The sequence below is a fragment of the Xiphophorus couchianus genome, chromosome 4 (assembly GCF_001444195.1).
Source record: "Xiphophorus couchianus chromosome 4, X_couchianus-1.0, whole genome shotgun sequence".
Lineage (NCBI taxonomy): Eukaryota > Metazoa > Chordata > Actinopteri > Cyprinodontiformes > Poeciliidae > Xiphophorus > Xiphophorus couchianus.
Genome location: NC_040231.1, coordinates 10,840,322 through 10,901,269, shown reverse-complemented (window position 1 = coordinate 10,901,269; position 60,948 = coordinate 10,840,322). Strand labels below are relative to the sequence as shown.

The window sequence follows — 60,948 nt, the reverse complement described above, 5'->3', positions numbered from 1 at the left end:
TTCTCCACCACCACAGCTCGAATAGCCACTTTTCTGCAATGAATTGGGTTCAAATGCAATCTTGGCTATTGTCACATGTGGTTTAGAGGCCATTTCTTAATGGTGCACCAACCTCCCTATCCTTTGCTCCCTGCTCAAGGCACTGCATTCCCTGTTAAATAGGCCTATGTCTTTTTTTTTAAGAGAAGAGAAATGCTTTTTGTTGAGGAGTGTATTGTGGGCAGGTACAAGGTTATTGGGTCCTGTAAAAACAAGTTTTAGTGCAAAATAGCGTGATGAAAACAAAGGAAAGCAGAAATTTACAGTTTAAAACCTTAATAGCTAAATCTATCACTTCTCTTTGTCTTTTGTACTGTTCAAAGTAAATAGTTAATATTGACATTTATAAATGCATTTCTGAAGTACATGTTTTTAGCATGGTTAATTGCCTAAAAAAAAATCACCTGTAGTGTAAAGTAATGCAGATTTCATGGCTATCCTCACTGTCATTCATTCACACCTGTAGAGTCTGAACAGCTCCCTCCACTGCAGGGATCTAATTTGTTTCCACTATCCGCCTTGGATAACGAGCATCCAGCTGTCAAGAGGCCCTGCTGGCAGTGACCTCTCTGCATGAACCCTTGAGGGTGACTGTGTTTTTGACCTGCTCTTTAAACAGACTGGCAGCTACATAAAAAATTGACCAAGAGCAATTGTATAAGAAAAGAGAAAAAGGAAATAAATATTGTGACAGGATATAGGGGACGTTGACTGTGTCACTAAAGAATAATGAAAATATCTTTGATGAGTGACGGGAAAGTAGCAGCAAGGAAAGAGTTAAGAATACTGAGAGACTGAGAGCTACCTTATTGATTCAGAAAGATGACAGCTATTCAATATTATATAACAACAGTTGTGAGAGCAAAACCTCACCACTGGCAAAATATAAAATAATTCCACCAACGTGGGCGGAGCTAAGAGACAGGGACAAGTGTGGGGATGGGCAGGTAAACGGGGCAGTGGTCAGATAAAAGAAGCACTTTTCAGACCCCAAAACGTCTGAAAAGTTGCTGTTGTTTTCAAAACAACAACTAAACTATGGTAACTTTTTTTTCCTGTGTTGTTGCAGACTTTTATGGTAACAACGATCTGCAGCTCAGCTGCCTTAGGGGAGCAGCGAGGGAGGGAGGCAGTGAGTCCAGCAGCGGCTGGTCCATAGGTGGCGCTGGGACGCCGCCCTATCTAATGTGGAGGGGGGGTGAAAAATCTAAATACGATCTATAACATGATCAAAAATTTGAATTGAGCAGTTTTCCTTAATAGTGTGTGCCTAAATGTAATCTGAATTATTTACACATCCCTCTGATTTTCGGTCCTGCATGGAAGATGCGGGTAAACCAGTAGGTGGCGATAATGTTTACCAAACGATTCTTTCCAACCGCTAATAAAAATCAAGTAGAAGACGAAAAAGAAGTGGCGGGGAAGTTTTGTGTCGCTAAGGTCGAAGCTGAAGTTGGTGATAAATTTGATGATGGCGACAATGGCAGTCGAGGAAAAGCTTACTCCACCTTGAATGAGGATGCAGAGGACTTTCCAGAAAGCCGGTAAACTATGGCTGTTCCTCTGCGTGGTTTCTGAGTTTTAGCTGCCATATTGTTTGCTCTTTTTTTTGTTGTTTACTGTTTGTGTTCATCAGCTGCTGGTAATCAAAATGCTGCTGCGGTTTATGCGATTCTCTGGTTAGCATAACTCTAAATTGCTGCTCTGGAGACATGTTGCTGAGATTTCTTTTTGGCTGTTAATAATTATGCTCTTGTTGCTTTTTAAAAAGTTTCTGCTGTTATTATAATGCTAATGTTTGGTTGATATCATAATATTTGCTCGGTCAGATGGCCATTCAGATGTGGTATTGTACTAGAAGGAGCCAAAGTCCTGTTTTCTGACTCAGATCTATGAATATTCATGTCTGTTAGATTTTGCTGAACTCCTGATTGTCAGATACATTCTGGGGATTTGCTTGGTGTTGTGGCTCCAGTAGTTAAGTGCTTCTGATTTTTTGGTTAATTTTATGTTTGTAGCTGTGGTTATTTAATAATATGCCAATATCTTTTAGTTCTTTTAGATAGGAAGGGCTCTTATGCCATTAGTTTATTCTCTTCAGTTTTAATAGAATTTAGCCAGTTATTTGTTCAAAGTTAAACTTCTAGACAGTCATTCAGTAGTTTGGTGTTCATCACAGTTTTGAGTCGTATTCAGTGTTAGTTGTTGACACTGATTTAATGATACAATTCTGAATATTTTGCAAGTTATTGAACTGACCTTTGACTTTTCGCTAATTTAACCCTTCATGCTATTTTGGTTAGCTATTTTGCTTTTGTATGAAGAATTTTCCTACTGTTAATTTCCATTTTTATACTGGACTAGGAAGGTAAATATATCACATCAGCCCCACCAAGAATTTCTTTCACCAGCTGTCACTCTATGAGCCGGTTCCTAAGCACTGCAGTGGGACTATGTCATCTAAATTTCTTTTCTGTATGTTTGTTAACATGAAAAAAAAAAAAATGTTGCCAAACACATCTGCAAAAAACTCAAAATGCCCCCAGGGAGACTTGTTTCTGATTTTGTTGTGGCCAGTCAAATATTTACTTTCTTGAATAGAAAATTTATATAGGCTATGAGACCAGTGTGAATGCTAAAGAACCATAAGGTTTGGGACTTGACTCAAACTGGAATAAAAGCAATGAAAACAAGAATTTTAGCTGTTTTGTTGTCTTACCATAGCATGGTAGTGTTACATGAACATAATATGTTCCTTATGATGTTGACCTAAACATTTTCACTGACTATAGGATTAACAGTTTGATGATGTTAACCAACTATAAAATACAGTTACCTCTGATGTCAAACCAGAAACAAAGACATACACATAACAGTTTTTTATTGATTAGTTACAGTATATCCTCATTGGCATGAAATAAATGCCAAGTTTACTGTTTGGGTTTCAAAAAGAGTAAGTCAGATAGAAAGACTAAAAGTATATTCCACAATAAAAATATATTATAAGAGCTCAAAACAGATCAATTTTCAATCCTATAGGAACTTAATAGCTGTTTGGCCAGTATCTTCCCTTTGGGTACTAATTTCTTGTTGGGGGTGGTAATATTTTCTAAACTATTTGGAATCTTGACCTATACATTTATTGCTGTATTTAAATCACTAAATGCAGCTAAAGCAGCCTGACATCCTTAAAGCAAGAGTCAACATGACCAACAAAAACAAAGCAATAAACACATAGTTTTTATCAATGATGTAGTATGTAGCTTGTGTTTTTGGAAATATTAATTATAGTAGTAAACATGCAAACAGCATTCTAAAATATGCACAAATGGCTCCTTGTTTGTTTTATTATCATTAACAACTCCAAAACTGATGTGTCTGTGGACTTATAAATGAAACGGGAGAACATTTTTATCAATATTACAATGTGTTCTGAATTGCTCCTTTAACCCTAGACATTGACTGTAGTTTGTACGATAGTCCTCACTTGTGTAGGATGATTCAGTAAACTAATCGATTCTGATCTATCAAAAATGAAGGTATTCAATAAACATGTTTATTGGGATTTATTTTGATTCAGCAAAGCTGCCCTCCAAGTCATTCAAAGACTGTTAGTATTGATTAATTTAGAGCTTGTGTATTCTGATGCATATAGCAGGGTTCTGTGTGACTTTAACAGTGTCTCACTTTGTTGGGGAAATTTTTTGCAAAGAAGGCAAAGCACATTATTTACAGTCCTGGATGCTGGCCCTCACCTGATTTTTAATCTTATAACATGTCCTGGATCAGGAGATAAAGTTGTTGAGAAATACATAATCAAAATGTGATAAAATAAGATGTATAGTAGCACAGTTATTTACCACAACACAGATACTCATTCTCACTGAGTGGCTCCCAGAATTGCTTTACATCAGATCCAAACATCACTAACTCATGTCATCACAACAGCTGAATTCACATGGACGGCCATATGTTCTGACATAATTTAAATGAAGGTTAGATTTATTATCAAGCTAAGCCAAATTATTTGAATTTTTTTTTTTCCACTTCCTCTCTCTTGTCGTCAGTTCCATCTCTGGTATCTTGTAGGAAATCTCTGTCCAATTTCTTTGTCTCTGCTGATTAATAATCTTGTCAGCAATGACTGATAATGAGAAAATAAAATCTCTGATGTAAAACTGTGAACATAATTTTGTTAATGCTTGTTTAGTCTCCCAGACGTGACTTGAGTTTTCTTGCACCCCAACAGTGGAGTATTTTGTGATCTTTGTTTACCATCTGGCCTATATGGCTGGGCAGCACTTTTTTTTTTTTTAAGATCAGAGGGAGATGTAATCTCACCATCTGACAAAGGCTTGCATGTGTGTTATCCTAGAACTCCATATGCTCGTGAGCCCTGATAACATCACAGTTTTTCACCACCACTGGTCAACATGCAAGATGTCACCAAAACTTGCATCCTATCTGGCACCGGAGCAGATACATCCCCTACTGCTGCTCTTTTGTCACACTTCTTAGAAAAAGCAGCTTTGAAGACTGTCAGTTACCCTCTGTTAACAATCCCTATCAGTGTCTTTAAAATCCTTGGATTGGTGTCTCCTTTGGAGTTGGTCTCCCTGTTGCGCAGGCATCAAACATATTATGTTGTTCCACATTTGATAAGACATTAACACTTGTGCCAGATGCATTTGCCAGATATGTTGTGGCAAAACATGAAGCGGCAAACAGTGTGGGAGCGGAAAGACAACAAAAACGATGGACAAAGATGATAAGAGAAAACAGAAAGCAGCAGGACTTGGTCAGATTCAAGCATGATATGGTAATTCTGTTAATAGTTAGATTAGAGAACGGGAATACAGAGAAACACTTTTGAAAGATAATAATCAAATCATAATTGGGATTTAGTCTTATTATATTTAAAGTAATGATGTGCTTCTATAGAAGGGACCTGCTTATGTATTTATCTACTTTTGTAGTTTTTCTTTTACAAATTTTATTAAATTTGCTAAACAAATAAGCTTGCTTTGCTTACCAAAAAAGTATAATAGAGGTGTAACAGTACACGCATTCATCCGGAGCCATCATGACACACACACTTTACCCTACTTTAATCAATTAAAAGACAATTATAATGTCTGAAAGTTTTATGTATCCATCTCTATGTTCAGATTTAAAATGTTCTACAATAGAAAAAATGAAGTATTATTCTGAGTCATGAAAGTACTGTTTATCAAAGTGATAAATGACAGATCAGAACAAATAATCTTGTAACTTATCAAAAAATTGTGTAACTGTAAATGTGGCTGGTTTGAAATCTAACAAGTTATTGCCTTCATGCTGTAGATTGGCTACCTCTAAATATGCCATAAAACATTTATCTTTGGATCAGATAGGGGCATTTTTTATGCACTTGTGTCGAATGCTTTATTGTTGAATTTAACGTTTTATGCTTTGACTTTTTAAAATATCCCTGCAAGTGTTCAGAAATATTTTGCCAAAAATAATCTTTTAGACATTTGATAGCAAAAATGTTGCCTCACTTATGCTTTTTTCCCCCTGCTGTCCTATTGTAGCTACCATAAGCAGGTATAATTTTCTGCAGTTTAAAATGCTTCTATATCCTGAATTTTAACCCAATAGATGGGGTCAAGTCAAGGCTAGAGGACAAAGTAATAGGTCACATGAATAATTTAAATTTTGGTTTAGGATGCTCTCTAATTTGTAAAGCAATTTTGTAGTGAAAGAGACAAGCACAGAAAGGTGTGCCACTTAAAGGAGCCTCACCCCCTGCGCACACACAAATACTGAAAACACACAGCAACTTCCACACTGGACGACAAGATGCATTCACACACAAGAAATGCGAAATTGGTTATGATTGACTTTGCCCCTAGTAAATCCAAGGGACACTGGCCTGCCTCCCTTTCTGAGCTTTTCTAATAATGTTGGTCTTACCTGAACCTTATTGAGAGCATTCGGGTCTTTGCAGCAAATAATGGACAACCTTCATCACATTCATGCCGCTGTTTTCTGTGCCCTCTGCTATAGCCTTGATTATTATTGCTCAATACTATAGACAGTCACTTGAGGGTCACCACAAAATGAGCCACACAGATGATTAACTGGAAATGGAGGGAGCCTGACAGGCCATTTTGAAACTACGGTTGGGGTTTCAATTTGAAGGCAGTATAAATGTTTTGAAGATAATAGTAGTATTTTCTGAATGCCTTCTGAAGCTTCACACAAATCGCATGAGACTTTGTTACAGTGGGAAACTTCAGCACCGAAAAGTTTAGGATTAGCATCCCTAAAAGCTAAAAGTGCGCTTGGTGCATTAATTAAGTTATCAACTCACTATTCCTTAACTGTTTTCTATAGCAGTACTTACACTCATGGATTACACACAGATATTTCTAGGTTACAGCTAATTTGATACTCATTTACACTCATTTAAGATTTTTCATCTTGTTTTTTAGTTCTATTAATTACTCCAAGATTATTGGATGCAAAATAGCAGTATGTTGACAAATGTTGACAGCATTAAAACAATGCTTGAGGTTCACCAGTGAGATATGAAAAGACCCCAGTTCAATATGTCAATAAACATAATATATAAACAAACCAATTTTTTATCACGGTGACCTGGCATTTTCAAGATGTTTATGAAAATGTAAGTCACCGGTCCTCCAGTCTTTCCTTTATTATTTTTTTCCTCTTTTCTTTACCTTAAAAGTCCCCAAGAATTATGCTAGTGATACTGCTTGAAAATCTAAAAGGCACTTTAGCTATAGAAATGATGAAAATGTTGACTTATATTAAAACATTTTAATTTGCACACACTTTTTAGAAACAAAAAATATGGATGGTAAATTTTACCAATAGGCTTAACTGTTATTTAATTTCCTTAGCCATGACATACTGTTGCAGTATTCATAATATCTTATTGGCTGCTTATAAAACTGCATAAATCAATATTTGATTTTAATTGAATTTACACTGGATGAACTGAGCATATCCAAAAGTGTAGAGCTTCTTGATTCCCTTGTGTTTTTGAATGAATGAACAGATTGTGGAGTATGTTTAGAATGGCTGGTTGGGGGACACCATTAAATATGCAATTACTCTGAAATTAGACGACGCTGGTCAGTTGTTAGAGCAACAGAAGATACAATAACTCAAATAATCGCTATAGCTCAAGTGATCAAAAAGCAGAACTCTTTATTTTTGTCCTTTTTAAAAAATTGACAAGAGGCTATAAAAAACTAATCCACGGGAAAAACATTAAAATCTCAATTTATCCTGTGACTGCAGTTTTAATGGCTCGACACATGAAAGGTGATGTCGCTCTCTCTCCATTTTTTTACTATGGAACTTGTGTAATAAGGTGATGGTAGCCTCCTCTCCTCCAAGCAAACATTGCAGATGTGCCAATCAAATTTGTGCATGTGACATTTTGAGATCATGCATGTAGATCATCATGCCACTTTCATTTTTCAACATGAAAGTTGAAAATGTTCTGCTTTTGTCGCCGTTGCTGCCGCGTTCTGTATGATGAGTTTCAACCCGGACCGGCAATGATGTTCACCTGTCATTTGTCACTCCCCATTTGTCAAACCCATTAGAACTTTGTCTATATTAATTATGAACTTTGTCCATGTTAATTATGATGGAAATGTAGTGATTAAAACAGTATGTCGACACATTTGGTGCACACATCACGGACTGTTTTCTTCACACACACATACAACCTGTAAATTTTATCTGCCATTATTTATCTATAATCCATTCCCTAACATTCTTGTATATTCTGTATAATCTGTATAATCTGTGCATATAGCTCCCATATTTATATTTATACACAATATCTATATCTCTTGCTATAACCCCTTATAGTCCATAGATACATAGTCTTGTACATCTGTAAATAAATATTTATATCTCGTAGAGCACTTCTGGATAGATGCAAACTACATCTCGTTGCTTGTACTTGTGACAGTGCAATGACAATAAAGTTGAATTCTATTCTATTATATAATCCTTAAAACTCGGAAATTTGAAAGCAGAGAGACTCTATTCTGCATAATGCATCTCCTGAAAAGTGACAAAAAACTGTTAATTCAACATTAAGCAGGCATATCATACAAAAATAATATCAGCTAAGCTGCACTGACTGAGATCTCGAATGCAACCCCCCCCCCCCCCCAAAAAACAGAAGAAATACATGAACAGATCCTGCATATCATTCCAAAATAAAATGTTGAAGGAAATCTACTGGAGGAAAAGAGGATACAACTAAATGAATCTGCACAAAAGCAGTAATATGTGAGTCACAATGATCATCAGCATGTAAAACACTCAAACAACATAGCTGAATGCAGAAAGGATGAAAGGTGAGATTTTGGAGCATTTTATTTGATTGGGAGCAAATAACTCAATCACTGTGATGAATGTGACTAAAACTTTAATTGTAACTTGATTTGAGTTTTTGTACAGTTCAAATGAGAATAATGACTGTAGGTGGGAATAACTATACAGTCTGAATAGTGCCATACTGATTGTGATGCTCTAAAGACATATATAAGATAATATATGGGTCATTTCAAATAGCTGACCAAAGGCAATAACCCTTTCAGCTTTTAATAGAAGTGGCAGATGGAATAATAGTACTGTAGATTGACAAACGGGCTGTAATTAACTAAAAGTAGTAAAATGTAAAATTATACTGGTCTTGGGACATTTAAATATATTTCGTAATTTTTTTTCAATAACTTCAGAATTTTTTTTAGAAATTTCAAAATAGTAGACTCTCGTGTTAAACATAACCTTTTCATTTTAACTTAATAAATTATAAAGTTCAAAATTAATTTTTAAAAGTCATGAAACTGTACATCATACCATAGAATAGCTGTACAGCTTTGTGGATTCGTGGGTATTACAGCATGTGTGCGTGTTTGCGTGCGGCGCGCCCGTGTGTAACTAACCAATTTTGTGTGTTCATTGTCCTCTAAATGGTAGCACAGCCGAGTCTATCTACACTGAGTAAACGCACAGGGAGTTTCTCTACACAAGCCTGCCAACTCTTCTCAGCCAGCCCCAATGGGTTATCAAAGCAGACACTTGGCAACCTACTTTCCGAAGCAAAGCATCTGCCCATTCAGAGGCAATGGGGCTAATGTCAGACTCTATCATTCTTACGTTCAAAATGACCTTGGCATCAGCATGCACCACAGAAACTGATGCATAGGTTTTAAGAACAAGAGGGAGACAATATAACTGCAGATCAATTCAAGTTGCAACATAGGTCTTTGTGACAGCCATTACTAAAAGAGAGTCACCTTCAGTGCAGAGTGTGCAGAGGTGGCCATTACCTCTTTAAGAGGTTGGTTATTGATATTCTGTTCGGTTTGGATATGCTTGCTTACATTGCAAGTTTTGGTATGGTGCATCCAATTGAAAAATGTGCAAGTCAAGAGAGTTATGTAGACAAGACGTAACTTTGGACATATGGCATCTCATACGTCAGTCTAGCACCTGAAGAGCACAGAAGTCATGACAACAGACAGGCATATCCTTATGATATATTTCCAATCTATGCAGAAAATAGCTATAATAAATATATAAAAGGTGTATTTACGTAGATTGTGACTGGTAATGGCTCGTCTTTGTTTTCAAGTAACCAATCCATCTTCCAGAAAACTACATTTACATTCACAACTTCAGTAAACTGTTGTCATAAGAGAAGCACTGCTATGAATCTTGTCAAAGCAAGATTTTCATATCGTCATATCTATATTGAATATGTAGCAAAATGACAGAATTAAAAGATGACCCATCACAGCTGTATTTGTCTGTGAGTTTTTCCTTAGGGTGAGAAAATTTACAGTGGTGTTCTTCAGTCTGAAAAAGACTTAGCAAAGAATATTTTGATTTGTTTGTGCCCCTTTATATGACTCTTTCACTGCTGTCTGGTATTTAGAGTACCGGACAGCCAAGAGTACAAAAAATGTATCCGCTCCCTTTTGTGTCATATTTTAGCAGAATAATTCTGACGTCTTTTCTTTTGCCAGCTCACCTAAATGTTTCAGAGAAGTAAAGGTCAGGCAAAGGTAAATAGTTTACTGCTTGGTTTTTTGATGACAAAGCAGTTGCTGTGAGATGCAAATGATGAGACAAGATTGGATTAAATTGTAGTTTTTTGAAACCTATTGCTGATTTGAAAGCTGCTCCTCATGAGAACGTCCTTTTGGATCTTCTGCATTTCCCTCAAAGGCCCTCTTTCTAATTCTGAGGGCCATGCTCGCTATTCCAACTCCTAATTTGCCAAATTTGATTATTGTAAAAATAAACACATTTATGCAAACATGTCTCAATTTGAACAGAAACTGAAATAGAAGGCTAAGTAACTTATTTACACAGTTTGTCAGCAAAAAAGTTTATTTAGGGGTCAGTTACACTTTGAGTTGACTCACTGACACCAATATGGTTCTCCATACTGCAGGCACATTTCTATCAATATCTACATGTTGATTAGGGATCAAAAAATTATGATGACCAGGTGATGGTCATCATAATTTTTTTTAATTTTTTTAAATTTTTTTAGATTTTTTAAATTCTTAGTAAGAATTTACTTACTAAGTAAGTAAATTCTTACTTGTATCAAATGGAAAGCCTATCATAAAAAATATTTTGAAAGAATTTTAGAACAAAATTTTGATTTTTCTTTTTCTGACTTTTTAAATTTTCTCCAATGCAGTTACAAAGCCATAATGCTTTTCAATGGCTATACCTTTTAGATCTGTGTGTTTCTTCATGCAACTTCAAATCTGACTATATAAAAAATGAGGTAATATCAAATGGTGAACACATGATGGGCGGTGTGTTGTTGCGTGCTGAGTAGGCGAACTTGAACTCAAACTTGCTTGCAATCCTTTCATAGCTGCAAGCAGATCTTGTTTATATTTTACTTATCTTGTGTCGATTAAGTCCTTTTTGGTGATGGAAGCAGTAAGTTGGGAAGTTTTTTGTGGACGGTTGCATCTAAGGAGGAGAAAAAGTGTAAGATTTTATTACTTTCTGTGGTCTCTATTTTATGAAATAACCTTGCTGAAAACACTCACAAAACACCAAAAGCACTCCAGGTTTCCTAATTGAGTTATGCCCCTGAAGAAAACACAAAAAGCCATGCAGCTCTCAAATTAGTTGTCACTTTTTCAAATCTAGCCAGTAGAGCATGTGGTTCCTTCTCATGTCATGCAGCTTGTTTACATATTTCTTTCATAATTTACTTATATCTTGATCACAGTAAATAAACCAGGCTTATAGGTTAAATGACTCGCATATACAGAAGGTTAAGCTTGGAGTTAAAACAAGTCAAAAATTTCCTTTTTCAACTTTTTCAGTTTTGAATCACAGCACCCAATGATTTTTTCAAAAGCTTGTGGTTCTGCAGTTTTTCCAGCAACAGTTCAAATGCTATCTTGTTCTTAGTGTAGACTTTCATAAAAATTTTAACATAAACATCTTTTTAGTTTTTGAGTGTACAGTTTTTAAAATTGTCTTTTTTAACAAGCAAAATGCTTTGGTCATCATTTTGTTTAAAGATACTGAGTTAAGCAATCATTATTAATTGTGCAAATAGAGCCAAAGTGAGTAGTTGATGTAAAGTAATCAACTGCTCAGGAACTTATTTGCATATATCACCTGGATTAGCCAGGAAATCTGAGAAGTGAGCCACACTAAATGTTTTGTATTTCTCCTCCGTGCTAACATCCAGTGGCTCCTTTGCAACAGCTCCCCAGTGTCTCGGGCCCCGTCCCATGCTACACCAGCAATCTGTTTTAAATGAACTGTTTATGTTCCTCTGACACCTTTGGTGTTATTTTAATGGCCCTGAAACCACAGAGCAATATCGTCAAGGATTATTATACCTTTAAATCACCTTTGAGAACCTATCTGAGTGCATAGGAAGTCCATTAATCATCTGTGCCAGCGTGCGGCTCAAATTAAAGACCGAGCATTGCACTTACAGACGTAGAAAAGAAAAACACTGCATTTTTAACACAGGTTCCTTTTCTTTTATTCTGAAACACATATTCTGCTATTCTTTGCAACTTTTTAAGTCACAAATTGGCATGGCAACTTACATAGATTATAGGATGATTCTACATCAGAAATAAAAGAATAAAAAAACACGATAAAGTCAGATCTGGCAACCTTTTGTGAGCTGAAAACTTAAAGTTAACATTAGAGGATGTTGCCAATACTTCAATATTTTCAAGTCTTCAACATAATCAAGATGATATTCCATCATCTATGTAAATGCTGGCACTATGGTAGCTTTGTAATGAAATGAAAACAGTTAGAAAGGAGAAGTCTCACTTAAGCGGCCCTTTAGAGAAACGAGCAGCAGCCTAGAAGCTTACACAGACAGAGTACATGTATGCAACTCATACGGCAGTTGCTGTAGGACAAAATAATAATTTCTCAAATGATCTACAATCTATGTTTTTTTGTAATAATTTATTTTCTAGAAACATGTTAAATTCATTATTTCCTTACCTGGTAAATGAATAAACAAAAGTCTAAAATGCAGCCGTCGATACCTCTCAACAGCACGAGCTTACTGGATTTTAATTTGCCTCAAAAAATGGGACTTTGGAGAGACATCATGAGCAAAGAGCCTTGATGGAAGACAGAGCCAACCGCAGTTAGCCAATCAATAAATCAGCCAAAAGGAACAGCATGCCAACATCCCTTTAATTGCCTGATCTTCTCTGAATGAATCAGGTTTTGCCTAAAGCTTTAACGAGGTGCTGAATTTCACTGCAGGGATTGTAACACAGGCAATTAAAACGCAGACATAGCCAGGCCCAGGTGGACTGAAAAAGTGAAAAATAAAAGATGGAGGGAGCAAGAGTACAACACAGTATAAGTGATAGACATAACTAGGGTCCTTAACACATTGGTGTAGAATTCTGAGAAACATAGAAGCCCAAAAGTGAAGAAAAAACAAAAAACGCTGCACCCTACCATCTTTACATGGATTTCTTCTTTTAAACAAAGCAGGGTTGTTGCTTTGTTTAAATGTTGTCCATTTAATACTGTTTTGTTTTGCAGAATCTTCTAGTTCCCAATTACCAGTCCCATAAGAACTGTATCATATCTCATTTGTCTCAGTGTTTGGTCTTCCAGGAATGCTGTTTTGACTTGTCTTACAAGGGTAGATACGATAAAAAGGGAGTCAAAATAAATTAGGCTACTGTAAGCTTTTGTCAGGATTTCCCTGGAGACAAGACTGAGACTTTAAGATTCCATGGCCAATGAACATCAGTGGGGCGAACTGGAATGAAAGAGAAATTTAATATAATATATATATTTTTTTTAATAGAAATTTGAGGTCTTTAATAAAAAATAAAAAATATATATATTCATTGCTAAAATGCAATGAATGAGATTAAAGTACCCAAAGATTATGATAGAAGATGAATGAATGAATCATAAGGTGCTTTCACAGACAAAATCACAAGGTGATGTACATATTAAAATTTGTACATCATAAAAACCTCATGACATAATAATCATAAAAAGATTATCTTGATGGACTGAAAACGTGAAAAGGAAAAAAAACAACACGACATAAAAATATACTAATGCCAGTATAAAACCCTACACAAATGCATGACTAAATAGATGTGCTCTTATTTGTTATTATTTTAAAGAATCTAGTCAATCAACCAAGCAAAAAAGTGTGAGAAGGCCATTCGTCAACTTGAGCTTGGGTCTCCTTGAGTTATCAGTCTTCAGTGTGGAATAAATATTTTTTTTATTTTGTGCACAGAGAGAACAAGAAATCAATGTTTCATTGAAAGGAAGTAAGCAAAACTTTGTTTCATTAGCACCTCTCCACTTTTCAAAATGTTCCCCACAAAAAAGAACCATCCAAAAATCTTGCAAAAAAGCTATTTAACTGCTTTCAAAAAGTATTCAGAGTCCAAACCTTAAGGAAATAAGAGCAGACTTTACAGGGGTTTATAGCTTGGAGAGATCGGTCTCCTCAAGTCCAAAAGGTTGGTGTGGCAAATCAATAGTGGCCTCTACTTCAATGTTTGCAAAAAACATACTACAGCCTGTCCATGTAGAGCTCTATAGGTTAAGTTAAAAAAAAAAAAACATACTGGTAAAGCTGCAGGACAAGTTTTTGTTGGAAAAATATTTGTTCATTACTATTATTTTATGTTCATTTGCATTTATTTATTACATTTATCTGATTTATTATTTACTAATTTATTCAGTTTTAGGTTCTTATATTTACAGAACATACTATGGCGTTTAGATAACGTGACGTATATAGTGAAATTTGCATATGACTCTTCATGGCATGTGGGAACGCTAAGTTCACAAGTTCATTTCCTGTTATAGACAAGGACTGTCTGAAGTAAAGGAGTCATTGTCTAGGGGTTTTGCGGAGCTCAAAATTCACCCACCTGCCACCCTACTTTTCTTTTACATGCATATAAGCTACAGTAGATCAGTTCCTGTATGAGTTAGAGAATGGTTGTGACCTACCAATTCTGTGTAACTTATTGCATTTTCTCTGTGCCGGCGAACAAAATCTAAAGAGATTAATTCTTGGTTGTTCTTTTTGGCAATAAATTATCCAACACTTGTATAAAAGTATGTTATTTTTTTTTGTTGTTGTTTTTTTACATATGTCTTAGAACTTTCACTGTTCTATGACAGTATAATTTGAGACAGATACAGTGTGAAGAAATCTAGCTCTTCAGCCTCTACCCTGTGGTCCTTCTGCTATCTGCAGAAATGCACCGCTTGCTCAGAATCACTCAATAAGAGCCAGGAGGAAGATCTTGGCACTGTCAATCACCATCGTCTATGCCAGGGGTGGGCAACTCCAGGCCTCGAGGGCCAGTCTCCTGCAACTTTTAGATGTATCTCTACTTCAACACACCTGAGTCAAATAATGAGGTCATTAGCAGGACTCTGGAGAACTTGAATGCACTTAGGAGGTGATTCAGCTATTTGATTCAAGTGTGTTGGACCAGGGAGACATCTAAGGGTTGCAGGACACCGGCTCTCAAGGACCAGAATTGCCCATCACTGGTCTATGCAGTGCTCACACCTTTTTCCTTGTGTTCTGCCTGGAACACGCAGGGTAGCTAGCATGGCTACTGGTGGCAGCGGGCAGCATTGCATACGCAAGCAGGGTTGACAGTTCTTCTAAGGCCCTCATCCTGGCTTGAATGTCTTGTCTGTGAAGTAAAGGAAACCAAACTGAAACAAGACAAAGCATTAAAGCAAACCAAATTAGACCAAACCAAATTTGTGGATTATCTTCCATGTGGAGCAGTCAGGCTTAAATAGTCAGTGAAGACCTTCCATTGTATTAAAAGTGTGACCCATGTGCGAATTAATTTCAGCACTACTGTTTACAGATGTTGCCGTATGTGTGCTGCTACATACCATTTTGTAAAAATTTTATATCAAGTCTAAACATTCGGAAGAAGCAAATATTTTGTTTTTGGTGGCTCAGTGATTATCCTGGCAGCAAAAAGACTTCCATATAACATACAGACATCTCCTTCATGTTCTCTCTTCTCTCTCTTGTGTGCATCTCTCTCAGAGATTTTCTGAACAAAGTTGCTTAACAGCTGTTCTTTGTCTGCTTTCACGGGTGTACAGCCTCACTTTGCTCGCTTGTGTAATCCATGTACCAATCCGGCTCTTGTTTCCACTGTGTCCCACTGTTAGACATGCCTTGTTTCTCTTATGCTCCTTTGTCGCCAGTTTTGTGACACCATTGTTATTTTCACATTCCCTTTCATTTCAGCTTTTCATTTTTGCTTACATATACTACATCTCCCTTTATTTCCCAGCCTCATTTCTATCTCCTCTGCCTCTGCCTGTGCCCTTATTTAAGACACTCCCTCCCAACCCTCAGTGTCTAATAACTCAGTAATGACATAGCTGCCCTGGAGAGCCCCAAGCTATCAGCTTTCATGGCTCTAATTGTTTTTCTACTCTGCTGTTACCTGTAAGACTACTGTTGAGTGAATACAAATTGACCACAGAAGGTAACAACACTGAGCACTGATCCAAGACTAATCTTACACATCCTTGGTGGATGTAGTCATAAGAGGAAGCTAATAACACAATTTGTGTGTCTGTGGGTGTGATCTTAAGGACTGGAAAAAAAAAAACCTGTCATCTCAAGTCTTTATTGCCTTCTTATCTTTGTGTGTACTGTGACATACCTCGTTCTATTCTTCTCCAGCTCCAACCCCTTTCTTACTTCTCTCCTCCAGACTTCCATTCTCCAGTTGTCACCATTCCTAATAGTGAGGGATTAACATTTAATATACTCCCTTGTCAAGGATTATGGACGAGGTGACACATTTTCATTTGGAGGTCTCTCAATCAAAAACAAGCATGCAAGCACAACAGATTGCATTATTTGAGCTGGGATTACTGTAAAGGGAAAAATAATCTCAAATGATACAATTATGTTTCATGTAAGCTGCTTTTTATTCTGTTGTGCATCAAATGGTTTAAAGTATTTTATTCAGATTCCTTTGTACATGTTAAATTCTCAAAACCCTCCTGCATTAAATCATAGTTCTTTCTACAGGTGTGACAAAATGTTGATTTGTCTCTAGAAATAGACAGAAATATGTTATATACTTTTATTGTGTAAAACTAACAGAGAACCCCACTGAATAACATACTGTATATCATTGTCTTCCTTCCTTTGTGTGTCTCTCCTTATTTTCCCTGTCTTAGATCAGCACTGGTGTCAGGCTGCATAACAACGTCTAACAGCCTCTTGACACATCAAGCATGGATTTCACACCAGTTTTTGCAGATAACCACACCACAACAAAACCAGCCAAAGTGCTACCTTATGTGGGCCAAAGGCTAATTAGCTGGCCTTCAGCCACTGTCAGTGACTGGCAGAACCTGAGGATAATCAGAGGCTGTCAAGCAGCTTCCAGTTACCAGTACTGGTCAAAGAGAATCATTGTAGTTGCTCTGAATTAAGACTTTAAGTTTCTTTACACCCTCCTTTTTTATTTTTCTTAGGAGTAATTTATAGGAGTAATTTTTTTCTTGTACCCCTCCAGGGGGTCTTTTGTGGGCTCTAGTGTCCCTTATATGAAAGTAAGCTGACAGGAAAGGGGGAGGACATGCGGCAAACATCGCCGGATCCGGGAGTCGAACCCGCGACAGCCGCCTCGAGGACTCAAGGCCTCCAAACATGGGTCGCGCTATCCCCTACGCCACCACAGCACGCCCTTATAGGAGTAAAATCTAAAACAGTTTATTTTTCTTTTGCAAGTTCTGTCACAAACCGTCTACTCCAAAGCATCCTCCGTGTTGTCTTCAAACCATTTCTGGACAATAAATGTTCTCCAAAGCCGTAGTTCTGAAATGTATGCTTACTTCGTATGAAAAATAACTAAAATCAAGTGTGTGTAAAATTACTAAAACAGCATGTTTTCTTACTGGAAGGAAAAAATACACAAAGTTTTGCTCGTATCTTGTCCGAGGGTGAGGGAGACCAGTATAAAACGGGATAAAAGAGGAATAATGTCCCAGCATGTCTCAAAAACATAATAATAACAGCCTAATGTATCCTTCTAAAACATGAGCCTTGGAACAAAAGCTTATGAAATCTGTATTTCTCTTGTCAGAGATGTCACATTTTAATGAAGAACGCAATACAAATGATGAGACGTGGCAATAGCTAAAATGTATTTCCATTAGCAGACCTCCTCAGTGAACTCTGCATTTTGTATGTGAGATGTGTGTGAGCTCAAAGTGACAAACAGGTAAATGGTGAGTGGAAAAAAACCCATTTATACATATATATATATATATATATATTTGCACATGTAAAAGTACTCACACAGTCTACATGTAACCTTTAAAATATGTAGAACGCATGTGTTTGCTCTCAGAAACCCCTCTGATATACTTAATCCTACATCCAAAGTCCAGTTAATTTTTGGAGTCTATCTACCACATGTAACAGTGGTAGCTGCTGCCCCCACCCTCGATAACAGGATTTTCCTCCATCAGAGTTGTTTTATCATGACTCAAGCTGTATTACAGGGAGATTAGAGAGAGGCTTGGAGAGTGAGCCATGAATCCTCCTGCAGATTGAATAGAGTGAAGTTGTCTATACATAGCTTCAGTCTTCTCTGCCTAAGAAAATAGTTAATCAAATCTGCCTATTGTATGAAATGACAGCACATTTTTAAACACACAACTTAACAGGTTATGCCAAAAATTAGCACTGAGCTTTTTTATTTGTAAAAACTTTACTTGGATCCAGTAGATAATATTCTGGAGTATAGGAGATCAAATGTTTTTGGAGTAAAATTTATTTTCTGCAATGTTGTGTCTGTCCGACTTGGTAAATATTTTTTGTGATAAGAATTCCAGAACCCACAGAATTTTATATTTTAGAGTTCTGCAAGGGAGACGAAGTTCTTGCTGTGTTTAGTTTAGGAATGTAACTTCATACTTTCAAATGTACATAACCAGTTGTCTAAGTAATGTGTATCTTTGCTGATTTAATGCAGGAGCTAGGAGACACTATCTTCTCTGCTTTGGATTTTTGGTGAATTTAATCATTTACATTTTGCTGTTAGTTGAATTTGCAGAATTTTGCAGCCCACATTGTTGCACTCATTTCTGCAGTCACAGCAATGCCCTAGCAAGGTGCGACGGAAGAGACAGACTGAAATTTCATATTAGGTGTGAAAGTAAGGACTAAGCTACCGTACTGAAATGCACTACTGATAAGGACATACTGAACTTTGTCAAGTCATTTCTATTAATAAGTGCAAAATATGAAATCTGTGCAGAGAAATCCTACTCAAATATCTTATTTCCAAGGTTGTAAATGTTTCTTTCAGAGACGTGATTAGTTTTGATAATACTGGATGAAAATGAAAGAGGGCTCCAAAGTAAAGTCAAAATATATACTTAAGTAACTCTGGCTTGAACCAAAAAAAAACAGCCAATAATTTTCTATACAAACACAGATGTAGAGAACAAAATTAAAAATACAACCTTCCTTTAGCATTATTTTTAACCCTGAGAACTATATTCCAATTGACTTGATTTGACGGTCTTTGTACTGTCCATCATCTTTTAGGTTTTCCTCAGAAGTTCTTAGTGAGCTAAATTTTTTGCAACACATAATATATAAAGTTTGGTTTTTTTGTAATCTTTTCATGTGCATGCTAGAAAAAGGAGTTGTTCGTTTTATGAGATCAAGCCCTTTGTTTGATGTTTTTCAACAAAGTGGTATTGAGACTTCTTTGTATGTACTCAATATCATAATGAAAGGTTGCCATCATAGCTGATCAAAAAAAGGCTCACTATAATTAATCCCAAGATGTACCCAATAACACTAAAAACTCCTGAGAATAAAAAAAGCTATGTTACATCTTTTCTGAAATTTACATTAGATTTACAAATTTTATTTTAAATATGTGACTTTGTAGCATAACAAATTGGACAAATACTGCTGTTTTTATGCACCAGGATTTCAATTTCAGATCGGTATAATCTCTTGCAGGCTTCTTGCATCACCTGAGATCTGCCTCAAAGGAGTGATATGTCATTCAAACACAGAACATCTACGCTTTCATCTTGCATTGTAAGGATATTTGTGTTTGCAATCAAGGCTATAATTATTAAAATTTGTAAGAGTGCAAATCAGAATGATCGTGGGGTGGTGGCCTTCTCTTTGTCACTGGAGCACAGCACACACTCAGTGACTGATATATATATATATATATATATATATATATATATGCTCCTGAATATAACACATATGCATATTCTTATATTTGCATCTGCTAATTTAAAAAGTTTGTAGATATATTGGTGGCCCTTGTTCCTAAGTCACAGGTATCTACATTGTAATGAGATATTTACACAAGAAGAAGTTTCACATACAATTTTTTTTGTTTACTTTTAGTGAAATATGAACCGCCAAAATACACAAGTACGTTCTGTAAATGCTTTTTATGAACAGTGCCTGTAATAAGGTTGCTTAACAAACAACTTCTTCCCAATCCTTAGCAGGAACACATCTCCTAAAGAAATTTTTAGTTGGTTTCTAGCTTTTACATATATAACGTTGCGTTTTAGTGACATTCAGTTGTGCTGTGATCAAGTTTTCTGTTTCTGATTCTGAGAGTTTTCTGTTTGCTCAAACTGATCAAAGTCATGTTAATGCTTTACATCACCCACATATAATTTCCCAACTCAGACAACCTTAAATCTTAAATTTTGCCATGAGGAAATGTTTGCTCCTTGGTTGCAAAATACCTGGTCAGAATCTCATTTTAAATACCATTTTATGAGTTTATCGTACTATTTTATGATAAGTTTATCCTTTTGTCTGAAGAACCAGTAAAATACCTGTTGAATATATTAAAAATAAACTAGGGAATTACTGTATATTTATTTTAATATTTGATAATTCAAATGCAAATTGGTCCACCTGGGCACAGTTAAGACAGTTGAGCAAAAATGAGGAGATTTAACAAGAAAAGATTGTAACTGAAAAGGACAAAGAGATATTTTTTCAGTCACTGGTCAATGTTCCCACTGGGCACTCTGATTGTTATGTTAATTGTTCTCTTACTGACTATTAATACAGGGAAAGATATTCACAAAATGTGGGTGCAATATGCATAAGCAATAAAAAATTTAAACGACTAATCATTTGGAGAGTTTTAGAAATTCAAAACTGCCTGATCTTATTATTTGCTGTGTTTCGTTGGAAAATCCAGTAGTTAGAACTAATATGAGGACATTTTGAGTTAAGAAATTAAACTCATTTCTTTGTTTTAATTGTAAGACAAAGGTTGGAAGACCTTTTGTATGGAAGGAAGAAAACTAATAAGATACATGCAGATAATTGATGAGATATTACAAATTATGTTTTAATTCAACATGTCAGATAATGTCTGCATGCAAATAAGTATCAGAAACTTGATTTATCTCTTAAAATATGTCAATGCAATGAAAATTAAAATAAAGCAATAATAGTTTACTTTTATTTAGGTGAAGTGACAGAACTTGCATCAACTCTAGCATAAAACTAACTCAGTAGTTCAGGAAAAAGAACACAGTCAGAAATAGTGATAGCACTGTGTCAAAGGACCATTAACTGGTTGTTCATATACAAGAAAGTGTTCAATGTGGCTGAATTTAAATAATTCCCCACAGAACATTGGGCCAAAATTCCTCCATAGTAATGTAAAAAAAAAAAAAAGCTAATTGCCAACAATCACAAACACTTTAGAGCAGTTGGTTTATTAGTTTGAGGTGTGAATCTGTTTGATAAACTGAAACATGATGTACCAAAAAAACAAAAACTGGAGAAACCTGGGGCAATAATTAGGAAAATGTTTTTTTCATACCTCTGTGGCCTACAGTACATGTAAACTTTGTTAATGCTGCACTTTATTTCTTCCTGCAGCATGTTGCAAATCAATGTAGAAAGATGTACGGATAGGGCCGCAGCAGTTTTAACCTGCCTCCCTGCTGTCTTTAGGGTATTTTTCTAACTCTTTTCTCCAGTGTGCACATAATGGATACATCAGGACCATGAATTTGCTGGTAAAGACTGAAGTTGTCCACTAGGGATTCTGTTTTCATTATAAAGATGCACCTGCAAGGTTGATTGAAAGCTAGATTTTATAATTAATTGTAACTCCGCTAATGTGCACTGCTAAATGTAATTCCTGTGTGCAGCAACCATATTTTGCTACAAATTTAGATCAATTACGGCACTTTTTATAATTAATTATATTGACTCTTTTTTTTTTTTCTTTTTGACTTGGAAGCCTCCTGAGTTTTCTAGCATCCCTCATACAGACGACTGATGATACACATTGAAAATCACTACCTTAGTCCACCATTGTTGGTTTTAAGCTTATCCTCTTTAAATCCTCTCACTGGTTCATAGTCATCCATCTTCTTGTTGCACCACTAGTACTCAAACTGTTGTCTTTATTAGATCCCTCCTTCTTTACCTTCATTTACTTACCTTCCTTGAACTCTGCTTTTGTAAACTCTTCAGCTGCTCATGCCTCTCTTGTCCTTTTATCTCATGTCTCCTCTGTTCCAGCTTTTTATCCTTTGCCGCTTCCCTTGCTCTCTAAATTAGCATAGAGAGCCGGAGGTACATGGTTTCTTACGTATTGATCTATCCATTTTTAATGGCCCTATGCTTCCCAGAGCAGGAACCATCTTATGCAGGTTCCGTTGGACCAGTGACGCTGTCAGGGCTTGTTGGCACTCCATGCTTCTTAGAACAAGAGCAGACGACCTTGGAGGTCCATTAAATATGCTCCCAGGGGACACAGACTGGTCCATCAGCCATGGTCCCACATGACAATGAGAGACAGTTTTTTTGTACTGAATGTAGATCAATAAAATGGAAGAAAAAAAAAGACTGCATAGCCTATGCAGATAAAGTTTTTAATATTGTAATGAAAAATTCTTTGTGATATAAGTTTTAATATCTGCTGTGTAAATGATTGAAATTCACACAACCTTCCTTTTTATAGATGTGGATTTTTCTCAGTCATACAGCCTGTCAAATCAGACGCCAACAATTTTGACTAATCAGAATTTCACAACAGGCTTATCCTTACTGAGCATTACTTATAAGAAGAGAAACTCAATATCCACGTAAGACCATGAGAGCACTGGAGGTCACTGGAACATAAGTAATGAACATTCAGCAGTCACTTGAAATCTTGGACCAAATTAATTCTTATCTATACTGAGTTTTCTTAAAAAATGTTTTTGTTTCTTTTGTTCTTTCAATTCATATGCTAATACCTGCAGTGTTATAAAGATGTAAATAATGAGGACTTTTAATAATAAATCAAAATACAACATGTGGTGATGTCGAATAAATAAGTACACCCTTTAAACATTTGAATGCAGGTGAACTTGTCACAAATAATGAATGTATAACTTTGGGAACATTTTATGTTTCTAGTCTAAAATCTAAAGTAATTTTCTTAGATTATTTTATCTATTGGCAAAAAAAAATTATTATAATTTTACAATTCCTACTGTTCTATTTGTTTCATAAAAAACATTTTTTGTAAGCATAAAAATACATAAACTTCCAAATACTTGGTAACAGAATGTAGAATACTGAGATATGTATGTATTTAATTCAGATAAAGCTAATGTTACTAAATAAAATATTATGATGGAGTAGAGACATGAACTTAACATTTTACCACAATGTTTTATAGTAGTATTGTGATAATGATAACAGTGGCAATAAGAACTATTTATTTATTCTATTTTAGGTAACTGCATGGTTCCTTCTGCATGGTAAAACTGTTGGTTTACCAATCCATCTTTGTTCCAGTCCTCACCTATGGTCAAGAGATATGAATCACAAATCCAAGAAAAAGATCCTGGATACAATAGGCCAATAAGGTATGACATATCAAGTGAGGAGATCTATCATCTGGGACAGATTTTCTCAATCTTTATCCTCGGGGACCAATACCCTGCATATTTTAGATGTGTCTCTGCTCCAGCACATCTGTTTACAATGATAGCATCAGCTATTAGCTAGCTCCTGCATGCCATTAAGTGCTGCAGAAACTTGTTAATCACCCACTTATTCAGGCCAGGTGTGTGGCAGAAGGGAATCGCCTGAAATATGAAGAAAAGTGATCCTTAAGGACTAGGATTGAGAAACATTGATCTGGGAGGAGCTCAGAATGGAGCTACTGTTCCTTCACATTAAAAAGGTGTCAGTTCAGGTGGCTCAGCTTCTGATCAGGATGCCTCCTGGGCATAACTTCCTGAAGTTTTCCAAACATGTGTCACTGGGAGGAGACCCAGGGTCAGAACCAAAGCTGTCATGTAGAGTGAATTTAAAGACTGGACCAAAATGCATAGGCACGTCTAGGTAGATCAAAGCCCAATTTCCTTGATGAAATAAGAAAACTCATAACAACAAGGAGAACAGGACATGATGCAGAGGTAAAATAACAATGGTCAAGCAGAGGGAAGGCAAATAATAATCGCAAAGGAACTCAGAAAGTACAAACCAAAGAAAATTGATGGCTGGAAATAACACAAAATACCTAAAAATGATTTCTTTATTCATTCATTTTTCAAACATATTTGAATATGAAATGTATGGTATTGTGTTATTGAAACTGCCATGACTTCATCATTGCAATTTCACAAAAAAGGGTTGTACAAATACACAAGCGACTAACTACGTTCACAGATTTTCAATCAAATTGTACACCAATATCCTGCAAGAGGGACTGAAATATAAAACAGTGCACATCCAGCTACACACAAGGTTTATCTATGAATACAAATAAATACAGCATAGAGAACACATTTTTAGTGCTGAGCTCAAAGCAGAGAGCAACCCCCAAGGTTTTTACCCTTCCTGACAGCTAGTCAGGTGGGTCTGTTCTCCAGCTGCTAGCTCACAGATAGCCAGAAACTCGCCTAATGAGATCACTGCCTTCCAATTCGGTGAGGGTCAGCGCTCATTTCGAGCAATTCATTTTTAATTGGTCTCGAATCTAATCCATTTCATAACGCCTGCTCTGGAGCTCATCTTGCCTCAAGCTTGCTGAGTGACACTGAACAATTCCTTTGATGTTGTTTTCTATTATTTATTAGCCTAAAAGTATGGTATCACTGTTACTGTTATTTGGTTAGTAGCTGGTATTAATGCTTGAGATATACTACAATGTTGTGAATAACACAGTGCTTTTGCCAACCTTTAGAGCAAATAATGTTTAAATTGAATGAATGTACTTGACAAAATATGAATATGCTTCTTTTTTGTACGTTTTTTCTTTTTTTAAGACTTACAAACACAGCCTGAAGTAGGACTAAAACTGATAAATGCTTGGGTTGTTTCCAACTAACTACACAAAACAGAGCACTTAACCCAAGGCTACTTAAAGAATTATTCAAAAGTGTGCAAGTCTTTAGTGTCGATGCACAAGCACAAAATTGGTCTCTCTCTTCACCAATAAAACTTCAATAATATGAGACTGAGGTCCTTATTTTTCTGTATTTTAATAGCTCATTAAGTAGTTTCACCCAACTCTTTTCTTTTTTTTCCTGAATCTTTCCTTCTTGGTGTATGGTGTGCTCCGAAGCTGTGCCTCCCTCTTTGCCTCCATCAAGATGTCACTTCTAATTTGCTGTTTGTGCTGACTCCATCCCTGCTAGCAATCAGCGAAGAAGACATCCATTACTCTTTGTCGTGACAGGTCCCCTCAGACTCCCGCTGGACCTTAATGACACCTGACAGAGCACAGGTTTGCTACTTAGCAAACTGGCCCCCTCAGGGACAGCCTATGGGGCCCATTTAGCTAACATGTTCTTGCATAGATAACAAAGAACTGACATGAGGAAAGCAGCAGAAGATGTGTGCTTTAGAAATGTTTCACATATTTTGATCATTAATAAATCATTAATAGGATCATTAATAAATGGCTAGTGTGAGCAAAAAAAAAAGTAGCTCAAATTATAGAGCTAGTCTGAGCAAAAACAGACTAACCAGAAAAAGCTCAAGTTGTGTCCTTGGAGAAACCTTCTATATTTTTTCTCAAAGCTTTAGAACCAATTTTAAAATAAGACTTGGGTGCTTAGTTTGTTTAAAACAAACTCTGGTTCATTTCCCCACTTGGTTCAACTCATTAGATTAGCAATCACTCTAGGATGTGGACCGAAACACCCATACCAAGATCGTTTGGAGGAAGTATTTAGGTTCCAAAATAAAATCCATGAATAGATGAATACTAAACTGAATAGATGTGGGCCCACTGTATATTGGGTTCTCCTGCTCCAGACACATCTGACTTATAAACAAACTGAACGTTCTCACATACTTTGCAGGAACAGGTTTTGGTTCGCTTGGAGTTTTCTTTGTGTGAACTCGGAAAGTTACAAATGAACAAACTCATCAACTGATTCAGACCAATATTCCAATTAAACACATTCTGTCTGTCTGTATGTGCTAATCTAGAGTTGAGGTAATCTAATAACAAAGGAAACTTCAAGATTTTTCATTCAGAGCAAAGTTAAATCATAGGCGAACAAATGTCCTGAAGGTTATTACAATAGCAAAAGATCAATTGCAGGCCACATTAAGCAATCTTAGTTGGCTCATACATACAGGCCATACTCATCATAAAGCCTCCTTGTAAAGCTGTGGTCTGGTGCCAGTACTGTGAGCTGGTTGTTCACAATACTTATTTGAACCCGTCATATCACAATCATTACACAGTCTTTGAGAGTCTCTTTCCATTAAGATGTTATATTGTTCATATCAATAAAGACTTTTTGTTAGCGTTGGCAACTTGATCTAGCCAAAAGCAGAGAAATGAGCCGTGAATATGAATTTTAGAACTGACTGCACCTGTAAGGCCTGCCAACACTGTAAATAATGCAGCCAATGGTTTTGTTTATGAGTTTATGAGGTCTTGCTAGAATGATATTGTTCATTTAAGGACATTAAAAGAGCAAATCTATCTCTCCTGTCTTGTGATTTACGTGCTGTTAAATGTCTTCAGCAAATGCGAGACAAATATTTTGTAGGATTTAAAAATATTAAACAGACTGTAAGTCAAACTGAACAGTAACGGGAAGTAATATCGCTTATTTTGGTATTTGTCTTTTAAAAATTGTAATATTAACTCATTCCAAAGCCAGGGGCCGTAATGGGTAAGAAATAATTTGTTTGCATTGTTACAAGCTCTGCCTTGATATTACACTAATGGAAAAAATAAACAAGCATCAACGTCTAGTGCATTTTATGAAATGCTGATTTTCAAAGAAGCTGAGTACATATTTGTCATGTAAATGGGAATCATGAACTCTGATGATTGATCTAAATCTTTATGCCCCAGGCAGCAGCAATAAAAGTCCTGACCTCATTAGTTTATTGCCTTAGGTTTGACATAGTCCCCCTGTGTAAATATGTTGGTGTATTTTTTTCTTAAACATAACACAAAAGAGAATGCCTGTTTTAGACACTTATAAGGCATCTTATTAAAACACTGAATGCAAACAAGATTTATTAATATACAAAACATTTACATTTCCTAAGTTAAGGTAAGGTATGAGGAGACAGAATATCATAAATTAAGAGCCGTTTGGGAGCTGAAAAAGCCGGCTCTTTGGGAGTTCTCTGAAAAGAACAAAACTTTCCATCACTAGAAGGAGTAGAGAAATCTCTTCTCATGCAGATTTGAGTGCAACACACCCAGATGATTGGTTGTCTGGGGATATTGGCCTGCACTCCATGTGAAGGTCTATTGGACCACCAGTAGAAACCCAGACCATTTAGTTGCTTCTGTCTTTGCTTTTTAAAGCTCACTAGACTTTGTGTTGACTTTGAGAACATTAGTTCTGCTAAAGCTTGAATGTTTATCACACTTTCATATGTGTGTAACATTTATCAAACTTATATTAAAGATACATTTCATATTGTGCTGTGGTTTATTTATTTTTCTTTAGAATAGTTTGAGATGGTTTTTTGTGTTTAGCTGAATATGTCTTAATTTTTATGACCGCTTGCAAGGATCAACCTCTCCAAGAGTTGAATATGTTGCTTTTCTTTGCCAAGACATCCATTATCCCTAAAGGTATAACAGAAATCAAAAGGTGGAATAAAGGAGACAAAATGTTGAACTCGAATCACACTATTGCGTGTCCATCTTGTATTGGCATATGGTCTGCAGCTTTAGTGGCTCTACAACATCCCCTGTCTACATCTGTCACTGTAGCTTATGCAAACCTAAGAAATGGCATACATGCTACAAATAAATTTACTACTTCATTGCGTTTTTTAATAATTTGAGTGATGAGAGCCTCTCATTTCCAATCAAAAAACTATACTTCTTAGTTGAAAGAAGATTATTTTAAAACTAAACCTGCCAGGGGTAGCAATAGTTTTTGGCATAACATGGGTCTTTGTTTTGATACATTAATTTCCAGCAGGATCTGACCATATCTTCTATTACCCGCTGTTGATTTGCCATTGATTTTTCCACTTCACACACTGAATTGCATTTGCATTAGCACATCATAGAGCCAATCTAGCACATATGTTTGAAGCCGTAGGCACCACTGTTGCCATTTTGCTTATTCGATGTTGTTGTGTGTAAGCAAATATCTGTCTGAATAAACAAAGGGAAACAACAGCAGATTAAAGAGGGCGTTTTTTTCTGCTTATAAGGCACAACAGATGTGTCAAAAGGGCTAATATATCTCTTACCAGTGTCCTTGATGAGGATATTCTTTTCTCAGTGATGGAGGAGTGAGGATGAGGAGACTAATGGCAGTAAAAACAAGGCTTAGCACCTTCATACAAAGGATGGTTGCAAGCTCATAAAGTGACTACACCTCACTGCTGCCTCATAAATCCTTCTGTTATTGCTATAGATTGCTAGTGGCACATCTCCCAATCTATAAGTATGCAGATAAAAAGTTTAACTCATGTTTTCAGAATGTATTCTCCTGTATTTGAAGACTGTGAAAGCCTGTGCTAAACCTTCCCCATGGAGCAGTTCTTAAATTGCATTCTCGTTATATAGCTAAGAGCACACTGAATTAAAGACTGAAGTGCTAAGAATCGTCAGATATCTCATGGGTTGCACATAACTGGCCCCTGCAACCTGCTCACCCAACCCAAGCGGTCCACTGGCATGTAAAATTTAAAAACTAAAGTGCCTTCGAATGGTTGTTGGCAATGAAAATTAATAGCAGCTCATGACAGTAAAGCCGCATTGCACCATAAAAACTCCGCTTCGGATCCACATTTCCTTCAGGGCCCAGTTTTTTTCTGTAATTTTACGTTCAGGTCTGTATTGCTGAATCCCAGTGGCTCTCATAATTCTGAACTGGTTGTTATAAAATGTGAAAACTGAACATTTTCACATTTTATACCCCTTTGTGGTCTGTTTTAGGCCAAGCTGTCTGAAAGACCAATGGTACAAAAGAGACAAGGTAAGGAAAAAAAAAAAGCCTCATCCAGATTTTTTTTTATCCTGGCTAAAACGCAGTATTGAGAACTGACATTTTACTAATAGAGTTTATTCATTCTTACCCTATATTATTTGGAAAAGGGCTCTTTGTATTTTCCATTTGTTATTGTGTGTTTGATGAATGAGGTTGTCAGTGTGAGAGTGGTTTAATTGTACACAGACAGCATAACCTTAGACATTACCACAAAAGCACTTGAAAGTTTATTCTACCCTAATGTGTATCAGATATGACTTGCAGTAAGACAGTAAAAGGAAATTTTTTATTGGATTGTAAGTGAATTTTAGCATTAAAATGTAAGAAATAAATCTGTTTAAACCATCATCCATTTTATTCATGAATCACCAATAGACTGAACAGTGTCAAGTTCAATGTGATGTCATTAGAATATAATTGATGGATGCAATAATTGATGGTTGCTCATTTAGTGGTCTGAAATCTAGGTAAGAATTGATACAAACTGCAGGAGGACATTCTAATACAAATATAAATATAATACACTCTGTTATCTTTGTACGTCTAATCAAGCGTCAGTAATGATGATGATGCATTAATCTCACCTATCGTAGATTATCACTGACTTTGGCATGATAGATGTACTTCTTTTATGGCTTACTGTAAAACCACTGTTTGCAGATTCTATGATCATCAGGTGGCACAGACAGCTGTGAGTGGATGAGTTGAATGGCAGCCAGGAAAATAACATTCACACTTTTATGAATCCTGTGGGTAAAATGGCCTGTGGCAGCAGTGGTGGCGTAGAATACAAAATGAAGACCATCATAGCCCAAACCTGGGCTGATCTAATGAGTATTTAACATAGGAAAACAGCACAGATTGGGGACCATAGTTGTAGGATACAGATGAATTACATGAAGGAGTGGATAGAATATGCAGTGGGAAAATGAGTATTAAATGTCTCAACAATTTCTAGGTAAATCTAGGTCTAGTATTTCTATTTATATTAAATTCTTCTAAGATGCCCTTACTAACCAATTAGTCCACTCATACAAAGAAATCAAGTCAAATTAATCCACAAACGAAGTTACGATGGAAAATTAGAATGACACAGTATCAATTTTTTAAATAATTACATAAATTTGATGAACACTTTGTGGCAAAGTCTTGTTTGGCTATAACTTCAAGTGATCTCCTGCGGGAAGAAACAAGTCACTTGTGTTGCTAAGATGTAATTTTGGCCCATTCAGCCACAAAAAACTACCTTGAAAGTTCTTGAGGTTCTTTTTGTGCACTCTGATGTTCAGTTCTTTCTATAGATTTATAACTTCAAACCTTCAGCATGGCGTTTTGGGGTGATGTGCAGAACAATTTTCCTCCTTACTTAGAAAGACGTGTGCAATGACAAAGATTTTTTCATCTTTGGCCTCTTCTGATGAAACTATGCATATTCTTTCAGTATTTCACTCAGTCATCTATGTTTTCTGCAGCAAACATAATGAGCTTCAACACACTTTTTCATCAGCAGTAAGGACTTAATCAATCAATCAAGTTTATTTGCATAGCACATTTCATCAACAAGTCAGTTCAAAGTGCTTTACATCATAAAAACACAGATTCCTCAACTTAATTGAAACAAATATTTTATTTTCCATATGTGTAGAGCACTTGATTTGTTACCAACATCTATTGTGAATTTTATGACAGTAAAATTATTGGAAATATGTTATGAAAAACACAATAAATTGTCAAATTCCCTTTCAAATCTCCCTGATTACTTATTCATTTTACGCAGAGATAATATACATTTCATTAACCTTTTAAAAGGAGGTATGATATCAGGTAATAGCAAAAACACTAATTTCCACCTGCAGTCCCTGGACAGGTTGATGGTAATCAAATATAATTATCAGTCTATGAATTAGTGAAAAGCCACTATAATAATTAATTACACACATCCAATGAATCATTACCCACATCTCACTAAAACCAAGCAAGCCAATCAAACTACAATCCTACAGACCATTAATAAAGCCATTGCTTGTCCTAATTAGAAGAGTACAAATCTGCTTTTTTAATAGCCTCTTTTTGACAAATGTGAAAACATTTTGTAACTAGTATATGTTATAATTTCATTTGGCAAATCTGGCACACTCTTTAAAGGGGGGCAGTGTGTGATTTACTCTTGCACACGGTTTCCTGTTATTTAGCTAAGATTGAAACCAATCTCTATCGTTTCACAAGAAAATTAGTAAATGGATTAAGCTGTAGCTTTCTGTCTTCACTGTTTTGTAGAGTCGTTTAATGCACAGCTCTGAATTCAAACCATGAATAGTTTTTTTAGGAGTTCAAATTTGTGTTGTCCTCTTTAAAGGAAATACATTTATTTCATAAAGCATTGGTTGTAGCTCTCTGAAGTAGAATTATGGCCATTAATACATTATGCAATTGTTTTTGTTGAATATTGTGATGGGATTTTTTATGTCTTAATAAGAACCCCCATTAGCCATTGCCTTGACAATGCCTTATCCTCTTGTGGTCTGCATCATAAAAACACATTTATTACACAAAAACAGTTACACACACTATTAATACTTTGGTAACAGAACATAATAATTAATTCATACATGTATAAGTATAGTACTAATAAAATAATTAAGAGATGTGTTGAATCTGACTTCTTTTTAAAAGAACTTTGTGTTTTCTGCAGCTAGTAATAATCATTTTCAAGCCTGTCCAAACATGACAATTTTGTTTTTGAATACAGTTTATTCAGTCAAAAGCACATAATTAATAATGCATAATTTTCACTGTTACAGTGTTGAACCTTTGACCATAAATATGTCTAACATTAAAAAGAAACAGCAGGAAATAAAGAACAATTACAAGATGACATTAAATTCTCCATAACCTTCTAAGATCCCTATTAAAATATATTAGTTTTCTCAGCAATATTCTTTTGTTTAATTGGGTTGTCCTGTCATGAGAAAACTGAGAAAGCCAAGCTGAGTGGGAAAGTGACTTACATTAAAATATCACAAAGTCATGAAGTAAAACTAGTCTGCCTTAGTTACACACAAAGAATGGAGAACAGGTAGAAGAAAGATAATGCAAGTTACAGCGTGACCCAGAGGAGCCTCTTGTGTTGTTTAGGATGACCTTTCCTTCCTCTGATGAAACAGAGTTGAAGCTTGTGTGATTAGAGGAGATGCCTGCTGTGGAATAGGGGATGACCCTTCTTCACACCTTTGGCCTCTGGGTTTCATTGGCTCTCCATCTCCAGAGTTGCAGCAGAACTGTGAGGAAGTAGAAAACAGAGTGGATTGCAAGTCACAATTTATTAATGTTACATATTTTTAAAGGTTTTATTAAAAACAAAGACAAGTGTAAGAATCTAGGAGATAGATTGTGTCTTCTATTATTTTATATAGAGTTTAAATTATTTGTGTTTTGTGAGGACATAATGGTGAAAAGATTCTCCTTTATGCCAGATGATATTGTAATATCATCTGGCATGATGCAGAATATGCATCTGCTTTTTCCTAAAATCTTTCTAACTGGAAAATTTGGAGTAAGTTAGTCAATTTATCTGTTTCATTGGGTTTGCTTTTACAGTTGCATTCCAGCAGTTTGATATTATTTCTTCTCTCCCATTTATTTAATGTCCTGGTTCCCCAAATCTATAGAATTTAGTGATATAAGAACAAACTAGGAAAATGAACAAAGGATTGAACTTGTATGGCAACACCATTAGTACAAGAGAACTAAATAAAATCTTAATGGATACAAAGAGTTCTTGACAGACTTAAATTTGAGATTTGATTGGAAAACATATAAAATTACAAAACATAATTTTCGCTTTTTTTTATTTTTATTGATTGTTGTGTTACCATAGATATAATCTCATGCTGTGAATATGATCAATTGTTTGGGCTCGGCTTCTTCACAAATATGTCCAATTCATTAATATAGTAGTCATGTCAAGGAAGGTGAGAAGTAAACGGCATCAACCGGCAGTTCAAGTTTCTTGATGAATTTTATCTTCTGACATCTTGGTTTTCTGGCATCTGAACTTTTTAGTAGCCAAACTCTTACTGGTTTTATACAGAATTAAAAACACCTGCACTTCAGTAGTCTGTACCATTAGAAAACATGGTCAATCAAATTACGAAATTTAAGCAAAGAAACAGGAATAAAATTATTAATCTAATTTACAAACTCATCTATTCAACTAAATGGTGTGCAAAATAAAACTGAATACAGTACAACTCAAAAGGTTACTTTTAAGGAGAATAAACAAAGGATGCACAATAAAAGCCCTTCATTTGGTTGTACCCAGTGATCTAATCAGTGACATCATAAACAGGAAATACACTTGTTCTGGCTGTATGTTCTAACAATGGTAATTATAAACAAAACTAAGTTTTTTTTTTATAAAGAAAATAACTTTATACATGTACATTTCTTTCTCTTCCACATATGGATTTAAAAGAAGAGAAGCAATAAGCTCGAACACACACACACACACAAAAAACAACATTCCTCTCTAAAACAGACATATGAATGTCAAATGGGAAGCAAAATCGTGTGCAGTTAGTGGAGGAGGCCCTGATGAGAAAAATATAAAAGGTCAAACTTCCCTGAATCTACATGCTGCTGCTTTAGCAAGATGCCAGAGAGAACCCATATTAGAAAATGAAGAGCTGAAAGTTGCACAACAGAGACCAAAAGGCAGAGTTGCTATAGTTACTTTGCCTTTACTATGACATTTAAGCACTAGACACTAATTGGCTCACAGAAGATGGACCAAAATATTCCCCGGTGATCACAGTAATGTCAAAAAAAGAAATATTTGTTGGACAACAAGAAGAAGTGAAATGGATATGGAAATAACCAATCAAGATTAGCAATGGAAATAATGGAAATATTAAATTTTCTTTCAAAACCTTTGCTCAGATCTTACAAATTAAAAATAAACAAAATAAATATCTAAAAAATATATAACACTTTAGCCCCTGAAACTTCTAAATAATAAAACGCAGCATTCTAATTCTATATATGCCCAGCCACAAAAGCCAAATACACCTCTCATGGTTTTATACTGTCATCCTGCCTGCTCTCGGCCAGGGGCTTCGGAAGAGCATACATTTGAATATTAAACCACTTCTCCCTCTAATTAAACCAACTGTATGTTTATGCAATGCATCAAAAAGGATTCATTTTTGCAGTGGAAAGAAAATAACCAAGAGCCCTTTGGAAGAATATATCCTGAACCACAATTCTTGCAATTTATTTTTAATAATGGAGTTATGCCTCCAAATTTTTTGTCCAGCTTTCTCAATACTACTCACCTAGTTTTACTTCTGGGGGTTCCTAAAAGTATGCTTATATCTGTATAACATTCATAGTGACCATTTTGCTTTTGTTGAATACGAGCTTGACTTCTGTAACATTCTTGAAACATTGCATCTGCACTGAACTCCATTCAACAGGTAATCTGATAACATTGCATAATTAATCTGTTTAGTACTTTTTATTTCATCACATGCTGTTTTCTAACGTAGTTAGTTTACAGACATTAAAAGACTGTAGATAAGCTCTATTAGTTTTTGAAGAAAAAAGATGATGGTTATACAGTTGTATGTTTTTTTGTTGTTTTTGTTTTATTCGCCAGCCCTAAAACCTTCATTCAAAAATTTTATGTCAGAGATATCATCAGGTTTCTCAATTATATTTCTGAAAACTTAGGCCACTCTGAATGTATTTAAAACTTTTTTTATCCTGACTTTTCTCTTTCCTTCCTGCCATTTGATTAGCTGTGCGATGTCTGCTTTTTTCCATATCATTGATGAATTAAACATCTGTTTCTGAAATTCAAGTAGCACTGATGTGAATGTTAATCACTATGACAATGTCACATTTTCATGAACATTTCTGTACTATTTCAGAGCTTTGTGAAAGCTAATACCGTGTCTGATGTCTATAGAGCAGAGAAAGTATGTTTTTCTAAATAAATATTTCTAATTAGGCTACTGCGATTAAATTTACACATCAGTTGCAACCCATAAAATCCACACATACAAGAAATCAAGCAAGTTAGTTGTAGTTAAGTCGTGGTGGAATGACAAGAATTAAGCATTGAACAAGTTCTCTGAAATATATTCAATATTCTGTAGAAGACGCATCCAGAGAAGATATATACATCCAGACCATTAAATTGAGTTTTGAATTCTGTTGATCACTTGAGTTCTTATCATATTATCTGAATTTTATTTCAATACCTTTTAGAAACTTATACTTTAGGAAAAAGAAAAATATGTGTTTGGTATTATATGTTAAGTTTTTTGGTATTTTACTATAAAATATGATGAAATTATGTTATCAAATTAAAAAGTGTCAAAACAAAATTTAAAATGTTAAGTTTGCACATTATATACATTATACAATGGTTTATCTTCTTTCTCACTACAACAATTAACTATTTTCTTAAAGAAATGAATGACAAAACTTTCAAATCAGACGTGCTGGGATTCTAAAGTAATTCGCTTCCATCCACATGTCCACTCCCTGCTTTCCTTCCTTCCTATCTTCCTTTATCTTTTTGTTCCTCTCTCCCCAGTCGGGATTATTTACCACTACATCCTGCAATCTGAAGCGCCGCAGCTACTGTGCCCCAGGAACGCCTGCAGCCATGCAGCAATCAAAGTGAGACGTCATTTTCTACCACCTGCACCCATGGGAGCACTGGAATGAACAGCGAAGAATAGCAGAGGGGAAAAGAAAGGGAGATAGGACTCTTAGGGAAGGGATGCAGACAGTTGGACACATAAGAAAAGGGGAAAAGAGAATTTGAAACTGTCGGGCTGGGAAATGAACAGAAAACACTGGAGGAATGAGTAAAAGAAGGACCAGCACCAAATGCTTTTTGTCCTCATGTACTGCTTTGAGATCCACAGAGATGGGAACAAGAATGAAAAAACAACAGGAAGCAGATAGAAACATAGGGGAATAAGGATTAGAGGACGGGAAATAACTGATAATAATAAACCCGAAGATGAGATATTGATGTATCAACTGAGCTATTATCACAGATACAGTGGAAAAGAAAAATTCAATAAAGAGGAATATGAAAAAGAAAAGGGTTCAAACCTAAAAAAAAAAAGTGAATGAAAGAATAAGGGACAAAAAGGGCATTTAACTGCAAATGAAAACCTCCAGTTCAAGTGAGAGATGGAACAAAAGAGTACGAAGGGGAAAAAAGAGAAATAGAAAAGGATGAACATTAAAATTACAAAAGGTGTGGGCGGATATTTGACAGCTTAGAAGAAAGAGGATTAATGGAGGCACAATTGAAGTAAAAATGATTTCCAATAAAAAAGGGAATCTCGACGGATGAATTTGAGGACAGATATTAGAGAGCCAGTCAAAAAAATGAACCAGCAGAAAACAGCAGGAGGTCATTCAACAGTTATTTTCCATCACAAGCCTTAGCATTATGAGGTAAATAAGCAACATTTATATGTTGCCTTTTCTTGAATATGAGCTTGACTTCTGTAACATTCTTGAAACATTGCATCTGCGCTGAACTGAATTCAACAGGTAATCTGATAACGTTGCATAATTAATCTGGTTAGTACTTTTTATTTCATCACATACTGTTTTCTAACTGCTGCAATACAAACATAGAAAGACTGTAGATTATCTCTATTAGTATAAAACAATATTTTACCTTCAGGTGAGAGATCTAAAACTCATGCGATGACAGGGAGGATTTTCATGAAAATAGCAAGCACGGCATCTTTTTAAGGAATTGCATGCAATTAAATTAGAATTTTTGGTTGATCTTATTTATAAATGAATGGCAAATCCTTTCTGGAAAAAAATTAGCACAGATGTACTCTGCCTATTCTTTTAGATGTCGATTTGTGGTGTGCTTAAAAGAATTTCTTTTCTCCAGACACTTGTGATTTGAGGAAAAACAGCAGGAGGCTCTGAGATTGCTGCAAGTTCTCTACAAAGTTCATGTACAAGATTTTACTGGTGCAAAGTTTCCAGATGCTCTTCTTCTCCTCAGAGAACCCAAGGAAGGGCAGACTTGAGGTACTCAGAAAAAAATCACATTGGTGGTGTTAGGTTTTTCTATAGCTGACTTCTGTGTCTTTCTGCCTTGTGTTTTACTTTTATATGGGAGAAGTCATTTAGATTAGCTGATCATTGTTGAATAGCCACTGTTTTTAGTGCAATTCGTACTGATTCACATGCTTGCGTTTGAAGCTCAACAAGTTGTTTTGATGTCTAGAGGCATGAAGTCTCTGCCAAATGGTTGCTGATTAATTTTATTAGCTATTACAGTATACAGATGCAACTATGAATGTGTTCAGAGAATGTAGAATTAGGTTTTATTTAGGTTAGTTACTTTCAAGTCTGATTTGTACATTTGAAGTATTTTCTCTATTTAAATTTTAACATGCTTGTCTGGATATATCAATATTTCAAAAAGATAATTTGAAATTGCATATCAAATCATCTAGTTGCTCTTAAGGTGCAAGCCTTTCCCCTAATAGCTGTGTATGCAGAAAACTCAGTCAATCCCCAATTACACTGTGGTAATGTAAGTCTCCCTTAATTGTCCATTAACATAATTATCACAGGCAGTAATTACCTTTCAAAGTAATGGGCACCAAAATGGCCCAGTAGCTGAATTTTGATAAGCGCTATGCCTAAATTAGACCCATGATGTTTTACCTGAGTTATAAAAATGCACTAGGGAGTGATTGTACCACAAAAACAGATAATTAACAGCTTAAGCAATGCAATTTTGGCTTTAAAACATCAAGCTTGGAAAATAGATTGATATGTCAGCTAAAAGTCTGATGAAACAATGGCAAAAGGAACGGCCATTTTCTCTGAGTTGTTCTGAGTTTGAGAAACGTAAAGAAATGGAGAATATTAAGAGAACATAGTGGTATCAAACTTAGACAAATATTTTTAAGATTGGAAAGAATATGAAAAGACAGTCATCCGATAATAACAACACTAAACAGACACAAGGTCACAAACTATAAAGGACAACAGAGAGTAAGTCAATGAGAGAAATGATGGGAACTGCTGGGCCTTCATAGTGACAGCCTGATAAACACCTGAGACTCGGACAACTGCATCCTGGCTGCTGTTCATTGCCTCCCTTCCTGTAATAATCATTATGAACAACATCATATATTAACTTACCACATATGTGTGTGTATGAACGCATACGTTTTCAGCAAAAATAACTGTCTGATTTGATAATGCTGTCTGAATTGTGTGTGGAATGGCAGCCTGAAAAGCAGAACAATTTGTTCCTTAAGTTACAAGAGTGAATGGCTGATATTTCAACTACTATTATTCTTGCATTAACATAAACTATCTCCTGGCTTCCAGTACCTAACTTGATTTGCTTCCATGTGCTTCTTGAAAAAGGTTTTTCTTTGTTTCTTTTCCTCTCCTATTTTGTCACCCCTGTATCATGTCTGTTATTGACTTTTCTTGCCAAATAAATGTCTCTACTAGCTCTGCCTCTATCAGCATCCCAGAGGGGCTGTCCTAAAGACACTGAGCATAAACACAAAATGTGAAAATGATAAAACACTTTGGATATATTGTCACTCAGGAGCTTCCTAACAGTAGAAAGGAATTTAATCTAATCCTATATTCTTACAAAGACAGAGAGGAAAACAAGTGGATCTGTCTGGTTTTGATTACCTTATGTATGTGTGGAGCTACGGGAACAAGAAAGTTGGCTGTAGCAAGTCATTGGTATTGTTTTAAAGCCATTACTTGCATAGTCACATGTTGTGTAGCAATTTCCCTGAGACTATTTGACACTTACATGAATTGTACACTGTAAAAAAAAACTGTAAAAAAACGGTAAAATGTACAGTAGAAATTTGAAGGAATTTTCCGTTTTTACATTTTACAGGTATTTTTCCCGTATTTTCAATTTGGCGCATTGCATCATGGGAACAAGAACCTGCACGAAGCGCAAAATCTTGTTCTGTAGCCATTCAAAGCTCTCTCTCCGACACTGAATGTGTATCCTGGACCCAGGTTGGACTTAGAAGTTGGAGTAATCGGTTTTTGGCACCTCTGGGGTAATGTAAAGTAAATCAATAAACATTTTTTAAATTAAAAAAACAAAACATAGTATTAGTATAGATAATATTTCAGACTGGCGAACCGCTATCTTCTTGTAAATACGGTATAATTTTGCATTCGTTTTACTAAAAATGTTTTTACTCATATTTTTAAAATACCGTTTTTGGTTCTGAAATGTAAAAGTAAGACGAGGTTATTTATAACGGTGACCGCTTTTCTCTTTTTTTTCCCACACTCCAAGTACGGCGCCCATTTTTGCATTTATCTCTTGAGGAACTTGCTAGCTTGATTTTTTCGACCATCTTAATAAGAATGTGTCTCACATAGCCCCCCAAATTATTGATATATATGACAGTCGTCGTCTGCTGTGAGTTTTCTTGATTTAGCCTTTGGTGTTATGCGTTTTTTTCTTTTCAATATCCAAACTGTTGATAAATGGCGCGTGAAAGTTAGCAGTTCATGGCGTCATACTGCTTGTGCTTATTCTTAAATGTCAGGCTGTAGTTATTTTAATTGTTAAGCACAATTTGATAACCTGGGTGTGAGACGCAGGTGGGGTTTTTTTTTTTTCTTACTTTGACAGGATAGTTTTTACGTCCAGACTCCAGCTTTGTTCTCTTCCGGTTCGTTTTTTGTTTGAACATTATCTTTTTCAGCCAGTGATAAATTTGTTTTGAAGTCAGTCAGGATATGGACAATTAATTTACATATTTCTGAAAGAAAAAAAGGGAATGAGCATTAGGAGGCCCAAAAACTGATATACATAAAGCATTTTGGTTTACATTTAATTAGAAATTTTGACTGATAAGCCTTTTTGTAACCTCATACTTTTTGGTTATCTAAAGCCCACCTTACAAATTACTTTCTTGCAGTCATACGTTACTGCAACAAAGCCAAGACATTATGTATGTGTGTAATATTTGCACATTTACATGCATCTCATCATCCACATACTTGAAGCATTGCAGATCTCACAGACATGTCCATAATGTATTTTTCTCCTGTGGTCATAAAAAATGTGGAAGAAGGTTTTCTTCATATCGTTGCTTTGCTGTTCACATGTCAAGAACACATTCAGACTTAAAGACCAGTCAAACCCAAAATCGAACTCTATCTGTACAGTTAAAATGCTCATTCAATTTTTGTACAACAGAATATGCGGATGTCAAAGGGATAATTTCTCATCTAAGTGGCCACATAGAAGAAGGTTTAGCAATAACTTGCCCTTTTGATGGGTGCTCCAAAATGTTTCATGTGAAACCATCCTTTTCATCTCACATCTCCAGGTATCATAGGGGATGGAATGAAAGTCAAATATCAGCTGTGCATTTATGTGACGTTGCAGAACAGCATCTTGAGGAAACGGTTTCAGAACAGTCAAGCTCAGGTGAGGCACCATGTAGTTCAGAAAATGTAGGAGATGCTAATGTTGACCAGGCTTTGAAAGTAAATGAAAGTAATGATGCACAATGTACCTACACAAAAAATCTGGCCATATTTTACTTGGGCTTGCAAGCAAAGTATTTAGTTCCAGCCTCCACTGTGACAGAGATAGCAACTGAAATGAAAACTCTTCAAGATATTCAGCATGAATGTACAATGTCTACACTGTCTAGAGAACTAGAACAGTATTCTGTGACAACAGAGACATTAAGAAGTGTTAGTAAGAAAGCTTATGAACAGGGACCTGTATATGACGCTTTAAAAGCAAATGGTCCTTTAAGTACACATCATCGAAGGCTTCAGTTCTACAAGACACACTTCAACTATGTTAAGCCTGTTGAAGTCACACTTGGGCACAATGATGTTGGACAGAAGAGGCACTATCATTACATTCCGTTAAAGGAAAGTGTTGAAGCAATGCTAAAAGATGCAGGTGCAGCTGCACAGATTTTGAACCCTGAACATGTTGAGTCTGATGTACTTTGTGATTTCACTGATGGGTATGTCCTTAAGTCTAATCCTCTGTTTGCCTCAGTCCCAAATTCTTTAAAGATTATGTTATTCCAAGATGCATTTGAGGTGGCTAACCCTCTTGGATCTGCCAAGCAGAAACACAAGGTTTTGGGTGTCTACTTCACTTTGGGAAATTTCCTTCCATATCAACGTTCAAAAGTACCTCAGATCCAGCTGGTACTGCTCTGTCAGGAGAAAGACAGTAAATATTTTGGAGTCAATAAAGTTTTTAGTAAGCTTGTATCAGACTTGTGTGAGCTAGAGGAAAATGGAATTCAGTTTGAGGGCAACGTTTACAGAGGCACTGTTGCATGCATAATGGGAGATAACTTGGGCTCACACATGATTGGTGGGTTTACAGAAAATTTCAGTGTCTCCGAGTATTTCTGTAGATACTGTCTCATTACTAAAGATGCATTTAGAGATGATCCACTCACTGTCGAGTCACTTAGAAATCCTGCTAATTACAATGAGTGTGTGGAGTTTCTGGAGAGCCAGCCTGGACTGAGCATGCACCAGGGAGTTAAAAGCAACAGTGTTTTCAACAAGCTGTCCTTTTTCCATGTGTGCAATCCTGGACTACCCCCTTGTTTGGCACATGATTTGTTTGAGGGTGTGGTTGATTATGACTTGGCGCTGTGTTTGCAGTTTTTAATAAAGTTCAAAAAGTGGTTCAGTTATAAGTCTATAAATGACAGAATAAAAACATTCCCTGGTGAAAGCACTAACAAGCCAAATGCTGTTCCCACCCATGGGAAAAAGCTTGGAGGCCATGCAGCTCAAAACAGGTGGCTTTTGAGGTTCCTGCCAGTTGTACTCTATGACAGAATTAAAGATTCTGACAATCCTGTGTGGCAAATGGTACTACACCTGAGGGAGCTAGTGGAATTAGTCTGTGCGCCTAGCCTTTCTAAACCTCAGATTGCCTATATGAAAATACTGATCGAGGAATATGTAGAAAAGAGGCAAGAGTTATTTACACATGTACCTCTTCGACCAAAACATCACTATTTGCTTCACTATGCAGATTTGAGTTTGCAGTTTGGTCCACTGATACACACATGGACCATGCACTTTGAAAGTAAGCATAGCTACTTCAAACGTTGTATTAGGTCAACTAAAAATTTCAAAAATGTGACAAAGTCTCTAGCTGAAAGGCATCAGTTACTTCAAGCTTATCAGTGCCATGGCAGCTTTTTTACTCCCCAGGTGCAATTTTCTGAGTCAATCACTTTTTGTCCAGAACTGTATGATGGTCACATCAGAGCACAGATGAAGACCTTTGGACTAAATGCTTTGAACTCAGTTGTCACAGAAAAAGTAGAAGTCTGTGGAACAACCTATGGGAATGGCATGTTTGTCTTACAAGCTTATGCAAAAAATCAACTACAGTTGGGACAAATTGCATCTATTGTTGTTAAAAGTGAAACTGATGTTTTGCTTTTGCTCATAGAAAAATCTGCAAAATGGGTGCCTGAGCTTGGAGTCTATGAAATGGAAAAAAAAAATTTGGGCAATCTGGCCTGCATACACCTTAAGACACTCAGTGATTCCTTTCCTATTTGTTTTTACAACAGAGGTGTCAGGTTACTCCACCCACTTAAGCATATGCCAAAATGGAGCATGTGAAAGAGAGTATTCAGAAAGCTTTGCCATCACTCAGGAGTGATCTGGTTGAGTCAGTTATCTCTACACTTGAGATGATTGGTGTAAGCTGTGTTGAAGACCTTGGTTTCGTCAGGACAGAGGATCTTGAGGGAATTCTAAAACCTATCCAGTGCAGAAGACTGATCCAAGCTTTCAGCACTGGTAAGTTAGTCTACTTTCAAATAAAAACTGTATAATTTTCTCATAATGAGTATGTTTATTCATGTCTGTATAATCTTTACACACACACACATATATATATATAAAAAAAAAATATATATATATATATATATATATATATATCATTTAGGTTTAATCTTGTGTTCATATAAATATAATTAACATGTTTTTTGTTTGTTTGTTTTTGTTCTATTGATTCTATTTAGAATTGCAAGCTGATTCTGCCCCCACTACTGAACCTTTGCAGCTGAATAGCCACCAGCTGCAACTATCACCTGTGACTTCCGGTTCCTGTGAGGCATATCCTGTGCCATGGCACAAAATGCCACCCCAACTTATGATTGCTGTTGAAGAAAAGAAAAGACCAAAACCTAAAGACAGAAGGGAACTTGTTCGCATCATCATTGATGATGTTCTTGGGAAGGACCAAAAAAGGCCTGGAAGAGCTAAGTTGAGGAACATTGCACAGCAGATCATAGAGCAATATCCCTGCTCTTTCCAAGACAGAGAGGTCAATGGATTAAAAGTTGTTGGAACAGGATATGATTCTCTGTTTATACAGCTTGAAAACAGAGTTGAAAATGTTATGAGACCATTGAGCTTTGGTTCAACAAAGAGACAATGCGAAGATGAAATGGCATCACAGAAAAAGTCTTTGCCTTCAAATCGCTATGGTTGTGTGCAGTGGCAGCCAACTGCTGAGAATGTGACAAACCTAAAATTCACACAGGAACAACTGAAAACTGCCTTCCAAACAAATCATTTTCCAGAGTCTGATGTTCGAAGAATGATGGCTGAAACCTATAGCATCCAGCGAGCAGCAATCAACAGAGGAAACTCCATCAGCAAGTTATTAGAAGACTGGCCTTTTCTCTTTGAAGCAATCCACCTGTTTGATCACACAACCACCCTTCTTGGCTTCCCAGTACAAACCAGACTGGCAGAGGAATTGTCAAAGAAAGAAAAGACAATAAAGGACTTCCTTGGGTCCAGAGGGGTGGATATTCCAGGAAGTGATGCTGTCCAGGTGATTAGTGGAATCGCAAAATTCTTCAAGGAGAAACCAACCCAACTATTTTGTCAAAATGAGGTATATTTACACTGTAAACATTTCTTTTTGTCCAAAAATATTAACAATTATTTTTTGTAAACATTAGCTGTTTAGTTCCGTCCATTATTAGAAGATTTACATGCTTTGGTGTTTACATTTCTCTATTTTGTGTATATTTTCTTTTTTCTCCTTAGCTGCTGCATCCAGAGAGTCCTGATCTTGACCTGCCAAGCACCCCATGCATCTTTATAATGGGTGTGTAATTATTATTATTTTGCTTTCCTCAGTCTGTTAAACTTTTGATTTAAAATTCTATATGTACTATGTTTTCTAGAATAACCTTCAAATAATGTTAAAGTTTGCTAATATACATTTTGATGCAATATCATACACATTGTTGGAACTGAATACCAGTGGTCCCCAAAGTCGGTCCTGGAGGCCCAACATCCTGCATGTTTTATTCTCTCCCTGGTGGTAGTAACAACCTTTCAGCAAGTCAATGTTCCTCTTAGGCCTCTAATGAGCCATCATTTGATCCACGTGCGTTAAACCAGGGAGAACTAAAACATGCAGGATGCCGGCCCTTGAGGACCGACTTTGGACACCCATGGATTATACAGTATTTTGAATAAATGTAAGGACAGAGAAAAATATGTTGACAGGTAGGTGAAAAAAAAGTCATATGAAAATTAATATAATAAAACATTTTCTATATAATTACTGCGCGTATTTAGAACATATTATGGACATGTTCTGGTCACCTGTGGTGGATCTTAAACTCTTGTATTAATGATTTGTTTCTTTAGGTGAACAGCTTTTTAAAGTTGCTGTTGACCAAATGATTGTGAATGACCACATCAAGTCACCCATCGCTGCCCTAAGCTACACCTTCTCCATGTTTTATGTCTTGAACATAAAATATCCAAAAGACATGTCCCTGACACTGGAATTTATACAAAGGTTGGTATATTTTTGTTGATATTTTGAATTATTTGGTCTGAGCAATAATAATTGATTAATTCTGTGCTTTTGAAACACAGTTCAGAAGCATTGTCTTATTTTCATTGTTTAATTTTCAGTCAATCTTTTTTTCCCCTTTTTTTTTTTTACAATTTTATCAGTTTCAAGTAACTTCAGTGATTGTTACGGGTTTGCCTTCATTAAAAGAAGTGTACCAACAATTTTGTTGTTTCAGTGATTGTTCATTCAAATTAGTCATAGTTGAGGATTGTCAAGGAGTTATTTGCAGCTGATCACCAGTCCAGTTGCATGACTGCAACTGGACTGGTGATCAGCTGCAATAATGTAATTTGGACGCATCTGTCTGTATGTTAAACTCAAGTATCCATTCCCTTTTTTTTTTAGAGTCTTTCTGGGCTTAAACCCCAAACGAGGGTCAAAGGCAGAAATGAAGGGGAAGAAGCATCATCACATTCCACCCCGACTGCTCAAGTTTGTAAATGAACTGTATGACTTTGACAGTCCATGGAAAATTTGATTCTTGTAAAAGGTGATGCTTCATAATGTTCTCTGTTATGTTGACAGCAGTTCAGAAAATAGTAGTTGGATGTTGGTCCTTGTTTACACCTGTGATTTTAATCTTGTAATGCAAATTGCAAGATTAAAATTGTATTTTTTTAATGTTAGTGTTGGATTGTGTTAATTAAATTAAACTTAACAAAATTATTAAATTGACTTCAAAGTCTGGACTCAAGAATGAACTTTACATTGACCTTAACAACTTTAAAAATATGTTTGACTGAATATATAATTGAGAATGCAATTTGTAATTATATTGTAATGATGTGTTGATATGGTATTGAAAAACCATGAACTGCAAAATAAAATTTGCAAATGGATTGTTTATGGTTTCATTGTTAACCCATCTGCATGAGCTATTTTAACACTAAATTTCATGGTCTAAATGTCCTTTTGAATAAGAAGTTGAGTTTTGCTTAAATTTATGTTTATTTAAAATGTAGTGCTTTATATGTATTACTTAGTCAATGTCTAACACAGACTTGAATGGTTTGAATGTCAAAAATATAAGTTTTTAAGTAACAGAAATGCTTGTGAATATACTACAGATTTACTGGAAAAATACGGAAAATTTTAGTTAGGGATTAACAGAAATGCAAGTTAATTAACATTGAAAAACTGTGAAAATACCGTAAAAAAACAGAAAATGTACTGGCTGAAAATTACCAGGATGTTTTCCTGTTTTTTTACAGAATGTTTTAATACATATTGTAAAAAAACGGAAAATTTCAATTCATTATTTACAGAAGTGTTTGTGAATATACAGGACATGTACTGTAAAAATACGGAAAATTTCAATTATGGATTAACAGAAGTGCTGGTAAATTTAACATAAAAAAATGCTGTTAAATTACGGAAAACTTATGACCAGAATTTCCGTAAAAAAACAGAAAATGTACTGGCAGAAAATTACCAGGACATTTTCCTGTTTTTTTACGGAATTTTTTTTTACTGTGTACTCAGACATACCATCAAATAAGTTAGGGAGGCCTCAGAAAAGAGCTGCTAAAATATAGCTGAAGCATACTGTATGGGTTACCAAGTTTAAAGTTTGCTTGTTAAAACAAAAATTAGGCCTTGTAGTTTTAGCCCTTTGGGTCCAGTTGTGGGAATGGGTTGGGCCTGTAATTGGACAGCTACCTACTGTAAATGAGCTTTACTGATAGTACAGTAGATCTGGGCCTGCATCAGCAAATTGTGGATAAGCCTCTAAGCCAAGAACTGGTTGACCTTAATTATTAATAATGGGCTGCATAGTGCCCCAAAAATTCAGCATTTCCTTATAGGGTTGCTTACGGTAATCACTTTATTGAGTTAACTTCAGATACATTCCTTTACTGCAGGTCACTTTAAAGGGAATGTGTAGTGAGAATAAAATTTATTAATGTATATTACGACTGTCGATGAAAGGTACAATGTAGTCTGCTTAAAACAACCCTGCTTGTTTAAGTTATAAAAATGGTTATCTTGGTGGAACGAGTGAAATCATCTTCTCACCCTCTGCCACTTGTCACTCTTATTATCACTAAATCTGAAAATCTGTCACATGAAAAAAAAATACATTTGTCATCTATGACCTGTTCCTATAGAAATGCTGAATTCACATAAAGAAAATAAATTATCTTTAAGTGACTTTGACACTCACTGAAATAATGCAGATGGTCAATTCTTTACTTTATTGAAGCCTAGAAAATTACAGCTATCAAAGATCTTACAGAGGTTTTATGTAGAAAAAAAAATAAAATAAGCAATTACAAGGTCATGTTTAACATAAATAAGCTAATTTGAAGTGCAAATGCAACTTCTCCTTCAGTGCCTTCCAGCCAGGTTCATCACTATGACTGCATTTGTAAAAGTTTTAAATGATCTGCACAACAGCAATGCACCGAAAACTTCTTTGTGGCTATTACTGGATGCCAGTGCTGCACTCAACACACTTAAATCTTATAAATCCCCACAACCAACTGCAAGACCATAGATCAGACTCATTGATACTAAGGTACAGAAAGTGTTTGAAAATTAAATCATTGTTATGATTTTGAACCTAAATTTGGACGTCCACGTAACGTCTACTTAATCAGTCTACTGCCATTTTAAAAACAGATGGGGGGATGAAATCAAGAGACAAAAAAAGACATGCTTTTATTTTTAGTAATAGGTTAGACAAAAACTAAACAATAGAAGTCAGTCAAACTCTGCCCTAAAAACCCAAGATTTGGAAAAGCCATTGGTTCCATTAAGTTATGACTAAACACAGTAACTTACTGTGGTTTTCCTACTAAAGAGGCAGATTAAATTGGTATCCATATCGTTTGATTTGATTTTATAAAAAATAAGCCTTTTGAGTCATCTTGTGTATGAATAGTGCTATGCAAATTAATTTGGCTTGCCTTGACTTGAATGTGTTTTGGAAAATTATTTTTGAAGCAATTGTAAGGTTACATTATTGTAATTAACGATCATAAAATTGTGAATGAAAGTTAATGAAAAAATAATGAAATGATAAAGAAAGAGAAACCAAAAGCAGAGAATAGATGTTGATTAAGGCCCATGTGATTATCTAAGGAGGGCTGTACCTCATCAAGATTAATCATCGTCTAAATTAAATTGCTCATAATCTTAATAAAAGAAAGATTAGCATTGGTGGTAAACAAAATACATCGGATACCGTAATAAAGAACACATGTTTTAGTCCCTGCAGGCTGGAGTTTGTCAGTGGGAAGGGAAACAAAATGTAAAAAAAAAAAAAAAAGAAAGAATGAAGGTTTTATACCATTTAACTGTACATACAGTATGTAGTTTCCTAAATATAGGAGCCATAAGCTTGACGCTCTCCGTCTTTTCCCTTTCAGTCCACTTGATGACGAAAAAACGACAACCAAAAAAAGGACTGGATCCTCTTAATATGGTTTACTTCAGAAAAAAAAATAATAATCAAAAAGGTACAAAGGTTATCTTTCCACGAAAAATAAAGAGAAATGCCAATTTAAAAGGAAAGAGAGTGAGGTCAAAAAACTGTGTGGCTCCACTCCAACTGCCCAACAGACTCTGGTTAGCCACACCCTAAAAATCCTTAATTCCAATTAGATATGCAAATTTGCAAGACATTAGTGTATCCAAATATGGTAAATTACTATGCAATAGATCCAACTAGTTAACATCTTTATCCAAATACACAAATTATAATAAGAAATATGAACATCACTTATCCTAAAGTCTGAATGAACAAAAACTGAATTTAGGCTTCTACACAGTATGTATAAAATTCATTGGTTACTGTTACAGGTCTTCACCACAAAAGCATTTTTCTAAGTAACCATCACGGACGGAGCATTTGGCCTTACATTAGTTCAACATGGTAAATGAAATGACATTATTAGACTTTTTAGCGCTTGCCCTGGAACAGACTGACAGAAGCAAGGCTGCCATTCAATCTGCACCCACTCAAACCTTTGGTCCTCACTAACAGCCAAGGCAGATGAAGTTTCTTACCCAAGCACACGAGAGCTTAGTGACTAATATAGAGCAGGAGAACCATCTAGCAACCCACCGTTTACAGGACATTCACCTACTCCCTGAGCCATCATTGCCGGTCATATAAACCTAGAGAAAAAGGACATTTAAAATTAAGAAACTGCAAAGTCAAGTCATCAGACATGTGAAATAGGAATTGTCTAAAGGTTTTTTTTTACTCTTTTGGATTGGAGAAAGGCTGTTACTTCTGCAATCCTGGGTTATAAGGCCCCAACTCCAGACATAGGTCAACCACACACATCTCTTTAATGGTCCTTGAAGCTTTCTAATTGTCTCATTTTTTATTCATTGGAAACAGAGACAGGTGTTGTGGCCTAACTAAGTGTATCTAAAGCTTGTAACTGGAGAACAACACAGATTCCTACAATGAAAGTTTTCTTTAAGTTTGTAAAACATCTTTTAGCTTCCTAAAGAAAAAAGGTGATTCCTTTTGGATCAGGCACTTGTGAGACTGAACACTTAAAAAATACCCCCCAAAAAACTCCTGATGTCTGTGGTGGGATTATTGCGATCTGATAGCTGTTTTGGTAAAACATGAAGAAAAACTCTGATTTGCCAATGCAGGCTGTTGTAATTAATGCCAAGTGACCAAGAGACGGTAGATTAACTCTTTTCACAGACAGAAGAGCTCAAAGAGGAACCACAGGTCTTTCACACTGACAGCAGACTGTTCGGATGTGTCAAGTACCTTGTCAGTATAGCATGTGACTGTTACCCTGTGGGCGAATCTGTCTAACAGGTGGAGACACCTGGGGCAAAAACAGAATATAAGCGTGGCAGTAAAAGTCCCATATGGCACAGAATTTCCCACAGCAGATGCTGGGGGCATGGCTGGAAGACAAAGTCAAGGAACAAGACCCAGTGAATATTTTTTTCTTGAGTCAGCAGTACCTGAAGGCATCAGAGACTGTAACAAGATGATTGACTAAGATCAAAATTAAATAAAGGCTTAAGATTGTTTGTCTCAAAATAGAACTAGATTTAGTCCGAACCTGAGCTGAGATCTTGAGCTTTTGGTAATATTTTCACAACAATGCAATATATTTGGAAAACTATTTGGAAGGATTAGTGATAACTACAAAATTTTGAAGTCTGCTTTAAATGTTGAAGATGAAATTTGAAGGTGGGATCAACAAATAAAATAACTTAACGACATTTGCAAAGCTGATAAAGCTGCAATTATTACACTTACAGAACGTATGTTACTTATGTTAGCACAAGTCTTTGAAAAGGATCAATGCAATGCCCTTTGAAGCAATAGAAACAGTGTGTGTGAGTGTTTATGTGTATTTTAATAGACAACATATCCAGTGACATGCTGGCTTCACAGTTCTTCTGGAAACCCCCGTCCCTAAAAGAAACGGATCTCCCACCAGTATACATCTAAAGGCCACATATAAAGTTATCCTGTGTTAAAAGGTACCAGTGCTTTTGAAAGCGGTGTGGGAACATTTTGTAGGACTTTAAGTAATCAGATTGTGTGTTCAATAAAAATGTACCTACAATGATTTTCTTAATTGATGCGAGAAATAAGGTCAGTCAAAATTTTACATTATCTACACAAACTGTTCAAGCATTTATATATACACAGGAAACATAGGTGCATGATTTATTGCAGACATGATAATCTCAAGACCCCCGTGACACATCCAGTCAATGATACAATTGTGTTCGACAAGTTACATAATTCTAAAACCAATCATACAACATTTCCATGATACACAACTACGATTACTCAAAGCTAAAGACTGGTGTCCACAAGCTACTCTGGGAATCAGCTGTGTTTCAAAGATCCCATTTTGCTGATAACTGAGCACATAGAGCAATGAGTTCAGATGTCATTTCACTGACTTCAAAGCACAAAAAATTATCTGGTACTGTTTTGTGATTTGTTCGCTTTTGACATGGATACAGCTCCTGACGTACATCCAGATGGAGTTTGTAGAAGTGCAGATTACCAGACATCTCTGTGGATCTCTCTCATTTTCCCCCTTCATCCCAGAGACAATGCTCCCATTCTGCCTCCAAGCTGCTCAAATGCAGCACATGTTTTGTGGTATAGACCTGTGCGAAGAACTGTTTAACTGAAAATGAACGAGATGGCACACAGGAGCTGCTGCAGACTTCCAAAGTCTAAGAGTCTCCACAGCTCAGACTTTGACATCAAACTTTAATGTACTTGTTGCCAAGAAATTATGGGAAGTAGCTACTCTGACAAAATAGCACAAATGTTGCATTGTTTATACCTGAAGAACAAGAGTTTTTTTTTCCAGCAGTAATTTTTTTTTTTTTTTTTCCATTAAACCATCTTTCTGAGCAGAGTTAGTCGACACTCTGGGCCAAGAGGGAAACAGAAACAGCTTAATTCTGTTTTCTGAAGAGTGAAAGTTGACTATTTAAAAACCTTTTTTGCAGCGGTGGTAAGAAAAGCAAAATATCTCAAAACCTTTCCAATTCCCTACAGCAACTGATTAATTTTTGGGTTTTAAATGGAAAACGGGCTTATAAATGATCAGATGAAAACGTTTTAGAAGTTTGGTAGCTTTTATATAGAATCTTTTTATGATACTTTAGTCTCTTGTAAGTTGCACAGGTAACAACGTGAGAATGATCACTTCTATACTATTTTAGCATCGCAGAGGGTTTCTAAATGACAACGGCCTTTTTCTCCTAAAAATATCAGTCATCAGGAGAGCTAGAACACCATGAATCTTGGAAGATTGCCAAAAAAAATTCCACAACCCATAATGCAAAGTTTATTTAGTTTAGCAAATTACCATATGCAAACTTACACACTTACCTGCTTTATAAGTGAAGGATTTTCAAGACAATAAAAGTATTTATTTATTTGCCCAGTGTGTGCAAGTATCTGATTGGTTATTTATTTATTTTTATTTCCATCACACATGTACTGTAAAATCTGGCACTGGGACAGAATACAATCCAATTCATTTTGCCAAAACACTATAGTTTATTTTTATTTCTTTCAGAAAAACTTTAAAAGAAAGAAAAATGTGTTCACTCACTGATATGGTGAGAGGCTTGATCATTTTCCATTATTAACTTCATAATCCCTGGTCCAAAGGATCATAAAAAGGTTTTAGCTGCTGAAGCAATTTGAGAAGAAAAACTGCACAAAAACACAACTCATAAAAAACTTTCTTTTTTTACTTTGAGGATATGAATGAGATTATTGTATTTCGTATTAATAGCAAAAACCCTTACAGAAGCCTTTTGATTAAATTAAATGCAAACGCAGTGAAAATCAGTGCCACAACATCAATCAGCCTATGTTATGTATCATACCGCTCCAGCACAGATGAAGCTGAACATTTTTGGACATGTTTTGTTCTATCAATATATTTAGTTGTAGCAACATCAGTCAAAAACTAGCAAGTTTAGCTCATTTACATGCTCAAAGCAAAGCAATGAGGCAATCTATCACTTGGTGAGTCGGCCATTTCATCAGTCAACCAGTCAGTTGATCAACCAGTGTATGACAAGTTTATGAATCCTCTCTGCCTATTATTCAGTCATCTCTTTCGAGAATGTAATCAAGCCTACTCTGTCCCTGCTCATCTCCCAATTTAAGCCTGTACTAAAAGCAGAGTTGCTAATGTGATTCCTTTCGTCATCCAGATAACTCAGTAATTTGGAACCAAGGTTCATTTACAGAGCGTGCACGCACACAAGTAGCATTTTAGCTAAATGAGGCATCAGTAAATTGAAGAGCAATTTGAGAAGGATAAAAGGGAAAACCCTTCTTCTTATTATTATTATGCAAGTTGCCTTTCTTTTTATGTGATCTGTGTAACAGATTTTTTGTGATCTGTTACATGTGCTTACTGTGCAAGACAGCGAGGAATAAGGTGGCTGAAATTTTCTCTCTTCCCCATCAGCCCTATGATCATGCTATCTTGAGACACAGGGCATGCCTTAGAATATGCCATGTCTTATAACAACAATGGCAACAATGAATGAGCAGAATAAAAATACTGTCATAATCTTATTGAATAAATAATAATGCAATCCATGATTTAACAAAAATTTTACAAATGTCTATAAAAATTTTGGGTAGTGACATTAAATAATTATGTAACTTGAATTCATGTAAACTTAAACAAAAGATTCTTGAGACATGCATCTTATGTATCATGAATGGTAATTTTCAGCAGTACAGCCTGTCCTACTGATTATTGTGAGTGGATTCAGTTACACAATTTATAAGCGTGAACATTTTCCTGCATCCTTCTATGTCCTGGGTAGAGAAGTATAATGAAACAAAGTTATGGTTCTGTTTTTTAAGAATAAACAGTTATACCGCATCTATGACATAAACAATTCTTCAAGAATTCATATGTCTTCTTATTTTATCTATAAAAGTAACTCTTCACCTTTCTTACAAACAATATTGTACTTATCACACAAATGCATGTCTCTCAAGCTAAGATGAAACATCTTTTTTTCCCCAAGTGGTGCTCTTCAGCTGCTGAATTTTATTACTGAATACGATAGTGTTATATATGATAGATATTTCTTCATATTAGTTTTCTGTGATTATGCAGCCAGCAAGAGGGCTGTTGTATGTGCTTTCATTACATAAAGTACTCACTGCCAAAACATCATACATTTTAAGTTAAGCTGCCATTATACGTCAGGGTTATCAAATGAATATCCATATCACATATTTTATTATATTTTGCTTAGTTTTGAAATTGCAAGTCTTGATGGTCACCTAATTTTCCAAACATCTTTTTCTTCAGGTGTCTTGATATTTACTTACACTCACTGGGGACTTTATCCAGTACTCTTTGTTGATATCAGGTTCATTTCCCCCTTTGCATTCATCACTGTCTCAATTTTTCACAACATAGATTCAAAATGCTTTTTGACACATTTCTCTGATATTTTGGTCCAAACTCACATGACAGCAGAAATATTTGTTGGGAAAATATCTGTTCAACCTCATCCCTAAGATATGCTACTAGATTGAAATCTCTTGACTACGGAGGCCATCAGGGAACTTATTTTTATTTATATAACAACTTCAGAAGATTTAAGACATGATGCATTATCCTCCTGGAGGTAGCAGAAGATGAGTAAACCGATGTCATAAAGGGATAGACATGTCCACCAACAACACACAATGAGGTTATGTTTAAATGATCCTTAATTAGTACTAAAAGTCCCAAAGTAAGACAAGAAAATATCCCCCACATCCTTATACCACCTACAACTTCCCGATTTGTTGATACAAGGCAGGATGGATTAATGCTTTCTTGCTGTTGTTGCAGGTGCATTCTGAGTCTACCATTTCAAATGTAATAACTTTACTTAATTTAGAAGCTTGACAGCAAAACACAGATGTTTTCATATAATGGTTCATAAAGTCACACAGTAGCAGTTCAAGTACCCTTAAACTAGCTGTCTTAGCAGGTCTGCTACCTTCTTCAAGCTTCAGCAGGTCATCTCCATATCTAGATGCCTAAATGCATTGCTGCCATGTAATTATCTGACCCATTATTAAGAAGTAGTTAAACAAGCATACCTTATAAAGTGACAAGTGAGTGTTTATCTCTTTCTGACACATGTAGTGTGCAAACATAAAAAACGAACACGTTGCACACTGACTATTATCTGTACATTTTGATTTTTATCATGCATTGATGGCAAACCACGTGTGGCAACCATATGACCACTTAAGACCTTTTTGTATTGCAGAGCTCGGCCCTATTGTACTCCGGAGTTGGTTGTGTTTGCGTTAAGCAGAGTGTTGCCTCAAAAATGGGCAGAGATGGCCATATCTCTGCCCATTTTTGAAAAAATTCAGCAGATTCCTGCTGAATCTACCGACACTGTCTCCCCAGAGACAGCAGAACACTTTTTTGTTCCTTATTGTCCTGTCCAGTTCCTTTTGTATGCTTGTCAGGAAAGAATTATGTCAGCTTTACCCTTTAACTACTTCCTTTAAAAAAAAATCTCGTTTGAATATCATCTCTCACCTGGTCTTGTGTTTGGTGCATCTTATCCACTGCTGTCGTTTGCTGGAATTTCCTTGTTGGATCGAAGTGAGATGAGGAAATTCCCTCGTTCAGAAAGTCTTGTTGACTTGTGATCAATTAATTTAAAGAAATGTTTCCTGATTAAAAACTTTGGCTGAAGTGGCGCTTGTAATTCCAGTCTCCAGTGTAGCACAGAGCACAGATTCATCTTCCAGATCATCAAAACCAAAAGCTTTGATTTAAGCACATTCGGGTGCCCAATTCAAGTCTATGCAGACCAGGAGGAAGTTGTGTGATTATCTACATTGAGGCCACTGCAGATGAATACTTCATATTTTAAGTGCAATCATTTAATTTCATTTTTCATATGTAGTCATTGGGACCTAAGTGAAAAAGTTAAATGTATTTTTCTGCTTGATGTGTAATGGCATAATGTGGATTTTGCATTCATCTTGCTGAATGTCGACCCACTAAAAATGAAATGCAATTGAGCGTTTCACTATTATCATTTAAGAATTGATGGGTAAACTAGATGATGACAGGATATGACAAGACACTCAGAAAGTCTAAGGCAACCTCTGACTGAGAGATCTGGAAGATAACACGCCTGTTTATCAGCCCCCTCTTTAAGTGAACCAATCAATGGCGAACTTTAAACCATTCTTATTTTACCAGCCAGAGTGGATCCACAAGTTCTCGATATGTCGGGTAGTGAAGTGCGACCGGGCCCTAAGTAAAAATGCAAAAACGCCAGACTCTGGTTGGAGAAGCCAGGCCGGGTTTAAATTAGTGTAGTGCTGTTCAGCAATAATGTTAAACACTTTAGTCATACTTCCATATTTCCAACATTTCTGTTTACGTTTTGTACCATGAACATTTAAATGGTTTGCCTGAAGATAAATCCAGACAGACAGTGACATGTTATTTAAAACCAACTGGGAATCAGGATTGATTTTGAAAACAAGGTGTATGTCTAACTCAGCATGTTTTTGGCTGCAATATCTCAAAGGAAAATTCAGAGATCAGCCTTCAGCTGTAAGTACTTCGCTAACATATCAATCTATAGGGGTTTTCCAGTTATAAGGAGTTTAAGCTTGTTAAAAACTGTTTTGTAAGTTTGCAAACCTACCATTATATCGATTGGAGATGTCAACGATGAAAGAAAATTAGCTGAAACAAACTAAGGTGACAGTTTTGGAGACTGTCCTAAGATAAAGGTGAACTTCTGCCTGACATGACTTTTGCAGCAGATATTGATATCTTTTTTTTAGAGCTGATAGCAATTTCTCTAAGTGTTTTATGAAACACATATAGCTAAAGAACTATCTATATATCAATGTATATTGATATATAGATTGTATATTGATATATAGATTTTGTTTGGAATTTTCTCTGGACTCTGGAATTTTGTTTGACTTTATGACTGCTGTACTTGAGTCAGACCTGAATTTCATCTGCAATCACATTTTCAGAATGAACTGTTAAAAAAGTATCTCTACTTCCCCTTGTTTGTTGGACACACTGAAGATTAGTGGCAGAATCTGTAACAGTAATCCAGTGAAGCGGCCACATATCATGTACCAAGGCTCCTTAGGTGGCTTTGGATGAAAGATTATATCACCGGTTGTGTTGTCACCCAGTGTCATTGTTTTATTGATTCAGTGAAACATTATGCCCTGGGGGCAAATAGCACTGGCAGATTGTACCTGTTTTTTTGGGTTTCTTTGCTCCTTGGTTTCTTGGCATGATGCAGTCGACATAGGTTGTATTGATTGGCCAATTATTGCAACGCTTCAGACAGCAAAGGTTAGAGGCCCTTGTAGAAAAAGAGCTTGAACACATGTGGTGTTATGGCACTGGGAAAATTGGTTTAATGAAGACCACCTAAGGTGCACAAACCCTCTTCAGAACAACAATTAAACATCTTCAACATAAAGGGTTTGCTGGGAACATGATCAAATTGATCCATGATTCTTCTCACTTAAAGCAGTTGCTCATTAGTGTGGCCAACAGCAGTAGGATATATATTGGTACATTTGTGTATTGATTTGGACCACAGAGTATATAGACTTGGTGAGCACAGTGAAATACTATGTCAACCAACAAAGAGAGGCAAAGCTCTCTGTTAAAAGAGGGATCTGTTTAGCACTTAATTGCTTTGTGCTCGGAGGACGTAGCGTGGTCTAAGATACCTAGGGAATTGGTCATGTTGTTCAGTATTCATGTGGTTTTACAGACCAGGCTTACTGTAGCTCCAACAAAACAGCATGGCTCTTTTCCTTATTGTGTGATATAAGATGCAAGGAGAAGTAACCAAAAGCAAACAGCATGAGCTGAGCAACGGCCTCTTGGATATTTCAGGTTTCATAATGAGGAAATCCGATTTGTGTCCTGTTACCACAAAAAAGAAACAATTAAAAAAAAAAATAGAAAGAAAGGAAAACAATTTTACTGTTAGACAATTGTGGCAAAAGAGTCATCACTATCTGACAAAGTTTCCTTAACTTTCCATCGTCTTACATTATACCGAAAACCTGGTCTATCGTCATATATGCAAACAAGTGGAGTTTTGTTAAACTGTGTTGGACCAATGCGCTTTGGTTAGATGAGACTAAGAGAAAGATTTTTGATAAAGACATCAAGTGGTTGTGGCTTGCAACAATTCATGTTCTTGTGGAAAAGCATCTCTTGACTACTGTGCAGTGTGGTACAGGATCTGCCTTCCTGTGGTCTAGTTTTTCCTCAGAAGTTTTGGTCACTTTTAATGAACTTTTTAATATCAGTAAGAAATACATGTAAAAATCAACACAGACATCAGACACCAGTTACAAGCAGTCCCCTAACAAAAGGTGGTTATACAAAATAGTGGCAGCATAAAAAAGAAGTGTTTCTTATTATTTGATTTATTCCATGTTCATGGAAATACTTTGATTAAAAAGAAGAAAAGTAAATTGAGTTTTCACTCAAATTAAAGGTTATGTTTTTCTAATTACTTTACTCGGGATTATGCCTCTCAAATAAAAGATTTATTTAATTTCAAACTTCAGAACACACTTTATTAGTAGTTTTAATAAAGTATAAATTACAGCATGAACACATTTGTTTTGGTTTCTTTAAATATCTGAAATAATTATTTACATCCAGAATTTCATATCAGAGTTATGCCTTGACATTTATTTGTTTTAGATGTATAAATTATACGACGTTTGCGTTGCTTTATTTTTCCTACCTTCCACAAAACTAAAATTAGATTTGAATATTACATACATATGTTGTAAATATATATACATAGTTTTTCATGAATACAAAAGTAAATAATGTTTGTAGTTTCATTCATTCTACATTTGTTTTAATTTAGCTGTCATCCAACTATCAGCTCAAAAGGTTATTCATTAAAAATAATTTTAAACTAAAATAAACAAAGTTAAACAAGGTCAAAGGGAAAATAGAAAATGTTAAAATGTTTTTCACAACGATTACATTTTAGTTCATTATGGTTAATGTCTTTTATAAATTATGGCAAAAACATTATTTTATCAGTGATGCTAATTTTAATTTGATTTCTGCAGCTCAACTAAAGACTCTCCTCTTGAAGGTTTGACTTTAGGAACCACAGCCTTGATTTTTTTTTTTATTGGAATTTAATAAAACGTGAGCCAAATAATTAAACTTTTCAAAGCCTTGCTTTGTAACTTTACCATTATTAAAGAGAAAACACGCTAAGAAATATTTCTCCAGAGTAGTTCCAATAATTTTGATAGATAGAAACTCAGACAAATAAACAAAGCAAATGATTAATTTTGTTTGTGGATGAAGATTAGAAAAATCTGTAATAACAAACAACAAGCTGCAAGAATAATGAGTACAGCTTCACTACAACACCATCTGTACAGTTCTGGCTGAGGTAGGGACATTTTACTCACTTACGCAGTAATAAGTCGCCTAATTTTAGAGAGCCGGGTTAAAAAAGATGGAGTTAAGATGCTCAATGTGAGCAGCATTAATATTTACAATACTTCTAAGAGACCTTTTAATGACTTTTATTAATATTGCATAAACTCCATGCTTGGAAGAGAAAAACTGTGGCACAGACAAATGAAACAATACACAAACTCACAGAGACACATCTAAAAAAGAGTGCATTAAAATAAATTAATTATTCTTCTTGCACACACACACAAAAAAAACACACATCTTAGACAGTTCAACAGACATTGTTTCTACGACATGCTTCCACTTGCACACACGAATGCACAAAAAAATACCAGGGGCGCTGCTTCACACATCCTCCAGAGTATGATGGTGGTAAGGAAGACAGTGATAGATTACAGACACATCTGGGCTGTAATAAGTAGGTCCCACAGTGCAGCTGCATTCAGCAGGAGGGAGAACTCCTGCATAATGGTTTCACATCGAAGGCCAGGTAGTCTGGCCTGTGTAATGCCTTGTCAGCTGGTACGTCTTGTCATCACTGGATTTACTGCTCCAAGTAAAATAAAACAGTCCTCTTAGGTGTTTGGGCAGTTTCTTCTTACAGGCACTGGAAACAATGGCTGCACTGGTTCAGTTGAACACATTAGATCTGTTTAAGATTACTTATTGAAGCAAAAATATTAATTCTATGAAGTCTTTTAACTCTGACTTGTACAAAATATTCATGCAGTTGAAAAATTATATATAATATACAGTACGTACATTTTCACTTTTTCCACATTTTGCTATGTTACAGCCTTATTCCAAATTTAATTAAATGAATTTGAGCTTTCCTCAAAATTCTAAAATCTATTATGACATTGTGGGGGGTGAAAGCTTCAGGGCCAAAATGCTCTGGACATTTTGATGGGAGATCTGGTTTGGTTTGCCTTGCTGTGAGGAGGGGGAATGCCCTTGTGCGGCGACAGGCTCAAATCTTTTAAATGGACCATGAGCCTAATCATATCATAACAAACTGATAATAATAATAAAGCACAATTTAGCCCTGATCTGAATTGAATTTTTTTTTTTTTTTTTTGCCAGAGCTAAAACAGGTAAGATGATGAGGTACCATTGAAAACTTGGCAAAGTTAAACCAGCACTGTCAGGAGGATTGGGTCAAAATTACAGTAAACTATTGTGAGGAGCTTGTTAAAGGATACAAAAAATAATTCAGCTAAACAGAAAACATTTATTCTGATTTAACTTATACAAATGAAAAAACATTATAAATATTCTTTGTATATTTTGTTCAATTCATTCAACCATTTGTATTTAGCACATTACATTTTATTATATTATTATTAAAAGTACTACACTGTTTTAGACTTACAAAAACAGAAGCATTTTAAATTATATGACAAAACCCTCAAAAATTCAATCAATGGTTTAAAGCGTTTAACCTCTTAGAAATATTTATAGCTTTCTTTTGTTTAATGAAAGAAAGTCGTAAACACGAAGGAACTCCAGAGCACATTCAGTCTTTGAGGAACAGAACAGCAAATTCTGACTATTTGCTGTAAAATACAAGCATCACTTTCTCTTCCGAAGCCCTCCATAAAACGGCCGAGCTGGATCTCAGGTGGATGCAGTGACACTACAATCGATTGGCCACAACTAACGAGACACCAAAATCTACCCCCTGCAAAAGTCTCCTGGCTTGTTTAGCTGAATCTGTCCTCATTACTGTGCATCTACTGCGGGAGCCTGCGAGAGCTTTATTAACTCTTCAAACCAAACACACCTGCGGGAACTATTTTAACTTCATTTATTAGTTCCAAGCTGTGGATAACGATAGTTTTTTTCATCTTTTATTTCAATTTGTTATTT

General features: G+C 35.7%; 1 protein-coding gene and 1 long non-coding RNA gene across 8 annotated transcripts; both read left to right on the top strand.

Annotated features, from left to right (window-relative positions):
- The first annotated feature begins 1,459 nt into the window (after positions 1 to 1,459).
- LOC114142647 (uncharacterized) lies at positions 1,460 to 38,673 on the top strand. Its single transcript, XR_003595088.1, has 5 exons — positions 1,460 to 1,583; positions 23,415 to 23,547; positions 29,070 to 29,109; positions 35,723 to 35,808; positions 37,061 to 38,673. It is a non-coding gene; the product is annotated as an uncharacterized LOC114142647 (long non-coding RNA).
- Positions 38,674 to 38,977: 304 nt separating this feature from the next.
- LOC114142520 (uncharacterized) lies at positions 38,978 to 45,930 on the top strand. Of its 7 annotated transcripts, none has more exons than XM_028013837.1 (6): positions 38,978 to 39,233; positions 40,524 to 40,624; positions 43,791 to 44,110; positions 44,266 to 44,326; positions 44,878 to 45,031; positions 45,437 to 45,930. In XM_028013837.1, exons 3-6 carry the CDS (start codon positions 43,808 to 43,810, stop codon positions 45,567 to 45,569), a joined length of 651 nt encoding a protein of 216 aa, XP_027869638.1. In that variant the 5' UTR covers positions 38,978 to 39,233; positions 40,524 to 40,624; positions 43,791 to 43,807; the 3' UTR covers positions 45,570 to 45,930. The 7 variants fall into 7 exon arrangements, with proteins under 7 accessions (XP_027869638.1, XP_027869634.1, XP_027869635.1 ...); XM_028013833.1 differs by having other exon boundaries at positions 43,751 to 44,110; XM_028013834.1 differs by lacking the exon at positions 40,524 to 40,624 and adding an exon at positions 43,519 to 43,527 and having other exon boundaries at positions 38,978 to 39,904; positions 43,786 to 44,110.
- Positions 45,931 to 60,948: the final 15,018 nt, after the last annotated feature.

Excerpts from the sequence above, each read along its gene's own strand:
- LOC114142520 (XM_028013831.1), top strand. The coding sequence starts at position 42,810 with ATGGAGCATGTGAAAGAGAGTATTCAGAAAGCTTTGCCATCACTCAGG. Across the intron at positions 44,111-44,265 it reads AACTATTTTGTCAAAATGAG|CTGCTGCATCCAGAGAGTCC; the intron begins GTATATTTACAC and ends TTTTCTCCTTAG. Across the intron at positions 44,327-44,877 it reads CCCATGCATCTTTATAATGG|GTGAACAGCTTTTTAAAGTT; the intron begins GTGTGTAATTAT and ends TTGTTTCTTTAG.